Here is a 72,089-nt window from a genome sequence, read left to right as displayed (position 1 = left end):
TAGGGCTGTGGGTCTGGTGTCACCTTGGATTCTATAGTTAATCCCAAATGTGAGCTATTGGCTGCGGTGTTCCTTTTTCCCCTCCAATGAACCGAGAGAGTGGTCAGGCCAGTTACAGCTCCTCTGCATTCAATTAGGGAGCTGTCCTGTGAAGCTTCTTCTTGAGTCTGGATCATTTGGGCCCCTGAGGAAAACCTTCTAGGCCCAGTGTTGCTCCAGGTCTGTCCGTCTGAGATAAACAGAAACTCATATATCCGGGGAATCTGGAATGTGGCCCAAGGGGTGAATTAACCCAAGAGAGGATGGTTCCCCTTGCCAGCCAGGGAAGACTATTCTGGGGGACCCAGCAGAGATTTTGCTGAAAGCGAACTTGTTTAGGGGCTAATCCACTCTGGGATTCTCCTGAAGATAATTCGTAAGCCTTTCTTTGCTTTTTGAACTTTAATATTAGCATTTATTTTGGAATAGGTAGTAATGATATTCAAATGGCTCAAAGTTCAGAAGTGCAAAAGGGAAGGCAGTACAATGTTTCCCTTTTCCCCGGGGCAGCCAGCTCCATCCCGTAAAAGCAGCCAGCGGTAATGGGTAATTTGCATCCTCCAGGGGAGAACCTGCCTGATGAACACTAGTTGTTGTTGGTGTCAGGAATTTTCTGTAAGACAGTATGAGCTGGGGTTCATTCCTACTGAATCCTCGCTGCTCTGGGCACCTCCCAGAGCTGCCAAGGAGCAGTGGGACGAAGATCAGCTCTGAGGGCAGGTGTGGAATGCCTAATCTGTCTCTTGCTCCGTGTGGGATCTCATCCAAGTCCTGGTCTTGCACTGATTGACCCCATCTAAAAGATCTGGGAGCGGGCTTCCCTGGTGGCGCAGTGGTTGAGGATCTGCCTGCTAATGCAGGGGACACGGGTTCGAGCCCTGGTCTGGGAGGATCCCACATGCCGCAGAGCAACTGGGCCCCTGAGCCACAACTACTGAGCCTGCACATCTGGAGCCTGTGCTCCACAGCAAGAGAGGCCGCGACAGTGAGAGGCCCGCACACCGCGATGAAGGGTGGCCCCCGCTTGCCGCAACTGGAGAAAGCCCTCGCACGGAAACGAAGACCCAACACAGCAAAAATAAATAAATTAACTAATAAACTCCTACTCCCAACATCTTCTTTAAAAATAAATAAATAAATAAATAAAAGATCTGGGAGCAATGAAAGAACTTCCTTTACAAGTGGGTTGGGAGGTTGAGAGGTTGACATGACGTCACATGCGTCTACGGGACATTCTCAGGCACGTGTGTTACACAAATAATTCTCTTTTTTTCCCCTTAAACTTGAGTTTAAACTTTATTCTTTTTTTTTTTTTTTAAGTTAACCATTTTATTTATTTATTTATTTATTTTTGGCTGCGTTGAGTCTTTGTTGCTGTGTGCGGGCTTTCTCTAGTCACAGTGAGTGGGGGCTACTCTTCGTTGCAGTGTGCGGTCTTACTGCAGTGGCTTCTCTTGTTGCTGAGCACGGGCTCTAGGCACATGGGCTTCAGCAATTGTGGCACGCAGGCTCAGTAGTTGTGGCTCGCAGGCTCTAGATCACAGGTTCAGTAGTCGTGGCACACAGGCTTAGTTGCTCTGCAGAGTGTGGGATCTTCCCGGACCAGGGATCGAACCCAGTCTCCCGCATTCGCAGGCGAATTCTTAACCACTGCACCACCAGGGAAGCCCCCACAAATAATTCTTGATATTACCTGTTCATGGTCTGACTTGCCCACTAGAACCCGGGCCCCTGCAGGGCAAGGCTGTGTCTGTCACCAGCACCACTGGATGCACTGTCCCCGGCACAGAAGTTGGCCTGTGGCAGACACTCAATAAATCACCATCACTGCTAATATCTTGAAGCACTTGCTATGTGCCAGGCACTGTAACGAGCTCACCACAGATGAGCTCACAATTGCCACTCTCTGAGGTAGTTACTACTCCATTCCTGCTGTGTAGATGAGGACGCGGAGACTCAGAGAGCTTGTCCCTAGCTACAGAACAGCCACACCAGGTTTGGATTTCTGACAGTCCAGGGCTGACCAGCTCTTCCCGATTTTCCCAGGACCATCCTGGTTTTAAAATGGAAAGATCCACCTCCCAAAAAAAGCAGAAGGTCCAGGCCAGGGTGAAATGAGTGAGATACTCACCGTGGGCACAAAATTTAAGGCGGAGGCCGTACACTCAGTAATCAAGAGAAATAATATTTTAATGCAGCATTTTAAAAATAATCAAAATTATGGGGCTTCCCTGGTGGCGCAGTGGTTGAGAATCCACCTGCCGATGCAGGGGACACGGGTTCGTGCCCCTGTCTGGGAAGATCCCACATGCCGCGGAGCGGCTGGGCCCGTGAGCCATGGCCGCTGAGCCTGCGCGTCCGGAGCCTGTGCTCCGCAACCGGAGAGGCCACAACAGTGAGAGGCCCGCGTACAGCAAAAAAAAATAAAAAATAAAAATAAATAAAAATAATAATAATCAAAATTAATGTAAAAAATTCAAGATGAACAAAATAACACAATTTAAATAAAGAAAGGATCAGTGTCAGTGTGGGTCACTACTCTTCTGTTGAGGGAAAAGCATGAACTGCTCCAGGCAGGTCAATGGAGACGGGGAGGCCAGCCCCTTCTGCCCCTCCCACCAGTTGGGACCAGGGACCTGTCCTTCTGGTCTTACTTTGCTTTGGGCAAGTGGGCGGGAAATCTCTAGGAGAAGTAGGAGTAGCTGCTTCAAAGCAGAAGGAATGGCTGGGCTTAGAGGAATTCCAAGAAGTGGCATTCCCTCCAAGAGAAGTGCATGGCTAGCAAGGGGAAGGCTGTAACAGGAGACAAGAGAGTGTTTTCTCTTAGCATCAGCAGGAGAGAGGACCCTCTCTGTTGAGAAATGCTTCAAGAAGCCCACTTACTGTACAGGCTGCAGCCCCAGAGCATCACTGAGAGGTGGAGTCAGAGAAAAGGGAAAGCTGTTGTCTAACAGAGGAATGAGCCCTGAATTGGAGCTGGGCTGGAGGATCCTGGAGGGAAGAGGGGAGACAGAGAAGGATGCTACTGTGGTAGCTTGATGTGACCCCTCCCTATGAACTCCCATCTTCATCTTGAATTATATTGGCAACCATCACAAATTGTTGGAGGTGAGGTCTGTCACAAGACTGCAGAAGCCAGGGTATGTGCAGCCCCCAGTCCACTTCTGGATTTCGTGGCATCTGCAGGAAATGGATGCATTCTCTCTTTCTCTGAAGGTTGGCTCACCTGTGACTGTTAGCCAGCAATTAAGCAATTCCAGAGTGATTTTGCTATTGACTGGATGCCTATTTTTGTATCCACTTTAGTTCTCTGTAGATATGGGATATCAGTAGTTCTCTCCCAAGTTATTATAGTGGTTTTGCCACTTGGTAGAGATTTATGGAGCTCATTTGGGGGGCGTTCAGAAAGTCAAACTCTTGATTTTATCCCTGAAAAGTTTCTCTCTCATCCACCCTATCCCAGTAAATGGCACCACCACCTACCCAGCTGTTCAAGCTAATTCCTGGCAGTCTCTGTAGATTTCTTTCTTTTCCTTCCATCCCATCCATCAGCGAGTCAGGTGGTCTTGCCTCCAAGCATGGTGGCCTAGGATGACCAACCACTCAGGCCAGGGATTTTTCCATTTTAGCACTAAAGGTCCCATGTTCCGGGAAACCCCTTAGTCCCAGGCCAACTGGAGCAATCGGTCACCCTAATCTGCTATGGCCACTCTAGTCCAGTTTGCGCTACTGCATACTCTCCTAGCTGGCCTCCCTGCTTTGTTCTGGACCCACAGCCATGCTCCATACAGCGGCAGAGTAAGCTTTTAGACAACTGGCCCGGGATAGCACCTTCTGCTTGACACCCTCCAATGCACTTGAACCCACAGGCAGCCCTCAGCACATCCTCTCAAGGCCTTGTATGATGGACTGTGGCCTCACTCTCGCCACTCTGGTACAGCACTTCCTCAGTCATCAAACTGGGACCACCACCTCATTATGACAAGTCCCCTCACCCCACGCACATCAGCCCTCACTGTCCCCTCTTCCCAGGATGCTGTCCCCAGATCGCCACATGAGGCCTGCTTCTTATCATTCAGGTCTTGGTGCAAATGTCACCATCTCAGAAAGGACTCTCCCACCACCCAGATCTATAGTGGCCTCCACCCAAAATTGTCATGCTTTATCCCATAACGCTGTTATATTCTCCTTATGTATGTGTCACTACTAAAGCAATTGTATGTGTTTTTGTTTATTTATTGCCTTTCACCTCCTCTCTGCTCCCCTCAAGATGTAAACTCCTTGATAGCAGGAACTTTCTTTCTCTCATTCTCCCCAACATGTAGAACAGTGCCTGGCACACAGTCGGTGCTTAATAAATGAGTGGAAGCAGGGCCTCCCTTCACGGGTTTCAAATCTACGGAGGGAATGGTTTCCATCCTCCAGGAGCTTTGAGTATTTAAGGGTTGGAGGACACAGTAGCAGAAAGAGGACATGTGATTAAGTACTATCTGAGTCTTTCAAGGGAAAAGAGGGTCCCCGGGTAGGCTGAGTCCTGAAGGAAAATGGGATTTCCAGAGGCCAAGTTAAGGACACTCCAAGGGCATTCCCCACATGAGGAAGATGGAGGTGGGAACAGCTGCACACAGGAGTCTGCCCTTGGCTTGACTTTCAGAGTTTGCATAAAGTCACCAAATGCCTGGGTGATTAAATCTCTATTGGAGTAGCAGGGAGCCACAGAAAGCTCTAGAGCAACATACTGAGAGCTATTTTGGGGAAAGTCACTCGGGATGGCAGGGAGAAGCATCGGTCTGATGCAATACTGATGCTCCTGTGAGGACTGGGAGAAAGGAAAACGCAGGGAACACTCAGAGGGAAGAATTGCTAGGGTTTTGGGGCAGTTTGGATCTTTGTGGCAAAGGGGAAATAAATAGCCAACGAATTACATAATTCTATTGATTCTCAATAGAATCAATTGGAATTGATCAATAGATCAGGCAGCTGCAGAAATCAATAGGCTAGGGAAAGCTAATAGAGAGATCAATAGAATTAGGTAAATGGTTGGATTTTTTGGTAAAGAAGAGGGCCCATGAAAGGTGACAGCATCTGGGTTGCAGGGTAGAGAGGGATCTCTGTGGGAGGGACTGGTTTGGGAGGCTCTCTGATAAAATGGTTTTGCAGACTGTTGCATATGGGGTGCTGGTGGGGTGTCCAGGTGGTGCTCCAGGGCAGCCTTAGGACCCATGGGGCTGGGAAAAGAGATGTACAAGTCACTCCTTCCACAGGGAGAGATTCTTAAACTTTTGGGGTCAAAGACCCTGTGGATATGAGAAAAGATCGGACCGAGTCCCTAGAAAAATGCACAGATCCACATACTCTGGAAAAACTTGCATTCAAGTTCAACTCAGTTGTCAAATGAGTGTTTTTTGTTTGTTTATCTTTTGTGTGCCCTGGAGATTGGCTTTTGTGTATGGAAAGGATTATTCTGAAAAGATTTCAGTCTTTATTTTTATTTTATTTATTTATTTTTAATGAATTAATTTATTTATTTTTGGCTGCATTGAGTCTTCGTTGTTGCACGCGGGCTTTCTCTAGTCACGGTGAGCAGGGGCTACTCTTCATTGTGGTGCATGGGCTTCTCACTGTGGTGGCTTCTCTTGTTGTGGAGCACAGGCTCTAGGGCATGTGGGCTTCAGTAGTTGTGGCACATGGGCTCAGTAGTTGTGGTTAGCAGGCTCTAGAGTGCAGGCTCAGTAGCTGTGGTGCACAGGCTTAGTTGTTCCGCAGCATGTGGTATCTTCCCAGACCGGGGCTCGAACCCATGTTCCCTGCATTGGCAGGTGGATTCTCAACCACTGTGTTACCAGGGAAGCCCGATTTTAGTTTTTAAAATCTCATTTTAAATTTGTTCAAGTTTCAAATTTTGAAAACTCTTCTTTTTGCTCATCTTAAATTCAGTTTATAAATATCTTTTTACTATTTATAAATCTACCAAAGTTTAAACAACTAATTTTAAAATCACTTTATTTACATTTTAAGCTTCATTTATACTTTCAATATGTTTGGTTTCTTTAAGTTATTGCAATTGTCAAATATAACAAACCTTCCAAGATATTTACCTCATTTTTATAAATCTAACAAATTAAACCTTAAAATGATAGATTTTAACTACTCTTAAGTGTTCCAATATGATTTACAAACTGAATAAAATTTCAATTTTAGAGACTTCCCTGGTGGCACAGTGGATAAATTCTGCACTTCCAATGCAAGGGGCCCGGGTTTGATCCCTGGTCAGGGAACTAGATCCCACATGTCTGCCACAGCTAAGAGTTCGAATGCCACAACTAAGGAGCCCACGTACTGCAACTAAGGAGCCCACCTGCTGCAACTGAGACCGGGTGCAACCAAAATAAATAAATAAATATTTTTTAAAATTATTTTTTAAAAAATTCAATTTAAATTCACAAGTCTAAATCAATTATGCAATTACCTATTTTAAATTAAAATCTCTGGGTTAAACTGTTGTAAATACTAATATGCTAAATTGTATGTAACACTTCAAGCTTTTAAAAGAACAGATAGGTACAGATTCTTTCTAAATTTACCACAAAAATGTTGCTATTCTAGGTTTGATTTACTTTGCAGCTCTTCTTAATTCTAAGCCTCCCTCAGGGTTAATTTTGTTTACCCATCAAGGGAAAAAAAATCCATGTCACTCCAGTCCTGAGCTTTTTTTAATAGTCGTTATCTTACCGGCTCCAACAATCTAGAAGGAGTAATCCCAAGAATCTGTGTCTCCACCCACGTTGCTACTTTTTAAGATTACATTTAAAAAAAAAATCAGATTTGGTTTCCTGAACTTCAGGTTTTTTGTTCTCAGGATACTTAAATATCTTTTCTGTTAAACCATGAAGAAGACCTTGAACTTGATGGAATTCTTTCTCCTTTTATGTGGTCCACTCTGGTGGCACCCCCACAGCTCACAGGTAGTACCAGAATGTCCCATGGGATCCCTCAAGGCTCTGCTGAGTCCACAGCAGTCTTGGGCCACACCCGTGACAGCAGCAAGGCTGTAAGAGGCCCACGGACCCCAATTTATGACCCCCAGGTAGGGTTAACATTGAATTTAGAGAAAGAAGAGAAGAGAACTTGTTCAAAGGGGGTGAACGAGTCGTGGGGGCCAGGGGTCAACCATCAGAGGCAACACAGATTGAGCCAGAACAGTGCAATGTCATAGAAGCCACAGTCTCAGGAAATGAGCATTTATCAGAAATGTCAGTACGACTAGAAAGGTTGAGATGGATGAGGACTTAAGAACAGAAATCGGGGCTTCCCTGGTAGCACAGTGGTTGAGAGTCCGCCTGCCGATGCAGGGGACGCGAGTTCGTGCCCCAGTCCGGGAAGATCCCACATGCCGCGGAGCGGCTGGGCCCGTGAGCCATGGCCGCTGAGCCTGCGCGTCCGGAGCCAGCGCTCCGCAACGGGAGAGGCCACAACAGTGAGAGGCCCGCGTACCACAAAAAAAAAAAAAAAAAAAAAAAAAAAAAAAAAAAAAGAACAGAAATCGCTTGGACTCTCAGAGCTTGGTTTCCAAAACTGACCATTAGCTGAAGCTTCTCTGGTCCTAGGCACAAAGGTCAGCAGCCTTGCAGGAGGACGTTTGGATATATTAGAATGCCTAGGTCCCCCATACTATATTATAGTCTAAGAGGCAGCCTGTATGTTTCCACACAGGCTCCATATTGTCATATCAGGCATTTCCAATTTCTGTCAAACTTCCATAATCTGTCATCCTGGGTTCTGGAAGAAGAAATTGATCGTTTGACCTTCTTTCAGGTCACTTTCCTATGTCTCTCTTTAAAAAAAAAAATCATTTACTTACGTATTTATTTACTTATTTTTGGCTGCATTGGGTCTTTGTTGCTGCACGTGGGCTTTCTCTAGTTGCGGCGAGTGGGGGCTACTCTTCATTGCGGTGTGCAGGCTTCTCATTGCGGTGGCTTCTCTTGTTGCCGAGCACGGGGTCTAGTAGGCTTCAGTAGTTCTGCGGGCTTCAGTAGTTTCAGCATGCAGGCTCAGTAGCTGTGGCTCGCGGGCTCTAGAGTGCAGGCTCAGTAGTTGTGGCGCACAGGATTTGTTGCTCCGTGGCACGTGGGATCTTCCTGGACCAGGGATCGAACCTGTGTCCCCTGCATTGGCAGGCAGATTCTTAACCACTGCACCACCAGGGAAGTCCCTCCTATGTCTCTTGAAGTGAGCAATTAATTAACCTTTACACTCTGAGCCTCCTAAACAGGAGTAGAGACCAGTGCCACATAGTAGATGGAACAGAGAATTTGGGCCTAAATTGCAGAGTGGCAGTCTCCATTCATTTTGAAGAAAACAGAAACACTCTAGCTTGGGATTTCTCAACCTTGGCACTAATCACATCTGTGGCTGGATCATTGTTTGTGGGGGGCTGTGCAGTGTAGGCTGTTTAGCAGCAAACCTAGACTCTCCCCACTCTGTGCCAGTAGCATCCCCTCTTCCAGCTGTGTTTAGGGAGGGAGCTGGCATGAGTGGGGCTGTTGAAAGCTGAGGTGGGAGCTGGATAGAGTAGATTTAGAGAGGCTGAAGGCTAGGCTACATCTTGGCTTACCCTGTGTAATGCCTAATATCTTCCTCTTTCTCAGGCGGCAGCAGTTTCCAGCTCTTTGCAATTGCATCCTTCCCTTTATGAAGAAAGCTGTGGGGTCCCAGGGACCTAGAACCACAGTGTGCTTAGTTTCCTTAAGCCCTGGGTGAACAGAGCTGGTCTCTGGGTTGGTGGAGGAGGGTGGGGTGTCAGGGGACCCCATGCTTGGCAGATAGTGATGAAGGAAGTCAGAGTGATCCATCAAGGAGGAAGTAGAGCAAAGGGGAGAGTCCCTGTGCCTAGAATAACACTGGTGTTCTCGTCTGTCACTGAGCTCCTCACTGGGGGACACCTCTTCAAGAGCTTGTGTCCCGTTGGAGCCGTAGTTAATCTGGGTCTGAAATCTGATTGGACCAGAAACGAACTTTGTAACTTTGGGCAAAATATGGAAGGCTCTCTGAGCCCAAGCTCTTCATCTGTAAGATGGAGATTCAATGACTGGACTGCTTAGGTTATGAAAATTAAATGATGAGTCTTGTGGTTTGTCACAAAGTTTAGAGACGAAAAGCAATAGGTTTTGGTATCCTGGGTTCCTGTGCTTGGCCGTTACTAGCTGTGTGATTTTAGGAACTCTGCAACATGTGGATGGGATCAAGTTTATAAGTGGATTATGAAGATTAAATGAGATAACTCCAAACCCTGGGCCATCCTATGTGACTCTTGGCAAATATGGTGATTTTTAGAGCCTCGGGGATATTCTGTTTGCTCAGCAGATGTTCCAGCTCCACCTCCCCCAGGCAACATGTGGGAAGGGCTTTGTGTGAGTTGGAGGCTTTGGGACGCCTCTGGCATTGTCTGCAGAATTACTTGACCTCCTTCCCTCCTTCCCCCACCCCACGTGCTTTTGGAGATTTAGGATAGGAGGGGAGGGTAGTCCTCCTTAGGGGTTCAGGGCCACCTCATCCTTAGGAAGCACTCACAAGACCCTATTAACGCAGGAGAGAACCACCTAGTTCCCCATACACAACTCCCTTTTTGCAAGATGCAGGACAGCCTGGAGAGGGAGGAGGAGCTCTCAGCAAGATTGGGAAGAGGCATTTGCAAGTTGTGGCCTCCACAACTTCAAAGAAAATCTAATGACAAAGAAAAAGGCTCACAACGTAGTAAAGGGGAAAATAAGAAAATCAAAGCTTCTGTAGAGCGTGATAACTCTTCTACGAACATCTCTGTAGGCCATCTCATTTCCATTCCAATGGTGTCCAAGTAACCACATTTACATTTGTTTAATGAGGAAGGTCTCAAAAATCTTAAAGATCCCAACTCTAACCTCTGAGTTTTAAAATTTAGCCCCTGCCCCTCCCTTGGTAGCCTGTTGCAGGATTCTGGTTTTGTCATCACAGTGGCATTTTTTGTTAGATTAGTTTTGTTCCCATGTAAGCTTTTCTTTGCATGAATATTTTAGGGCAGGGCAAGCTCTAGCCATTGCGCCTGTAGCCCTACTACTCCTTATCATCCTCCAGTGGCCACTCCTACATTGACCTGCTTGGAATGGAGCCATTTGTATATCATTTGTTTCAATCAAATTCATCAGATTCCTATTGGGTATCAGGAATTTACTAGACCCAGTGAACAAGATAAGACCATAAGTTCCTCCCTCATGGAACTTATGGTCTATAGACAATGGAAAAAGTAAAAACTATATAACAATGGTGTGTGGTGATGAGCATGAAGAAAAGGAAAACAAGACAAAATGATGGTTTAAATAGTTCCCAAGTGGTCAGGGAAGCTTTTTCAGAGGAGATTTTAATTGAGCAGAGATCTGAGTGAAGCAAGGAAGCAAGTGGTACAATACCTGTGCAATGCTGGAAGAGGCCCTGGGGTAGGAACATATCCAAGTTTACAGAACAGCAGGATGGCTGCTGTGGCTGGAGTGAAGGAAATGAGGTTAGACCAGCCACATGTGGAGGGCCTGGGAAGACTTTATGTTTTGTAAATTTATTTATTAGCATCTTTATTGGAGTATAATTGCTTTACAATGGTGTGTTAGTTTCTGCTTTATAACAAAGTGAATCAGTTGTACATATACATACATCCCCATATCCCCTCCCTCTTGCGTCTCCCTCCCTCCCACCCTCCCTATCCCACCCCTCTAGGTGGTCACAAAGCACCAAGCTGATCTCCCTGTGCTATGTGGCTGCTTCCCACTAGCTATCTACTTTATATTTGGTAGTGTATATATGTCCATGCCACTCTCTCACTTTGTCACAGCTTACCTTTCCCCCTCCCCATATACTCAAGTCCATGCTCTAGTAGGTCTGTGTCTTTACTCCCATCTTACCCCTTGGTACTTCATGACCGTTTTTTTTTTTTTTCCCTAGATTCCATACATATGTGTTAGCATATGGTATACATTTTTCTCTTTCTGACTTACTTCACTCTGTATGACAGACTCTAGGTCCATCCACCTCACTACAGATAACTCAGTTTCGTTTCTTTTTATGGCTGAGTAATTTTCCATTGTATATATGTGCCACATCTTCTTTATCCATTCATTTGTTGATGGACACTTAGGTTGCTTCTATGTCCTGGCTATTGTAAATAGAGCTGCAATGAACATTTTGGTACATGACTCTTTTTGAATTATGGTTTTCTCAGGGTATATGTGCAGTAGTGGGATTGCTGGGTCGTATGGTGGTTCTATTTGTAGTTTTTTAAGGAACCTCCATACTGTTCTCCATAGTGGCTGTATCAACTTACATTCCCACCAACAGTGCAAAAGGGTTCCGTTTTCTCCACACCCCCTCCAACATTTATTGTTTGTAGATTTTTTGATGATGGCCAATCTGAACAGTGTGAGATGATATCTCATTGTAGTTTTGATTTGCATTTCTCTAATGATTAATGAGGTTGAGCATTCTTTCATGTGTTTGTTGGCAATCTGTATATCTTCTTTGGAGAAATGTCTATTTAGGTCTTCTGCCCATTTTTGGATTGGGTTGTGTGTTTTTTTTATATTAAGCTGCATGAGTTGCTTGCCTGTTTTGGAGATTAATCCTTTGTCAGTTGCTTCATTGGCAAATATTTTCTTCCACTCTGAGGGTTGTTTTTTCATCATGTTTATGGTTTCCTTTGCTATGCAAAAGCTTTTAAGTTTCATTAGGTCCCACTTGTTTATTTTTGTTTTTATTTCCATTTCTCTAGGAGGTGAGTCAAAAAGGATCTTGCTGTGATGTATGTCCTGGAGTGTTCTGCCTATATTTTCCTCTAAGAGTTTGATAGTGTCTGGCCTTACATTTAGGTCTTTAATCTATTTTGAGTTTATTTTTGTGTATGGTGTTAGGGAGTGTTCTAATTTCAATCGTTTAAATGTAGCTGTCCAGTTTTCCCAAGACCACTTATTGAAGAGGCTGTCTTTTCTCCATTTTATATTCTTGCCTTCTTTATCAAAGATAAGGTGACCATCTGTGTGGGGGTTTATCTCTGGGCTTTCTATTCTGTTCCATTGATCTATATTTCTGTTTTTGTGCCTGATTCCTCCAGCTCCATTTTTCTTTCTCAAGATTGCTTTGGCTTTTGGGGGTCTTTTGTGTTTCCATTCAAATTGTGAAACGTTTTGTTCTAGTTCTGTGAAAAATGCCATTGGTAGTTGGATAGGGATTGCATTGAATCTGTAGATTGCTTTGGGTAGTAGAGTTATTTTCACAATGTTGATTCTTCCACTCCAAAACATGGTATATCTCTCCATCTATTTGTATCATCTTTAATTTCTTTCATCAGTATCTTATAATTTTCTGCATACAGGTCTTTTGTCTCCTTAGGTAGGTTTATTCCTAGATATTTTATTTTGTGTGTTGCAATGGTAAATGGGAGTGTTTCCTTAATTTCACTTTCAGATTTTTCATCATTAGTGTATAGAAATGCCAGAGATTTCTGTGCATTAATTTTGTATCCTGCTACTTTACCCAATTCCTTGATTAGCTCTAGTAGTTTTCTGGTAGCATCTTTCAGATTCTCTCTGTATAGTATCATGTCATCTGCAAACAGTGACAGATTTACTTCTTTTCCAATTTGGATTCTTTTTATTTCTTTTTCTTCTATGATTGCTGTGGCTAAAACTTCCAAAACTATGTTGAATAAGAGTGGTGAGAGTGGGCAACCTTGTCTTGTCCCTGATCTTAGTGGAAATGGTTTCAATTTTTCACCATTGAGGATGATGTTGGCTGTGGGTTTGTCATATATGGCCTTTATTATGTTGAGGAAAGTTCCCTCTATGCCTACTTTCTGGAGGGTTTTTATCAGAAATGGGTGTTGAATTTTGTCAAAAGCTTTCTCTGCATCTATTGAGATGATCATGTGGTTTTTCTCCTTCAGTTTGTTAATATGGTATATCACGTTGATTGATTTGCATATATTGAAGAATCCTTGCATTCCTGGGATAAACCCCACTTGATCATAGTGTATGATCCTTTTAATGTGCTGTTGGATTCTGTTTGATAGTATTTTGTTGAGGATTTTTGCATCTATGTTCATCAGTGATATTGGCCTGTAGTTTTCTTTCTTTCTGGGACGACTTTAGATGGTGTTGTAAGTGGGATGAGGAGACACGGGAAAGCTCAAGTAGGAAAGGACATGATCTAGTTCATGTCAAAGATTTCTTTGGCTGCTGTATTAGACAATAGATTGTAGAGGGATTGGAGCAGACCCAGAAAGCCCATTAAGACACTAGGAATAATCCAGTGAGAGAAGAAGATGGGCAGGCTAGCATGGTAACAGAAATGGTGAGAAGTGATGTCTTGGAGGTTTTGTTTTGTTTTTTTTTTTTAAATATATTGAGCTGTATGAGTTCTTTATATATTTTGGTTATTATCCCCCTTATTGGACATGTCATTTGCAAATATCTTCTCCCATTCAGTGGATTGCTTTTTCATTTTATTGATGGTTTCCTTGCTGTGCAAAAAGCTTTTTAGTTTGATGTAGCCCAATTTGTTTATTATTGCTTTTGTTGCCCTTGCCTGAGGAGACAGATCCAAAAAGATACAGCTAAGACCAGTGTCAAAGAGCTTACTGCCTATGTTGTCTTCTAAAGTTCTTATGGTTTCAGGTCTTAACATTTAAGTCTTTAATCCATTTTGAGGTTCTTTTTGTATATGGTGTAAGAAGGTGGTCTAATTTCATTCTTTACATGTGGCTGTCTAGTTTTCCCAGCATCATTTATCGAAGAGACTGGTTTTTTTCCCCATTGTATATTCTTGGTTCCTTTGTCATAGATTAATTGACCATATAAGTGTAGGTTTACTTCTGGGCTCTCTATTCTGTTCCATTGATCTATGTGTCTATTTTTTGTGCCAGTACTATGCTGTTTTGATTACTGTACATTTGTAGTATAGTTTGGAATCAGGGAGTGTAATGGTTCCAGCTTTGTTATTCTTTTTCAAGATTGCTTTTGCTATTTGGGGTCTTTTGTGGTTACATACAAATTTTAGAATTATTTGATCTAGTTCTCTGGAAAATGCCATGGGTATTTTTACAGAGATTACTTTGAATCTGTAGATTATTTTGGGTAGTATAAACATTTTAACATGACTATGGAATATCCTTCCATTTATTTGTGTTGTCTTCAATTTCTTTCATCAATGTCTTACAGTTTTAAGAGTACAGGTCTTTTACTCCTTGGTTAAATTTATTCCTAGGTATTTATTCTTTTTGATGCAAATGTAAATGCTATTGTTTTCTTAATTTCTCTTTCTGATATTTTATTATCTGTGTATAGAAATGCAACATATTTCTGTATATTAATTTTATTTTGAAGTATAGTTGATTAACAATGTTGTGTTAGTTTCAGATGTACAGCAAGGTGTGTATATTAATTTTGTATCCTGCAACTTTACTGAATTCACTTATTAGGTCTAATAGTTTTTTGGTGGAGTCTTTAGGGTTTTCTATATATAGTATCATATCATCTGCCAATAATGATAGTTTTGCTTCTTCCCTTCCAATTTGAATGTCTTTTATTTATTTTTCTTGTTTGATTGCTGTAGCTAGGACTTCCAATACTATGTTGCATAAAAGTGGTGAGCTGGCATCCTTGTATTGCTCCTGATCTCAGTGGAAAAGCTTCCAACTTTTCACCCTTGAGTATGATGTTACCTGTGGGTTTGTCATAAATGGCCTTTATTATGTTGAGGTGTAGTCCCTCTATACTTACTTTATTGAAAGTTTTTATCATCAGTGGATGTTGAACTTTTACAAATGCTTTTTCTGCATATATTGAGATGATAATATGATTTTTATCCTTTGTTTTGTTAATGTGATGTATCATGTTGACTTGTGAATATTGAATCATCCTTACACCCCTGGAATAAATCCCATTTGATCATGGTGTATAATCCTTTTAATGTGTTGTTGAATTCAGTTTGCTAATATTTTGTTGAGGATTTTTGCATCTATTTTTATCAGGGATATTGGCATGCAATTTTCTTTCTTTTTTTTTTCTTTTTTGTGGTGTCTTTGTCTAATTTTGGTTTCAGGGTAATGCTGGCCTCATAGAATGAGTTTGGAAACATTCCTACCTCTTCAGTTTTTAAAAATAATTTGGGAAGGATAGGTATTATGTCTTTTTAAATTTTATGCTGTAAAGATTTTGATCTGAGCAATTAATTGAGTGACCCATTACTGAGATGAGGAAGGCTGGGGGAGTCAGGAGTTCAGTTTAGGTCAGGTCAAGTTTGAAAGCCTGGTGAGATATGCCTATAATGGGAACTGTTGAGAGGCAGTTGGAAATTCATGTCTGAAGGTCAGGTAGGTTCAGGGGGGAGATAATGTATTGGGGAGTTGTCAGCATAGAGATGGCATTTAAAGGCATTTAATGACAAGGGCATGACCCGTGACCTAACAGTGGTCCTGACCAGCATTTTAAAAAAAAAGAAAATAGATAATAAAAAATTTCACAGTTTGTTGTACATAGTAAGGTTGGTCACTGTTTTGTGAAATATTTTATTTCAGTTGTGTTTGCATACATGCACAAACTGGGTCAGGATATAAAATGTATTTCTTACTGTGAGTCATGGTCAAAAGTGTGAAGGTCATTGATCTAAGGGCTGAGTGGAAGAGAACTGAGGACTGATCCCTGGGACACTTTGACATGTAAAGGTCAGGAAAGGACCCCAACAAGTGACTCATGAGAAGGAATGACTGGTCATGATGTAGGAGGAACATTAAGAAAGAAGCTAAGCAATCAAACATTCAAGTCAGAGACAGGGTTCATGTGCCTCAAAAATGCTATCACAAGGTTAAGATGACCAAGCACTGAACATGGGATTAGCAACATGGAAGGTGATGGTGATCTTAATAAATCTCTTTTAGCAGCATACTGGGGGCCAAAGCCTCATTAGAATGGGTTCAAGAGAGAATGGGATGGAGGAAAGAAGTAAAGACAGAATGTGGATGACTCAAGGAATTTTGCTAAAAGAGGAGCAAAGGAAATGGGATGGTAGCTAAGAGGGGGATGTGAGGTCAAGGGGGAGGATGGTTTCGAAAGATGGCAGAAAACCCAGCAAGTTGTATGCCAATGGGCAAGATAACCACGTGTGTGCCAATGGGAAAAATCCCCACTGAGGAAAGAACTAAATGAGGCAGGTGGGGCTCGGGGCACTTTCAGGAAAGTTGTCCTGGAGCAGGTGACAGGGGAGAGGATCGAGTAAAGGGTTGTCTGGGATAGAAGCCAGGAGATCTCAGCCATGGACAAAGAGGGAATGCAGAGTATATGGGTACCAATTCAGGGAGATGAGTTAATTTGGTGGAGGCATGGGAAGGTCTGTTCTGAGGGCCTCCATTTCCTCATCAAGATTAAAAACAGTATCATCAGCTGAGGGTGAGGTAGGGGATTAGGGATCTCTGCTCACTCTCTCAGCAGAAAATGAGAAAGCCCTCCGCTGGTCTGCAGCCTGTCACTGGAACGCTGCCCACCTTCCTCCTCAACCTGTGGCTGAATGCTTGGATGTCCATGTGGTGGCTTTAGCTCTGGTCTCACTTGGAGCTTAGTATCTGCTTTCCTATTAAAATCTCTCCCTAGGGCCCTGAATCTGCTGCTTATGCTCATCTGTGATAAATAGTGAGGTCACCAAAAAGGGTGATTGTGGTTACAAATAGAATGAAGCCAAATCTGTGGAATGAGCCTGGCATGCCGGAGGTTTGTGGACCTCCAACACAGGCCCCAGTCCTGCCTCACTTTTTCATATGAATTGGGAAAAGTTGCCCTCAATCTGGTGGCACACAGCCCCAGGCAAAAAACAAAAACAAACAAACAAAAAAAAACCCCTCTGTGTGTAGGAAAATTAAAAAACTGGAAGGAAGTGTACCCAAACTGTCATAGTGACTACTCATTGATAGTAACTTCCCTCCTTTTTTTGAAATTTCACAATTTTCTCGCAACCATAGTTTCCTTTTGTAATAGAGATCTTCAATAAATGTGTGGTTTTTTTCTTCTTTTTTTCTGAATATCAGGACTGATTCAGGTTTTCAAACTGCACCTTGGAAATCCCAGGGGTTTCACAGAGCTCCCTCCCAAATGCACCCCAGTCCCCCCCTCTACCCCTCAGGTTATTAGAGCTGGAAGGGAGATTGGGAGGAGGAAAGAGCATGGGAGGCTGGGGGATCAGATCATGCAATTCTGCTTTTATCTCTTTTACCTGTTTGCACAGAAAAAAAAAAAAAATCAGTGGAATGGATGATTTCTAAGGTTTGTTCCAACTTAAACATTCTGTGCTTCTGTGTTAGCTGTAAATGGTTGAGATGATTGCAGTACTGCAATTTTATCTGAACAAAGGTTTCCGTGGAGTTATACACAGGATGGTGCCTTAAATTCCAGGGAGAGAGGAAAGTGCTTTGACAGGTTCCCTGTGAGAGGACTCAGTAGGTACCACAGTGCATGGATCAGAAAGGGTTACTTTGCAAGTTTCTGGAAAGAATTGAAATTTGGTCGGATTACCATTAAGGGCAGGGACTACATGACTTGTGTGGTGACCCCAAATTAGAAGAGGCTCACTTCCTGAAACAAGATGAGACTAGATTTTATTTGCTCCACTGTGGCTGCCCTCAAATTTTTTCTGAGTTACATTCAAGTGTCCCACCTCCAGCAGATCAGAAAGGATGAAATAACAGCCAAAGGTAGCAGTTAAAAATGGCAAACCTCCTTGCCCTTTCTCAGGGGTTATAAAGCCTCTAGCAAGGGAGGGAAAAGATCTCAATTTTACTGAGTTCCTATAAGGACAAAGAGGCTTTATGATTCCTGGTGACTAGCAGCTGTTCCCAGGATAAAATCCTCTGGGATTGCCCAGTGCAAACATGGACACATCACGGGGACAAGGAGCCCCTCCTCACCTTCTGTATTCTGTGATGGGAGAGAGCCAGGGGAAACCACATCTTCATTAGTAGTGGGAAGGCGCTGGTGTTTTGGAGAGTTGGGGCAGGAATGTGATGTCTGCGATCAGGTGGGATCTTAGGGGCCTTCCTTCCTGAGATGAGCCAGGTTCTGATAAAAGGGGAACTGGCACAGAGACAGGCCATGACATTGATGGCATAGGGCTGTCCTCTCTGTCATTCATTCATTCCAATAAATAAAAATAATAAATAGTAAAACATAATAAAATAGTGATTTTATTACTATTCAACAAATATTCACTGAGAACCAGATCCTATTCTAGGCACCAGGGACACAAAGATTAGTAAGGCACAGTGTTTGCCCGTCCCTGGGAGAGCTTTCAGGAGGAGGTGACAAGGGGAGAAAAGAGATGAGGCTGTCGGTGTAGGCAGAGCCATGGAGGTTCTGCTACAGCAGACTTAGGGCTCTACCTTACAAGCTAGCCGTTCTCCAAATTATGTGCATACCAGAATCACCTGTATGACTGTTGAGCCACATCTGACTTTCCCATCAGAAAATCTGGGGTGGGGCTGAGAAGCTGCATTGCTGAAAAGGTCCCAGTGCTTTGGATGCTGCTAGTCTGGGAACCACACTTTAGGAACTACTGTTTAAATGATGAGGAGCTATTGTGAGTTCTCTGGTCTTTCCTGCCAGCTGGCCTGACTCTTGCTTTAATACCTTGGAAAGTAAGAAACATCCTTGGCTGTTGGAACTGTGTCTGGTCCTGCTGTTAGACTGCTGCCCTGTGATTTAAATTCAAGTTAGCCCAGTGCATGGAGCAGCCTTTCTCTTTAGAAACCACTGGCTCAGAGATTTGTGCTGCCAGAAAACCAGGTACAGATAGGACTCCTTGCTATGGTTTTGGAGCAGGACAGAGGCCAACTCTGAGCTGGGTTGGGGCAAAGAAAAAAAAAAGAAAAGAAGAGAAAAGGAAGAGGAGAAAGGAGAAGGAGAAGAAGAAGAAGGAGGAGGAGGAGGAGAAGGGGAAGAAGGGAAAGAGAAAGAAAGGAAGGAAGGAAGGGAGGAAGGAAGGGAGGGAGGGAGGAAGGAAAGAAGGAAGGAAGAAGGAAAGTAAGTCTAGGGGTAGAGAAAGAACATGCTAATTTCACAGAAAACCTCCCAGGTAGAATCTTACCAGGTGGAAGACGATGCAGGTATCAGTAAACTTTTGGGGTCCTGGAGAGAATGGAAATGTCTGCACTTGAACATGAGCGTGAGTCCCTCCTTGAGTTTTGTACTTTAAGTGCTTCATGCTTCCCCCTCTGCCAGGCCCTGGACAGAATAATAAGCTTTGGAGCTAGGCAAACTGGATTTTTCTTCTCTAGTGCATAAACAATTAATAATTGAGTCACTGTGAGTATGAAATGAGATAATGCATGAGGACTAGATTTGGGGCTTGTAACAAAGAGGCTCCCCACCCAGAACTAAAGATAAGAAGCACAATGGAGTCCTACTGTGTGCCAAACTTTACATTTGGCACTGTACATACATCAGTTAAATTAGTCTTCATGACAATCCACTGCTGTAAGCTCTATGAGCGAAGGGACTAGGCCTTCATATAGAGCCTAACACATAGTAGTTACTCCATAAAGTCTTCTTGACTGACTGCTGTGGGAGGGTCCCAGTCTCTCTGTTGGCCAGAGAGAAGTGTCAGAGGAGACCTCAAATTCCAGAGGAAAATAAAATGCAGAATAATTTTTCCCCCTAGGAGAGGTGGGAGGAGAAATTGGTTATGATAAATTAAATAGCAGTGAAACAAAAGAGGGTAGCAGGGAATTTTAAGGGAACATTTACAACTTAAAAAATGGATTCAAGGTAAAAAAAAAAAAAAAAAAGCTCAAGGTACTGAGGCCTGACTTAATAAATTGATAATTATATATTGTACCTACTATGTGTTCAGAATGTGTGTATAGTGTGGTAAGAAGGGTTTGAGAGCAAGAGAGGCCAGGGTTTCAGATTGGACTTTGCTTCCAGTTGTAACAGACCTTTAACAAGAAATAAATAGAATAATAGCTTTTCCTTGAGTCCCTACTATGTATTAGGCACTATGATAATACTTGATATTCATTAATTTACTAAACAACTTATAAAATATGGAAAGTTCTGCAAACTTAGGACCTGTTAGTTATTACTCAAGCAAAGCATCCACATCTCTTAGAAGTATTAATACTAACAATCATTACTGTGGTTGATATCCTGTGTGTCAGACATGCAAGGCATTTTACATTGAACAGTTTCATAAGGTGTGAGTCTGTTACATCTGTGACTATAACTCTCTAGGGCTTATTTGTTACTAGGCACCAGCATGGTATCTGACTATTGCAAGCACTTAATAAGTGGTGCCATTACCAATTCTTCAAGGCTTCTTGATTCATTTCACATCTTATTTGAATCTTATTGAACATCATGTTATTTGAATACTCAAAACCACCTTTGGAGTAGGTTGAGTAGACATTATCTTTTTGTTGAGAGATGGAGTGACATTGCCCCAAATCTGAGAACTCAGGGATGGAGGCCTCAGGTCCAGTACCAATTTCTTTTTTTTTTTTTTTTTTTTTTTCAGTACGCGGGCCTCTCACTGTTGTGGCCTCTCCCGTTGCGGAGCACAGGCTCCGGACGCGCAGGCTCAGCAGCCACGGCTCACGGGCCCAGCCGCTCCGCGGCATGTGGGATCCTCCCAGACGGGGTCATGAACCCATGTCCCCTGCATCGGCAGGCGGACTCTCAACCACTGCGTCACCAGGGAAGCCCCAGTACCAATTTCTTTAAAAAGCATTTACTTTAAAAATATCTGGTTACAAAAGGAAAATAAGGTCTTGGAAACTATAGAAGGAAAGTTTTATGCATTTAGTTTGCTTTTACCTGAGGAATGCCATAGGTTTTTTGTTTGTTTGTTTGTTTATTTATTTATTTTTGGCTGCATTGGGTCCTTGTTGCTGTGTGCGGGCTTTCTCTAGTTGTGGCGAGGAGGGGTTACTCTTCATTGCAGTGTGCCGGCTTCTCATTGTGGTGGCTTCTCTTGTTGTGGAGCATGGACTCTAGGCACACGGGCTTCAGTAGTTGTGGCATGCAGGCTCAGTACTTGTGGCACGTGGGCTCAGTACTTGTGGCTCATGGGCTCTAGAGCGCAGGCTCAGTAGTTGTGGTGCACAGGCTTAGTTGCTCCGTGGCATGTGGGATCTTCCCAGACCAGAGCTCAAACCCGTGTCCCCTGCATTGGCAGTCGGATTCTTACCCACTGCGCCACCAGGGAAGTCCTGCCATAGGTTTTTAACTGGTGTTCTTTTCCCCTTCTACTTAGTGACTAGGAAACTAAGAGCCAAAGTTGTCTTTGCTCCAGCGAGTGTAGATCTGCATTTTGTGTTAAGTTGAACCCCAAGAGATTGGCGAAGATTTTTGATACAAAAATGGCAATTTCATATGGTTCCACTTAATACATAGCACTTGCCTTTTTTCCTGCCCCCATCTTACTTCCCCACATTTCTCTTTGCCCCTTCTTTCCCCCTTATTTCTGAATCAATTTTCCTTTGTCTATTTGTAGGTTTCCTTAAAACCTTTTTGGAGCAGCATACAAATAGATAGAAAATAAACTCACTCATTCCCACTATCCGAGATAGCCACTCTGAACTTTTTGTGCATTGCTTTCCAAAATTTTTCTCTGCATATTTATATACATATTTAAGCAAAGTTGAGAACAGCCTATAGCTATGTCAGTCTGTCTTCTGTTCCTTTAACCATTCCCCATTTAAACCTGATTCTTTGAAGTCTAGTGCTTTCTCACAACTGTGTAGCACATTCTTTGACATTTCCTGAATTCTGGCCGCATCCGAGGGGATAGATACCCTGTTAGTGGGCCTGGCTGAACAATTCTAAAATTATCAACACTCTCACAGGCCCTGAAGAAGCTCCTAATGGATACAAAAGTTCTAAGTGGTTTTGTTCAGGTGTTATTTTTGGAGCCACTTTTTCAGGCTTTTATGGTACAATCCACTTTAGACCTTTTTCTTGCATCGGCTGCGGCCAGGACAGCGCCAGGCTGCTTGTGTACTGCCCTCTGGGGTTGGTGCCCGAGCAGACAGGCTCAGAATGCAGCTGCTGTCTCTCCAGGCCCAGTTTGGACAGCTGCGGGTCAAACAGGCATATTTGCCATCCCCTTCTTTTCTTGTTTCAGTCACGGGCAGCTTCCTAATGCTGAGGAATTTGGGATGAACAGGGCAAGGCCAGGGGTTGGTTCTCCTATCAGTCTGAGTGCCTTGGTTTTCCCAGGCCTGGTGACTCAGAGGGCAGGGCACTGAGCCGAAGAAGAGAAATGAGAGTCTGGCTCCTGGGTGCTCATCTCTCATGGCACAGCTGTCTCCCGGGCAGGGCAAGAGTGTCACTGTCTCCTCTCCGGAGCCTCTTTCTGCCACTTTCAAGAACACCAGCCCCCCTGAGTGGATTAGGAAACCAGCAGGAAGAAGCACCTGGGGGCCCAGAAGACATGACTGGTGGAAAGGGCACTTGGGCCAAGGTCTGAACATCTGAGAACATATTCTGGCATCAGGATGAAGAGTGAATTGGCAGTCCTGCTTTGTTTGGCCTTCCCAATTTTATTATTATTATCTTTTTTATTTTTAGTGGTAAATTTCACATGAAAAACTGGCCTCTCCAGGAAGGTCCAAAGATCTGGCAGTACCAGTGCCTGTCTCTCATGCAGCATCTGGAGCCAAGCCCCAGCCCGGGCGTTCCCTGTCCACACTAGCACAGAACACACCTGTCTTAACCCTGCCTGGGGCCTGCCCCTGAGGGAGTGACTCCTGTCCCACTCTGTGCTCAGGCACTTTATCTGTGTCCTTAACAGCTAAGCGGGACTGATGATGACCTCTAAAAACAGCAGCACTGTTTAAAGATAAGATGTCTTACCCCTGGTGTGTCTTCCTCCTCCAAATGCAAGGACATTGGGGTGGGAGGGGTTTGCTGGAAAGCAGGGACATTTGGGGAGGCTCCTGGGTTTCTAGGAAATAAATCTTTCAAGAAGGAAACAGTGGGAGAGGACACTACTTATGGGCAAAAAAGTCTGAAAGCCTTTCTCTGTTAGCTGGTAAAGTGTGAGGTAGGTAACAGGGTGGGTGAAAGCAGGATGCATTTCAGAAGGAAGACAGGACGGCATCATTTCGGCACAGGCCAGGCTTCCCCTTAACATAACCTTGGGTTGGGTTGTTATATGCATGAGAATAGGTGCCCAAAGGGCTAGAGTTTGTGTTATTATAATTTATTATACATTTCAGCAGCTTTTCAGGTAAAGCCAAGGGCATGTAACTGATAAAAATGTTCCAAATGCACTTCCAATCCTTGTCAATGCACAAGTACACGTTTGGCAGAGGTTATTGGGGATGTAGAGGGACTCCCCTGTTTTAAACCTATTGAACATAACAATATTTGTGTATGTGTATATGATGTTGAAACGGTCCAACTATCATACATTTGTGTAACTCTTTACAGTTACAAAGCCCCTTCCTTATGTTATCTTACTAAATGTTCATCATCTATGTGTTAGGTAAGGCAGGTCTAAATGTTGCCCCCATTTAACAGGTAAGAAAACAGAGATTCAGATTAGGTGACTTGTCAATGTCAATGAGTGACAGAATAAATGGATGGATGACGGATAAAAATTAAACTTTTATTTCTAATTTCAAAATTAGTATATATGGATATATATATATATCCATAAGAATAAATTATTAAATCCTCAGATTATCTCTGCTAAAGCTGGTTTATGTCTTCCAATCTTTTTCTCTCCATAGCTATTCTCTGCTTTTTCAGTAGTACCCCAATGGCTCCCAGTTGGCTGGATATAAGGATTTCATTATGTATGTAAATACAGCGTCTAGACTATATTACAGCATTATAATAGATGTCGATGTGGAAAAAGGTTGTGAAGTTTGAAGTCATTATACTTTCATTTAAATGGTTTCCAATTATTTGTCACCATAAGCATTGCCTTTAGGAACACCTAAATACATAATGCTTTGGGGAAAGGTCATGAGGCCTAGGAGCTAAAGGAGAGTAGGAGACCATTCTTTAAAAATTAATTAATTTATTTATTTATTTATTTTTGGCTGTGCCACACAGCTTGCAGGTCCAGGGATCGAACCCATGCTCCCTGCAGTGGAAGCATGGAGTCCTAACCACTGGACCACCAAGGGATACCTAGAAGACCATTTTTAAAATTTTATTTATTTATTTATTTTTGGCTGTGTTGGGTCTTTGTTGCTGTGCACAGGCTTTCTCTAGTTGCGGCAAGCGGGGACTACTCTTTGTTACGGTGCGTGGGCTTCTCATTGCAGTGGCTTCTCTTGTGCGGAGCACAGGGTCTAGATGCACGGGCTTCAGTAGTTGTGGCACATGGGCTCAGTAGTTGTGGCTCGCGGGCTATAGAGCACAGGCTCAGTAGTTGTGGCGCATGGGCTTAGTTGCTCTGCAGCATGTGGGAGCTTCCCAGAGCAGGGCTCGAACCCATGTCCCCTGCATTGGCAGGCGGATTCTTAACCACTGAGCCATCAGGGAAGTCCTGAAGACCGTTTTTTTTTGTTTGTTTGTTTGTTTGTTTGTTTGCGGTACGCGGGCCTCTCGCTGTTGTGGCCTCTCCAGTTGAGGAGCACAGGCTCCGGACGCGCAGGCTCAGCGGCCACGGTTCACGGGCCCAGCCGCTCCGCGGCATGTGGGATCCTCCCGGACCGGGGCACGAACCCGTGTCCCCTGTATCGGCAGGCGGACTCTCAACCACTGCGCCACCAGGGAAGCCCCTGAAGACCGTTTTTAAGCACTACTGTCACACTGTCAGCATTGTCTCCTAAGATAATACATATGCCCCCTTATTTTTTTCCATAGCTTCACCCACATTGGGTTCTATAGCTTTCATTTTCTGAAGGGTGTAGTTACACATGATGAGAATATGAGATGCCCTAAAGGCCTGTTAGGAGATCTTTCTGTGTGGGTGGAGTGCTTGGGAATCACTCACATCTCTTCCTTTGGCATCTCCATCCAGGCCTCTTGGTCCCAGAATCAAGGGAGAATAGAAGGGAGATGAAAGCCTCCTGGATGGCATTCAGGCTAAAGCTCAAATGTGATCAAAAATTATATATTCTAAACTCTTTTTTTTGGCCGTGCCACGTGGCTTGCGGGATCTTAGTTCCCTGACCAGGGATTGAACCTGGGCACTGGCATTGAAAGCACAGAGTCAACTACTGGACCAGGGAATTCCCTATTCTAAACTTTAAATCCTCTTGGTTAAAAAATGTTTAAGTCAAAAGTGAAATATTTAGGGAGCAATTTGGACCCCAATTCCAATCTCTCAGCCCAGGAAGAAGGTATCTCTTTGGAGGTCTACTGTTGAAAAAAGAAGCCATACAATAATCTGTGAAGGAAATAAAAATAGGGTGACAATGGTTGTGGACCAAGGAAATGCTCATAGAAACAGAGAAGGTCTCTGAGACCTGAATGATAAGATGGAGTGTCCTTGGGAAAATCTGGGAGAATGTCCCAGCAGAGGGGATGGCAAGAGCAAAGGCCCTGGGGTAGGAATGAGTGATGGAAGCAGAAAGAAGGCCAGAATGTCAGGAAAGCCACCTCTTTCTCCACACTGGTCTCCTGGCCACCACCCAGGCTGTGAGGCTAAGAGTGTGTGCGTGTGTGTGTGTGTGTGTGTGTGTGTGTGTGTGTATATATATATATATATATATATATATATATACAGACACATGCATACTTGTCCAGATTGGCACCAACATGTTAGACTTATTCCTGATATAGTATGTCCTTTTCAAATGGGAGTTTAGTCACCAAAGTTAGCAGAAGAAAAGAAATCATAAAGATCAGATCAGAAATAAATGAAAAAGAAATGAAGGAAATGATAGCAAAGATCAATAAAACTAAAAGCTGGTTCTTTGAGAAGATAAACAAAATTGATAAACCATTAGCAAGACTCATCAGGGAAAAAAAGGGAGAAGACTCAAATCAATAGAATTAGAAATGAAAATGGGGAAGTAACAACTGACACTGCAGAAATACAAAGGATCATGAGAGATTACTACAAGCAACTCTATGCCAATAAAATGGACAACCTGGAAGAAATGTACAAATTCTTAGAAATGCACAACCTTCTGAGACTGAACCAGGAAGAAAGAGAAAATATGAAGAGACCAATCACAAGCACTAAAACTGAAACTGTGATTAAAAATCTTCCAACAAACAAAAGCCCAGGACCAGATGGCTTCACAGGTGAATTCTACCAAACATTTAGAGAAGAGTTAACACCTATCCTTCTGAAACTCTCATAAAATATAGCAGAGGAAGGAACACTCCAAAACTCATTCTACGAGGCCACTATCACCCTGATACCAAAACCAGACAAAGATACTACACAAAAAGAAAATTACAGGCCAATATTACTCATGAATATAGATGTAAAAATCCTCAGCAAAATACTAACAAACAAAATCCAACAGCACACTAAAAGGATCATACACCATGATCAAGTGGGGTTTATCCCAGGAATGCAAGGATTCTTCAATGTATGCAAATCAATCAATGTGATACACCATATTAACAAACTGAAGGATAAAAACCATATGATCATCTCCATAGATGCAGAGAAAGCTTTCGACAAAATTCAACACCCATTTATGATAGAAACCCTACAGAAAGTAGGCATAGAGGGAACTTTCCTCAACATAATAAAAGCCATATATGACAAACCCACAACCAACATCATTTTCAATGGTGAAAAACTGAAACCATTTCCACTAAGATCAGGAACAAGACAAAGTTACCCACTCTCACCACTATTATTCAACACAGTTTTGGGAGTTTTAGCCACAGCAATCAGAGAAGAAAAAGAAATAAAAGGAATCCAAATCAGAAAAGAAGAAGTAAAGCTGTCACTGTTTGCAGATGACATGATACTATACAGACAGAATCCTAAAGATGCTACTAGAAAACTACTAGAGCTAATCAATGAATTTGGTAAAGTAGCAGGATACAGAATTAAAGCACAGAAATCTCTTGCATTCATATACACTAATGATGAAAAATCTGAAAGTGAAATTAAGGAAACACTCCCATTTACCACTGCAGCAAAAAGAATAAAATACCTAGGAATGAACCTAGCTAAGGAGACAAAAGACCTGTATGCAGAAAATTATAAGACACTGATGAAAGAAATTAAAGATGATACAAATAGATGGAGAGATATACCATGTTCTTGGATTGGAAGAATCAACATTGTGAAAATGACTCTACTACCCAAAGCAATCTAAAGATTCAATGCAATCCCTATCAAACTACCTCTGGCATTTTTCAAAGAACTAGAACAAAAAATTTCACAATTTGAATGGAAACACAAAAGACCCCGAATAGCCAAAGCAATCTTGAGAAAGAAAAAAGGAGCTTGAGGAATCTGGCTCCCTGACTTCAGACTATACTACAAAGCTACAGTAATCAAGACAGTATGGTACTGGCACAAAAACAGGAATATAGATCAGTGGAACAGAATAGAAAGCCCAGAGATAAACCCACACACATATGGTCACCTTATCTTTGATAAAGGATGCAAGAATATACAATGGAGAAAAGACAGCCTCTTCAATAAGTGGTACTGGGAAAACTGGACAGCTACATTTAAAAGAATGAAATTAGAACACTCCCTAACACCATACACAAAAATAAACTCAAAATGGATTAAAAACCTAAATGTAACACCAGATACTATAAAACTCTTAGAGGAAAACATAGGCAGAACACTCTATGACATAAATCACAGAAAGATCCTTTTTGACCCACCTCCTAGAGAAATAGAAATAAAAACAAAAATAAACAAATGAGACCTAATGAAACTTAAAAGCTTTTGCACAGCAAAGGAAACCATAAAACAGACGAAAAGACAACCCTCAGAATGGGAGAAAATATTTGCAAGTGAAGCAACTGACAAAGGATTAATCTCCAAAATTTATAAGCAGCTCATCCAGCTGAATATTGAAAAAACAAACAACCCAATCCAAAAATGGGCAAAAGACCTAAATAGACATTTCTCCAAAGAAGATATACAGATTGCCAACAAATGCATGAGAGAATGCTCAACATCATTAATCATTAGAGAAATGCAAATCAAAACTTCAATGAGGTATCACCTCACATCAGTCAGAATGGCCATCATCAAAAAATGTACGAACAGGGGCTTCCCTGGTGGCGCAGTTGTTGAGAGTCTGCCTGCCGATGCAGGGGACACGGGTTCGTGCCCCGGTCTGGGAAGATCCCACATGCCGTGGAGCGGCTGGCCCTGTGAGCCATGGCCACTGAGCCTGCGCGTCCAGAGCATGTGCTCTGCAACGGGAGAGGCCACAACAGTGAGAGGCCCGCATACCGCAAAAAAAAAAAAAAAAATGTACAAACAATAATTGTTGGAGAGGGTGTGGAGAAAAGAGAACCCTCTTGCACTGTTGGTGGGAATGTAAATTGATACAGCCACTATGGAGAACAGTATGGGGGTTCCTTAAAAAACTAAAAGTAGGGCTTCCCTGGTGGCGCAGTGGTTGAGAATCCGCCTGCCGATGCAGGGGACACGGGTTCGTGCCCCGGTCTGGGAAGATCCCACATGCCGCGGAGCGGCTGGGCCCGTGAGCCATGGCCGCTGAGCCTGTGCGTCCGGAGCCTGCGCTCCGCAATGGGAGAGGCCACAACAGTGAGAGGCCCGCATACCACAAAAAAAAAAAAAAAAAAAACCTAAAAGTAGAACAACCATATGACCCAACAATCCCACTACTGCACATATACCCTGAGAAAACCATAATCCAAAAGGAGTCATGTACCACAATGTTCATTGCAGCTCTATTTACAATAGCAAGGACACGGAAGCAACCTAAGTGTCCATCGACAGATGAATGGATAAAGAAGATGTGGTACATATATACAATGGAATATTACTCAGCCATAAAAAGGAACGAACCTGAGTTATTTGTAATGAGGTGGATGGACCTAGAGTCTGTCATACAGAGTGAAGTAAGTCAGAAAGAGAGAAACAAATATTGTATACCAACACATGTATATGGAATCTAAAAATAAATAAATAAAAGATCATGAAGAACCTAGGGGCAAGACAGGAATCAAGATGCAAACCTACTAGAGAATGGCCTTGAGGACACGGGGAGGGGGAAGGGTAAACTGGGACAAAGTGAGAGAGTGGCATGGACATATATACACTACCAAATATAAAATAGATAGCTAGTGGGAAGCAGCCACATAGCACAGGGAGATTAGCTCGGTGCTTTGTGACCACCTAGATGGGTGGGTGGGAGAGAGATGCAAGAGGGATCTATGTATATGTATATGCGGATCTATGTATATGTATAACTGATTCACTTTGTTATAAAGCATAAACTAACACACAATTGTAAAGCAATTACACTCCAATAAAGATGTTAAAAGATAAATAAATAAAATAAATTAAAATGAGAGTTTAGTGCCAATGGCCTCAACTATTTATTTATTTATTTATTTATTGGCCTCTACTATTTAGAACCCAGCCCAGTAAGTATCAATATGTAAGGGAAAGTTTTCTGATTATCCTAAGTAAATGTTATTAAGTCTAGGTAGCAAAAGATGAATATGAATAGAATTCAGGCTTATTCACTCTTGAGTGACACACGGTTTCATTGACTGTTAGTGGAACAGATAAATAGATGAGGTGAGCTATTTTCTTATTCCACAACAGGTTAGAAATAGCAATGTAATAATGATGGATGAGGATGATGATAAAGTAGGGAGGTTACTGCTACATGTGGTTATAGTGATAACTCAGAAAGTGCCTGTGAATGGCCTAATTGCCAACACCATGTTGCAAAGGAAGAAGCAGAAAAATTACCAAAAATGTATATATAGGGACTTCCTTGGTGGTACAGTGGTTAAGAATCCGCCTGCCAATGCAGGGGACATGGGTTTGAGCCCCGGTCCAGGAAGATCCCACATGCCGCAGAGCAAGTAAGCCCTTGCGCCACATGTACTGAGCCTGTGCTCTAGAGCCCCTGAGCCACAACTACTGAGCACATGTGCCACAACTAAGGAAGCCTGTGTGCCTAGAGCCTGTGCTCCTCAACAAGAGGAGCTGCCACAACTAGAGAAAACCCATGCACAGCAAGGAAGACCCTACGCAGCCAAAAATAAAAAGTTAAGTAAATAAATAAATTTATAATAAATTTTTTAAAAAGTATATATATATGTGTGTGTGTATATATATATATATATATATATACACACACACATATACATACAGGTATATACACACACAGATACACATATGCGCACAGGAAAAATTTTAAAGCGCAGTAGCAGTCTGGACCTATTTAGGATATAAAAACAGCCCTGAAGTGCTTAAGGACTTAAGGGATTGTCATTGGATTCGTAAAATGATCATAAGTCAATAAGCCATGACGAGGTTCTTATATTGTTTGCTCCCGGCAGGAAATTCTGGGTGTTCTTTTTTAAAAGTTTATCACATAATTGGTGTTAGAGGAGGTAATAGAGAGGACATGACCGCCATTTGACCCATGAGCTGGACCCAGGCAATTGGAGGCTCCTCACCCCTTCCCCTGACTTTGGAATGTACATTCTGCCAACTGTTCCCACGGTGGGAACTGTGCCACAAGGACACAGCCTTGGGAGAGTCAAGTGTTGTTGAGACCATCTGGGTGGTATATGGGACTGAGCTCATTTAAGGCTTCCATATAAACTTTTAAGATTCTGGCGGGTGGCTGCAGAAATCTACTTGTCCTGCAGCTGCCCAAGACAAGCCTCATATGTGAGTTCCCTAGCTTATTAAACCTGCCGCCTATCAATCTGAAGTGGCTGCCTCTTTGGTCTCTCCCTGCCCTCTGTGTATGGGGCAATTGACGAACCAACAATTGATTAAGCATCCTGGACAGAGCAAGCCACATAAAAGTACTAGTTCTGCTGATGATTAAACATTTATGTGACATAGCCAGTAAGTGGCTCAAACTCACTGGCTTTAAAAGGATTCAACTCAGTGACATAACTCAGAACGTCCCCTCTTCCCTGCTTTCCTCCCTAACACCAATGAAATTTTTAATTGTGACATATTCATAGAAAAAAATACACAGGATTAGTATAACTCAAGGATTTATCACAAAACCACAGCTACAGCCAAGAAGGAGATTGTCAACACCTCAGAAATCCCCTAATGTTCCTTCACTCTTACTCCCTCCTTCCCACCAAAGTGACCTTTACCTGACTTCTTTTTTTGGCAGTGCTGCGCAGCTTGTGAGATCTTAGTTCCCTGACCAGGGATCAAACCCATGCTCCCTGCAGTGGAAGAACCAAGTCCTAACCACTGGACCGCCAGGGAATTCCCAGTCTTTGCTTCTTTTCTTCAGAGTTTTGCCACTTAACACATGCATTATTGAACACTAAGATTTAGTTTGGGCTGGTTTGGGACTTTTCTATAAGTAGAATGAAACAGTATGAACCTTTAGTTTTTTTTTTTTTTTTTTTTAATAAATAAATGTATTTATTTATTTATAGCTGCGTTGGGTCTTCGTTGTTGTGTGCGGGCATTCTCTAGTTGCGGCAAGCCGGGGGTTCCCCTTCATTGTGGTGCGCGGGTTTCTCATTGCAGTGGCTTCTCTTGTGGGGCACGGGTTCTAGGCATGCAAGCTTCAGTAGTTGTGGCACGTGGCTCAGTAGTTGTGGCTCACGGGCTCTAAAGCACAGGCTCAGTACTTGTGGCAGACGAGCTTAGTTGGTCCGCGGCATGTGTGATCTTCCCAGACCAGGGCTCGAACCCGTGTCCCCTGCATTGGAAGGCAGATTCTTAACCACTGTGCCACCAGGGAAGTCCCTAACCTTTAGTTCTTTAGCTTAACATTGTGTTTGTGAGATGAGACTTATCCATTTAGTTCCATGGAACAATAAATAAATTGTTCATTTTCATTGAGGCATATTATTTGACAACTTTTGACTACAAAAAATGGCAATTTCCTATAGTATTTCATTGTAGGAGTGTTTCACAGTTAATATTCCATTCTATGAATGGAAATGGACATACAAGCCATTTTGTGGGCTATTTTGTGTATGCCTTTTGCTGAACATAGGTGTACCTTTCTCTTGGGCAGAGGCCTGGGAGTGGACATATATACACTGGGTTTAAATCTCGCCGTGGTTCAATTTGCATTCCCCTCAATTGTGATAAATAAACCTTTAATGTGTTCATTAACTATCTTCATTTGTGAAGTCCCTGTTCTAGTCTTGACCATTTTTCTTTAATTTTTGGCTGCCCCACACGGCTTACAGGATCTTAGTTCCCTGACCAGGGATCGCATCTGCGCCCCCTGCAGTGGATGCATGGAGTCCTAACCACTGGGATGACAGGGAATTCCTGATCATTTTTTAATTGGATTCTTTTTTCTTGATATACAGGCATTCTTTACATATTTTGGAAGAAGCTTTTAGTCAGTTATATGTGTTCCAAACCTTCCCCTTGACTCTGGTTGGTCTTTTCACTCTCTCAAAATATCTTTTTCTTTACGGTTAATGCATCCTGTATGTTATTGAAGAAGTCTTTTCCTACCTTGAGTTCATGACTATTTGCCTATTTTGTCTTCTAGAAGTCCTATTGTGTTGCCTTTTACCCCTAGATAAATCCTTGTGTGGCGGAGGCAGGGTGTGGGTGTATAGGTGGAGAGTATTTCATTTGTTCCCATTTGGATATCCATTTATTGCAGATTTTCTTTACTCTACTGCTCTGCAGTGATATTGTTGTAAAGCGAGTATCGATATGTGTTTCTGGGTTCTCTGTCTTTTATTTCATCCCTTTCATCACACAAGTCCTCTGGGCAACCAAATATCCGTATAGTATAAGGAAAATGAAGTAAGAAAGTAGCAAAAAACTTTGCTGATTCTGTAGTTGAAATTGGTTAACTGGGTTAAGATCTTAATTCTGCCACCTACTAGTCCTATAACATTAGGGTAAGTTGTTTGACTTCTCTGGGGCTCCGTTTCCCGGCCTTTATATCTAGCTCATAATATTATAAGGATTAATGACTTTGTATATGTAAAATGTTTACAACAGTAATTGCACACAGTAAGCACTGAATAAAGGACCTGAAAAGTCCTCATCATGGGTTTCCCTGGTGGTGCAGTGGATGAGAGTCTGCCTGCCGATGCAGGGGACGCGGGTTCGTGCCCCGGTCCGGGAAGATCCCACGTGCCGCGGAGCGGCTGGGCCCGTGAGCCATGGCCGCTGAGCCTGCGCGTCCGGAGCCTGATGTCCTCATCGCAAGAAAAAAATCTTGTAACTATGTATGGGGATGGTTGTTAGCCAGACTTATTGTAGTGATCATTTCACTTTATATGCAAATAGTGAATCATTGTGTTGTACACCTGAAACTAATATAATGTTATATGTCAATTATACCTCAATTTAAAAAATAAAAAAGCTACTAATGCACATCACATTAGGCTGAATGAATCAAGTCTTTCACAAGAGAGCACATATTCTACAGCTCCCTTTTTTTGGAGTTTGAGAACAGGAAAAACTAATCTCTGGTGGAAAACAGTTGTAAGCGTCATGCCTTTTGGGGAGGGAAAGTTTAGATTTATTGACTGGGAAGAGGTATGAGGGCATTTCTTAGGATGGTAGAAATACTCTATATCTTGATAGGAGTTTGAGTTTCACAAGCATACGTATTTGTCAAAATGTACAATTCACATTCATTTACGTAAATTTTACCTAGAAAATAAACCAGAAAGAAATATTGAACTCTGCTTAATAATATGCATGCTGAAGAATTTATAGCTGAAGTAAACTGATGAAAAATTAAGCAAAAATAGTGGACTAATAGAATTGATATATGGACGGATATGTAATGAAAGCAAGTAGTATAGTAAAATATTTATTACTAAATCTAGGTAGTATGTATATAGGTGTTCAGTTAGAAATATTTCCACTTTTCTGCATGTTTAAAAATGCTTATGGGGAATTCCCTCTTGGTCCAGTGGTTAGGACTCCACGTTTCCCCTGCAGGGTCAGGGCTTTGATCCCTGGCCAGGGAACTGAGATCCTACAAACCGTGCGGTGCAACCAAAAGAATAAAAAATTTTTAAAAATTAAAATGTTTATAATAAAAGTATAGATAAATGGAACACATGTATAGATAATGTAAATTACCCTACATATGTAAAATATTATAAATAAATGTAAAATACTTGGCTGTGGCCAAAAAAAAAAAAACAGTCATGATCTCTAATCTGCAGTTAAAAAACCCATTTAATGCCCTAGCCTGATGAATAAAATCAAATTTATTCCACTTACTACCAATATTTATACATTTTTACAGTAAAAATATCAGCAAGTTTGATTACAGGATGCTGCCCAGGTCCCATTAGAGTATCTGCATCTTTCTAAAAATGTAAATTCCTAAACTGGCCCCAGAGACTCAGTAAGGGATGTGGACATATATCAGCTCAGAGTGTTGTAGCTTTGCGCAAGACACTATGTGGTCTCTAGGTGGGCCTCAGATCCACCTTAATAATATCATCTAATTCAGTCAATTCTACTTTATAGGACAACAGCAGGCAAACAATGTATGCTGAAGGAAAGTAGTTTAGAAGTTTACGGGTAAACATAGGCTGTACTTTAAAATGGTAAATGGTGATAGTATCAGATTTGGAATGAAGATAGGAAAATATGTTCCGGCTAAAGGGACAGATTCTAGAGTTATATGCACACACACCACACACCCTTTCTCTTCACTGTACAAAGTAATACAAAAACCCTGCAATCCCAAACTAGAATCAAACAGATATCATCCCTGATCTATAAATGAAATCCCTTCCCATTAAAAAAAAAAAAAAAAAAAAAAAAGCCTCCTGATTGAAACAGCATTTTGCCTTTTCAACTGGAACATAAAAGGGAGACCTGAGACCTTCTCCAAGTTTTTTAAATTCCCGTCTGTCAGCTCCTTGTTGGGAGTGATATGACGGCAATGTGAACACAGTTAGATCCATACCCCATATAAAGCCCACAGTTACTGGGGGAGGCTCAGCGGGATGAATGTCCAATTAAGACCTGCCCTAATTGGGAAGGGAATTGAGGGAAACACCCCCCCCCCACCCCCCCACCCCCAATGAATCTGCAGCCTGCCTAGGGCTGGAGACGGAGCTGAGCCCAGTGAGTACCTGCCAGCGCCTAGCACTGGTGGACTCTGCTTTAGAAGTCACTCCCTGGAAAGGTGCTGCTTGTTCTGTCTCCAAGGGCCGGCATTTAAGACCAGCGCCCACTGGCAAAATCATTATCCCTCTAATAAGAACAGGCTGCCCTGATTTGATTTCTAGTGCCCACTCTCCAAGCAATATGTCTCAGCCCTTGGACTGATGTGACCAGCATTTGAGTCTGTGGGGAATGACCTCAGAGTCCCAAGGTTCCAGATGAGTCTAATCAAAGCTTCCTGCTCACCTCCCAACACGAGAGGCTCCCAGTGAAACTTTTAACAGTTAACATGTACTGAGGACTCTTCACATGCCAGGTACCGTCCTATGTGCTATAAATATTGTAGCTCATTTTCACGGAGAGGGTTCATTATTTCCATTTTATAGACAAGCAAATGAAGGCAGGGAAAAAGCAAGGGGCAGAACAGGAAACTGGTCTCAGGCAGTTTGACCCCAGAGTTAGTGTGTGTAACCACTGACTTCTCAGCCCCAGGGAGAGCCTCGCTCTGTGGATTCCTGGAAGCAGCACTCCTGACTTCTTCCCCCTTATGGTGGGGAGAACTCTTGGTTTTGGAATGAAACCAACCTAGTTCCAATGGGGCACTTCCACTGTTAGCTGTGGGCTACTGGGCAACTTGTAAACTTGCTAAGCCTCCCTTTCCTCAGATGTAAAACCAGGACCAGTTGGCAGCGGGAGAGTGCCTGGGTATTGGAATAAAACCCAAGTTTGTTCCCGGCTCAGCAAATCCTGAGTAATAATCCTATGTCATGCTTGCTAACCCCTCTAACCTCAGCTGGAAAGGGAGCCACTCTTACCCCAAGGAAGGCATTGTGTGGGCCCTGGAGGAAGTGTTTGCTCCGCACCTAAATGAGCTGCTGCTTTCATAAGGGTCACGATGGGCTCTCCCTGGGACAGGTCTTCTCAAAGCCAGGATGCAGAAACATGTGTGGTCACGCCAAAATCGGGACAGGCAGGCAGGACGTTCTGGCGGTGAGCTCAGCCCTCCTCGCCTTTCTCAGCTTGGCTAAGCCAGCACCAACCTGTTGCAGACCCAGGGCTCCAGCTGGCCAAGTGTCTGACTACTGACTCCAAGCTACTAGGGCAGAAAGCATCCTGGAGCCTGATAAGGCGAACAATCCTGGCTTTGTTTTGGAAAGATTTGTCCCTGAGCTTCCAGTTGGCTTCTATCTATGTCTCAATGTCTCTGACCTCTTCAGCCTTAGAGGAGCTAAACTAGAAGGTTCAGGTTCTTGGGGAGGAGGAAGCCAGGGACAGGGAGACCCCCCTAAACCGCCTTGGCTGGGATCTCGGGCGGCCTGCGACGGGACGGGGCGGGAGTGCAGCAGCCGGGGACTCTGGGCGCGGGGACATCGGCCGCCTTTCGGGTGCGGGGGGCCGTCTGAGGTTTCTCCCCGCAGCCCGGCCGCCTCTTTCCTCGGCGCAGTGGCGAGGTCACGATGGGCTCATTAAGCCGGCTGGTAAGTAGTGCCCCGGCGGCGGCCTCAGGCGGTCCTGGAATGTGCGAGGGGCGTGATGACTTCAGCTGCCGCCGGCCTTTTTGCGCAACACCTTCCTGATATATATCAGCGCGCCGCCCTCCACCCGGGTGCCTGCTCCTGTCCATTTCCTGCGCAGAGAGTGCCGGTGAGTACCGCCGCTGGGGTCAGGGCGCTTCCTCCTCCCTTCTGGCTCTTGAAAGAACCTGAATTCACTTTTAATTTACTTAATTCTTTTAGATTTCCCTCTATCCTGACCTCAAGGAACTTGGCTGGCTTTGGGCTTGGAAGAGAAAAACGTAACCTCCCCCAAATTTTCAGATTTTTCTTTTTCTTCTTACTGTTTCTACTTACTGTTGCTGCTGTTGTTATTTCAACTCGTATGACTACACTCTTAGTAGTGGCATACTTGGGGATTCTAAAATAATAGATGTTTGGGCATTCCTACCCCGGAGGAATCAGGACTCTCTTTTTAGTCATTAACTAGCTGTGTGATCTGAGGGAGGTCCCTGGGTGCCCCTGGACCTCAGTTTCTCCCTCTTTACAAGAAGGGGAACAGAATGGTCTGTCTTTTCTGCTGTCTTTCCTTCGCTGAAAATTCCAGGTCTGGGTGGCTGTCCAGTGATGCCGTGCCTCCCCCCGTGTGACTTCCACGTACTACTGTTCTAGTTTGCAGGGTTATTTATCTAAAGTGACTTGCAAGATACAGTCCTGGTTTGCTGGTCCCATCAGGGCAGGCAGCATCAGACAACCTTCCGCTTGTCTTTGGAAAACAGAGTCCACAGTTTTTCAGTGTTTTCAGAGTCAAGGTACTAGGCCGGCGGGTTGGGGAGATGTGTGCAAGGTGTGGTTGTGTTGGGGAGCTCGAGCATCTCCAGGTCAGAAAGGGAGGCATGTGGAGTGGAGTAAATTCAGTCTTCAGATTATCTGGCTAGCTGGTACTGAGGTGAAGAGAGTCTCTCCTTTTCCCTTAATGAGGAGGCAACTTTCTCAAACTTGTTGGTTTCGCGGAGGTGGCTTGAGGATTTCATCACTTAGAATCCCCTCTTCCTGCCTGTTTAGGTTCACCAAGAGATTTGTGTTAGCTCTGCTTGCTCCAGCCCTGTTTGACTTTTTCCTTTCCTGGCTCCTGTGCTGGAATTCTTTAACCTGTTGTCAGTTGAGTGTTCTTGAAAAAGTTGTGCCTCATGGCAGTAACCATTGTTTCAGATTGTTAAGTGTGTTTGAATCTCTGCCCCTGCCAGGCCAACTAGCTGATAATGATCTCTTCTCTATTTTTGTAACTTTGGGAACTGCATGCTTTGTAAAGGTTTGGGTGTTAAACTGCCCCCTCCAAAATCCACCCTAAGTCACTCAACTGTTTCACTGAAACAAGTCCCCAGTGGCGGGAGGATGGACGTCTGGGTTATTGCTGTTAGACAGAGTCAGACATAAATGTAGCCTGAATTCACTTTAATGAAGAAAACATCTTCTCGGGATCAGTGATTTAGAATAAAATTTTAATTTTTAGCTACCTTCCACCCTGCCTTCCTCCTGCCTTCCTCCCAACTCCACCCTGGGGACAGAAAGGCAGGGTCAGCTGGGAGTAGTCAGGGCATCCCAGAGAATTAATTCATCCCAGTGAATTTAAAAATGTAAAACAGTACAGAAAGAAGGCTGCAAAAAGATTGCAAGATGTTTATAGATGCTTATCTTTTATAAATTAGCCCTTTTAAACTTCTGTCCCCCCAAATTATAAAATAATTGATATGGTTATAAGTTAATTGCAGGATTTATTTTAAAATATCAGAAATACAGATTGGAATGCACTATGAGGAAGGGTGTGGTTGGGTAAGAGGGCCTTAGTTTAAAGCAGTAGGGTAAACATCTTTTAAAAATCCTATTAATGCATATCTTCCAAAGTCTAAAGCCATTCATCAAGGTAAAACTGAGCCAATTGATTCTCTGTCTCACAGGCCTCTCTCCTCCACCACCGTGTTCTCTGGGGATTATTTTGCTTTGTGATGGCTAGAGGAAGTTGAAGGAAAGTGACCACTGCCCTCTTGGGAATTTTTGAAGTCTTGGTCATTCTTTCAAAGTATAAGATAATACTTCTTGAGCATATTGAGAAGACTGGAGTCAGAATCCCCAAGCTTGAGTTGTCTCTGAAGGCTTAGTGCGATTTGAAGCAGTTCATTTCTGTGCCTCGGGTTCCTTTTCTGTGGAATGGGGATAACATTGGTACTAAGGTATAAATACTTCACGCAAATTGACAGGAATACATCAAGTGCTTGTGAGCTTAAACAGGTTAATTTGTGAACAGGGCTTACCGCGGTGCCTGGCACAAATCACTCAGTAAGTATTTGGCTGGCAGACACTGTCTACACTGTCCTGGGTGCTGGGAGCTCAAGGTCATTCTCCGTGCGGTTGTGGAGGCCACAGCCTGGTGGGAAAATGCCTGCGTATTGAGGTCTCTCAGCAGGAGGATGCCCCGTGCCTCCTTCCTCCTCTCCCCACTTCTTCAGATGGCCTTGAGCTGCTGCTGTTCTGATCACAGGTGGCCCCAGAACAGGTCCTGGTTGGAGAGGCTCAAACAATGCAGAGCATAGGGGTTGGGTGCCCTATGTAGGTGCCCTACATTTCCCTGCTGCCCAGGTCTGAGAAGGCTGAGCAGTTTATTTTCCTTGGCCTACAAGAGTTCCTCTTGGCATTATGTACACATGTGGATGCAGGAAATTGAGCCAAAAGAGTTATCAATACAGCCAGCTCAATTATAGGGAGGAGCTTGGGGTGGGGGCAAGGGAGCAGATGTGCAGTCATAGTCACTAATCTTGTGCCGGGCAATAAAAAACACTCTTCTCTGGGCTTTCCCGGTGACGCAGTTGTTGAGAGTCCGCCTGCCGATGCAGGGCACGCGGGTTCGTGCTCCGGTCCGGGAAGATCCCACGTGCCGCGGAGCGGCTGGGCCCGTGAGCCATGGCCGCTGAGCCTGCGCGTCCGGAGCCTGTGCTCCGCAACGGGAGGGGCCACACAACAGTGAGAGGCCCAGGTACCACAAAAACAAACAAACAAACAAAAAAAGAAAACCACTCTTCTGGGTATTAGTACCAAACTGCCAAAAGGGATGACTTTACCCTTCTCTGCTTTTGGCATGTAGCACAGAGTGCTAGAGTACAACCTTGGGGGAAGGCAGGGAGAAGGAACAGCTGAATCAGAGGAATAGGGATGGGAGAAAGCCTTTGGAGGGGAACACAGGCTCCAAGGACCCCTCTGGCCCCCAAACCCCTCCCCAAGGGAATCGGGTTCCAGACAGGCTAGTGTCTGCCACACCCCTGGGAGTAGTGGCCTCAGATTCAGGCTACATTTTCTGTCTGGCCAGTGCCTACTAAAAGTCTTGGCATATGCCGAATCCAGGCCTCTGGTATGCCTGAGCCTTTGTAGGGAATCAGCAGCCTGCCTTTAGGGCATCTTAGCTGGCATTTCCAGCTGTCTGAATGACTAGGCAAGAGTGACCCCTGTAGAGGTGTGAGCCCAGCAAGCTATCTTCAGAGCCTTCAGAGCCCCCATTGAGCCTGGACCTGAGGTGCCTTGCTGCTTTGATGTGGCCCAGAGCATAACTAACTGCTCCTTCCTGTCTTGGCATCTGGCTGAGAGTTCTATCGAAAGCCTCTCCGGCTTTGGAACCAGCAGTCCTGGGTTGAAATCCTGACTATCCCTAGGTAGCTGTGGACTTTTTTTTTTTCGGCCGTGCCATGGGGCATGTGAGTCCTTAATTCCCTCAGCAGGGATCGAACCCGCACCCCCTTCATTGGTAGCATGGAGTCTTAACCACTGGACCACCAGGGAAGTCTCACTGTGGGACTTTTACGAGGGCCTCTCACCGTTGTGGCCTCTCCCGTTGCGGAGCACAGGCTCCGGACGCGCAGGCTCAGCAGCCATGGCTCATGGGCCCAGCCGCTCTGTGGCATGTGGGATCCTCCTTGACTGGGGCACGAGCCCGTGTCCACTGCGAGCCCGTGTCCCCTGCATCGGTAGGCGGACCCTCAACCACTGCGCCACCGGGGAAGCCCTCACTGTGGGACTTTTAAAATTTCTCTGTGCCTCAGTTTCTTTGTAAACTGGAAAGAAGACTTCCTTATTATAAGATTTAATGAGGTCACAGATCACATAGGACACTCCCCATGGCCAAACAAACATTAGATCCTTTTTTCTTAGGTGCTTTGGATTCATTTGTCAGTACAAATATTTACCGAGGTCCACTTAGCTGTGCACTGAGATGAAGAGCTTATGCTCCGGGGCAAAGTGGAGTTGAGGCTGTTCATTGTTTGTGATGCAATTCATTTCACAAAGTTCTGAGTGTTCCTCTTCCAGGCACTCTGCTTGGGGCCTCACCTACACTCATTAATCAGTTAGTCTCACAGCAGCTCAGTGAGTATTCTCCCCATTTTTGAGATGATGAAACCGAGGCTCAGGGTCACACACAGTGAGTGGCAGGGCTCTGCGAGGCCCTCACCTACTGCATGGTTCTCTCTCTCCCGGTGCTATGTGACAAGCGCTAGGGTATCAGCGAACTGAACAGCTGCCTAGTCTCGGGACTAATCACGGGCCGTTTGCTCCAAGTCCTCCTTAACTCCAAATCTGCGGGGTGAGCCTGCCTGGAGCACTGGGGCTTTGCTGGCTGGGGAGTCCAGGGGAATGGAGCTCCACAGCCACGCTGCCTAATGCAATGGTTGGGTGCCAGGTGGCCTGCATTTCCCCACTTTCCAGGTCCTGAGAAGAGCAACTTGAGCCGGGGGTGTGGGGCAGGGGGCAGTGGGGGAGGCTGGGAGCCGGCCAAATTTGGGGCAGCTGCCTCAGAATGTCCTGGGCTGGGTTAGATGACTCCTGGCTGCCTGCCCCTCTGGGGGACAGTGCTTCGGTGTGTGGACCTGCACCTCCTCTCCTTACCTGCAGGCGACTAGCACAGTGAACGCCCAGTGAGTGATGGTGGAGTAGATGAATGTACCAGGAAATGAAGAACAGTGGTCCCTTGGTGTCTGCGGGAATTGATTCCAGGACTTTGCCAGAGTCCCGTGTATAATATGGTGTAATATTCGCACATAACCAATCCGATCCTCCCGTATACTTTAACTCATCTCTAGACAGATTGTTTATAATACCTAATACAGTGGAAATGCTATGTAAATAGTTGTAAATACAGCGTAAACACTATGGAAATAGTTGCCTGTGCGCTGGAAATTCAGCTCTTGCTTTTTGGAACTTTCTGGACTATGTTTTTTTCCCTGAATGTTTTCCATCTGTGGTTGGTTGAATCCGTAGGTGCAGAAGCCAAGGATAAGGAGGGCCTACTGAACTGGATGAGGAGAAATGATTGCTTCATCAGGGAAAAGTTGTAAAGGGGATTTGGGCTTCTGACAAATGGCTGAACTTGGAGTAGGGGAAGCAAGATTTGCAGGAAGGAAGAGTAGAGAATTTCATTAGAAAGTTGCCTTTGCTTCTTGGTGATGCTGATTAATAGTAAATGAGGACCCAGGACTTGGAAGGGAAGGAAGCCAGCACAGGCCTCACACAGAGGACGTATTCAAGGCACCCTAGCTTGTGGGATCCCTTACAGCCATATTCTACTCCTTCCTGTCCAGTTCAGTGGAAATGGGTGTCTGCCCATTCTGTTGCTTGTGTTATTGTGAATTACTTGGATGTCAGACCATAGACGTGTCTGTTTCTGAGTTTGCTAGACGCTTTGTCCACTTCTTGAAAGAAAATGATTCTGATCAGTCAGAAATCCAGTCACCGGAAACTGTTTAAGTACTAACACCTTACTGCTGATGAGAATTTCCCAGGTGGCACTGCTGTGACATCGTGGTTGCAGCTGCTTGATACAGTTGCTCCATCCAGCAGATCTTGGCCAAGCCAACTTGCATATGGTGATGAGGAACAGCACTCATCAAGAAGATTCAGGCTTGATTTGTTTCCTGGTCATGATCAATGTGGGTCTAGGACACAGCAAACCTTCTAGGGTTTCCCTCAGCAAACCCTATATGTTGACTCCTCCATTCACAAATGTACAGTACCTACTATGTGTAGTCTACCGAACGCTGGGAGGAAAATCCTAACAGGGTTTCTGCCCTCTAAAACTTAAATTCTAGTTGAGAAGGCAGTATAAGTGTGCATAAATGATAGGAGAAGAACTCTAGGGTGAATTAAGATTATAAGAGAGAGAAAGATGGTAGAAGGTGACAATTTCCAAATTTTTCCTTCAGAATGCCCCCAAGAGCAGAGAGGCAGATATTTAAATCCTTGGCGGTCTGTGAGTAAGCCCAGAACAGCCAGTTGCAAGCTCAAAGCAGTTTTTTGTGTTCTGTTTTCTTTCCTTTACTTTTTAATTATACATCTTGCATTTTGCACTACAATGTGTCCATGCTCATTTTAGTATGATCCTTGATAATCACACAAGGTTTACAATACGTCAGTCACTGGTTCTGAGAGCTTTTAAAACATGACACACTTGATCATCACAATAACCCTTCATAGGATTAGTCAAATGTAAATCATCCACTGGTCACATTATTTAACATTCCCTTGCCCCAATTGTGTGGGTTAAAGCAGTGCTCCAGGAAAATATGTCTGTCACAGCCAAGGATACTGGGGATATGGGCCATAGCCTCACTGACAGGTGGAGCTGTGTTGAAAAACTGCCTCTGTCACTCACCTACTGGGTGACTTTGAACAAGTTGCTTAAATGTCTTGGAGCTCCAGTTTTTTCCCATTTGTAAATGGCGATGCTCACGACCCCTTTCTTGCCTAAAGACTAAACGACATAATATGTGTCAAGCACCAGCACAGCCCCCGGCACCTGTTTGGTACTCATCAAAGTGATAGCTGTTGTTATCAGAAATCAATTAAAAGGTATTGCAGTAATGTGTGATGGAGTGCCAGATGAGTCACAGCGGTAGGAGACATGCTTGAGTGGCTGCAGGAGACTCTGGATTCAAACTGACCTGTGTCCAAGGCTCTACCATGTGGGGACCTTGGGCAAGTTATAAGTCTCCTTGTGCTTGAGTTTCTTCATCTGTATAATGGGAGAATAAAAACACCTCCCCGGGGCTTCCCTGGTGGCGCAGTGGTTGAGAATCCGCCTGCCGTTGCAGGGGACACGGGTTCGTGCCCCGGTCCGGGAGGATCCCACGTGCCGCAGAGCGGCTGGGCCCGTGAGCCATGGCCGCTGAGCCTGCGCGTCCGGAGCCTGTGCTCCGCAAGGGGAGAGACCACAACAGTGAGAAGCCCGCCTACCACAAAAAACAAAAAAAAACAAAAAAACACCTCCCCGAATGGGTGGCAGTGAGGTGGGGCACAGCCTGTCTCAATAAGTATTGGCTTCTGCTGGCGGGGCAGGTCCCAGCATCCTGCTCAGAAAGCGCACGAGGCCTGTTGTGCGTCAGGCCCTGTGCTGGGTGCTTCTTAAGCTGAAAGGAAAGACCTGCTCTATGCCTTCCTGGAAGCCAATGACTGCAGGATGTTCCCTGTGATCGCAGAAGTATGTGCCGTGCTCTGCAGTTGCGTGGGGAAAGTCGAAAAGTTCCCTGGGCCAAACAAATTCACGAAATCCTGTCATGATGGGGGCTCACAGAATCAGCTTTTAACTTCTAGCTTTGTCAGTATGAGTGACAGTAACAATACAGGGGTCCTGAACCATTTTACCTTTGTGGGTTTGGGGGTTGGGCTGCATCTCTTAAAAGAATATGGAAATTTCAGATAGAAGAAAATAATCACACGCAATCCTATCACCCACTCTGAACCCCATGGAACATTGCTGGTTCCTTATTGAGATCATACTCTGAATGGGACATATAAATGTGCCTTTTATTCACAATTCATCTAAAGCATTTTCCTGGGTTTTTTTTTTGGTTTGTTTTGCTGGTTCTTTATGACATTTTTAATGGCATGCTATTACGCTGCATGGATGTACCATAGTTAATACGATAGTTTCCGGTTTTTATTTTTCACTCTGTAAATTATAGTGCCTTTTGGCCTGCATCACATTCATTCATCAACCAATATTTATTGGGCACTGTCAATGTCCCAGGCAGAACTGTAGATGCTGAGGATGCAGTTATGAGTAAGACAAAGCCCCCTTTCTTGGTAGGGCGTGCATTCTGGTAGGCAGGAAATAGATCGATTGAAGAAAAATAGGAAAGGAAACGAATAGACAAAGGTTCTGGGAAACACTCTCCAAAGAGGTGATCAGAGCAAGGCAGGTAGTTTTCATTTTCTGAGGAAAAAAAAAAGTTCCTAGATTCTTTTTTTTTTTTTAATTTTTATTTATTTATTTATTTTTATTCATTTTTTAAAATGTATTTATTTATTTTTGGCTGTGCTGGGTCTTCGTTTCTGTGCGAGGGCTTTCTCTAGTTGTGGCCAGCGGGGGCCACTCTTCATCACGATGCGCGGGCCTCTCACCGTCACAGCCTCTCTTGTTGCGGAGCACAGGCTCCAGATGCGCAGGCTCAGTAGTTGTGGCTCATGGGCCCAGTTGCTCCGCGGCATGTGGGATCCTCCCAGACCAGGGCTCGAACCAATGTCCCCTGCCTTGGCAGGCGGATTCTCAACCACGGCGCCACCAGGGAAGCCCCAGCTGTGCTTATTTCACTGCATCTTCTCCATAGTGACATATTATACTTAAATTTTTATTTATTTTTTTCTAATTTGATAGTTGAAAGTTATCTCACCGTTTTGGTTTGCATATCTTGGGTCGCTGTTGAGGCTGAACTCCTACTTTGTAATAAGTATTTTAGCCACTTGTACTTCCTTTTCTGTGAATTGTTCATTCCAGTGCTTTGGGCGGCATTGTCTGATGTGTGTCAGAACAAAGACTGAGAGTAGTGGACGTCCTGGCTTGTCTGGAGCCAGGCTTCCTCTCCAGTGAACCGAGAAAGGCTTTGTTGAGAAAATGGGTTATGAGGAAGTCTCTGCCAAAGGCTGGGAAGAATGTAGTTCTGAAAAAGGGTCGTTAATCCAGGCAGCATGGCATAGTAATCATTGCTACTATTTACCGGGCACATTCTAGGCATCACTATTAATCTCATAACCCTGCAAAGCATGAAGAATTGTCCCCATTTTATAGATGGCTCAGGGGCATAAAGGGACTTGCCTAAACACACACCCACTGAGAAGTGGTTCCTGTGAGATCTGAACCAGATCTGATGTGTCATGCTTCTCATAGAAGACCCAGTAGCAGGTAAAGCAGGTAGAATGTGTATGAGTGTATATATAGATGTTAAGTCCACTGGATGAGGTTTGGTGCAGATCTGCAGGTGAACTTGTCCCTTAATGAGCAGCAGGTGGGGAGCCCATTGGAGGGTTGTGACGACTTGGTGGTACCACAAGTTGATGAAGATGAATGGGTTCGTGTTCCCTTTCACGCTAAGGGAGAGAGTCAAGACAGAGGCCAAGACAGACGTTAGAGCAGTCAAAGGAAGATCCACTGATGTATAGATTTGTGGCTTTGGAAAAATTGGAAACAGTGGTTTGACTTAGTGACAGGGTGAGTGATTGAGGGAGGCCTACAGAGGTGTGAAATATGATGCTTAAGGGTCCATACTTAGAAGGTATAAGGACGAAATCCCTTAACTCCCCCAAATGTTTGCAACCACTGGCCCTTCTTGTCACAGAAACGGAGTGTGCCTCCTTTCAGTGGCTATTTCTGTAAGCTGTTTTCCCATCCACAGACCATGGCTCCTTGGCCTGAGTTGGAAAATGCCCAGCCTAACTCGGATAAATACATCGAAGGGGCCTCCGGTCAGCAGTCCACCACACCCGCAAAAGGCAAGGAGACCGGCAAAAGTAAGTGCCACCCCCCCAGGCTTGGGCTGGCCCCCTGGGAGGACACCAGGAGACCCAGGCTTGGTTCCTCATTCCTCATGGTCTTCACTGCTTGTTTGGGCAGATGACACCGACATCCCTGTCACCAAGATTGAACTTCTGCCCTCTTATTCCACCGTGGCACTGATAGAGGAGCCCACAGCGGTGGAAGACCCCTGGAACCTGCCCGAGCTTCAGGACACGGGGATCAAGTGGTCGGGTAAATGAGGCCAGCCGGGGCAGGCGGGAGGGACTGCCCGTCGACAAGGGATTGAGGTTACTAGCTTCACAGCGTCACCTCCTTCGTGTCAGCCTCTCCCTTCCATTGTTTGAGCAAAGGTCCTGGCTAGGGGATGACACCCAGCTTGAGAGTCAAGCATCCTGTGATGACTGGGGGATGTTTTTGTTCTTTCATTCATTCATTCAACAAATGTGGGCCGGCACCGGGGTTATAAGCAGGCCAGACCCTGCGCTACTCCTTCTCCATTTTGTGCTGAACCAGGTCCCAGGTACCGTCCAGTGCTGCAGATGCAGTAGTAAATAGATGAGGCTGTGTCTCTGAGAGCCCCGGGGGTTGGGGGAGAGGAGTCCCCTCACCTAAATGTGGGCATCAGGGAAGGCTTGCAGAAGACAGACTATACAGACAGAACAGCTGGGGTGCAAGCAAATGCTGTACTTCTTTTCCAGGCAGGGTGTGAGGTCTGTGCAGATCAGACAGCTGGGAGGGTAAAGGAGCTGGGAGGAAGTGAGAACCACTTTAAAAGTGAGTGTCGAAAACAGCCACCAAGGAGGTATGCTTCCAGGATGTACGAGGGCCCAAGCCCTCCCAGATGGAGGCTGTGATGGCTGCCTTGCGGCCACTTTGAAGAAAGTATTCTGTGCGGTTCTGAAGGTGCTTAGGACAGCCATTATCTCTGACCCCACGCTTAGCAAGGGGCAAGTGCTCTTAATGGCTCATCAGTGACCCTGGTTCAGCCGAGCACAAGCATGTGCCCTGCTTGGCCTGTGTGTGCCCCAGGGCCCACTGACACCTCCTCCCAGAGCCAAATGCTTTAGAGACATTTCACCACAGGTTTCAATTAAATGGAGTACAGTGGTAATTGCTTTGAAAACTGCAGCTGTGGACACATCCCATCTCTAGGTCTTGTGATCCATAAGATTACAGCTGCCTGGCTGGGAGGGGAGGTGGGGGAGTTCCGAGCTCATTGTCAAACTTCTCAGTGTTTCAGACACTAAAAGCCTCCATGCCTTTTCCCCTCCCCCAGAGAGAGACACCAAAGGGAAGATTCTCTGTGTCTTCCAAGGGATTGGGAAATTTATTTTACTTCTGGTCTTTCTCTACTTCTTCGTGTGCTCCTTGGATGTCCTCAGCAGTGCCTTCCAGCTGGTTGGAGGTATGGATGGAAGAGGTCAAAGGTCTGGGTTGGGGGTGGTGTTCTCATTGAATTTGGTTTGGAAAGTCACAACTCAGCAGGCCCTCTCCAGCTGCAGCCTCCTGGAGTATTTTAGGACTGGATGCCACCTCAGATCATCTTGTGAAGTCATGCCCCCATTTTACAGAAAGGGAAACTGAGGCCCATGAAGGAGCTATGACTGGCTGGCTGAAGTGGCTTAGGCCAGAGCCAGGGCTAGAGCCAATGCCAAGCGATCAGCTCCATGTGTTTGTCTATGAACCCTGGACAGGAAGCTGTTTGACCTAAAGGTTTATCTGAGGGATCCCTGCTGTCTTTGGGCTTCCCAACCTGAGGGGATTATTGAATAAGAGTGTTCTTAGGCTAAAGCCACTGCTAAAAATCAAAGCTGACTCTTTGCTGGAGAAGGATGGGGGTCCTGTGCTAGGGGATCTGCATTCAGAGCAGTTGCCTAAACACCTCCCACCACTGAGTGTGGCTATGGAGGGTGAGGGGACCTGGAAGTGTAATCACCATACACTTGGTCACCTGTGCGGGTGACAACCGTAAGAGCCAACACTTTGAATTCCTACTGAGGTAGGCACTTCCAGGGGCATTGTCTTAAACATTCCATCCCGAAAGTCCTTCCCACTTACAGAGGAATAGGCCAAGGCTCAAGAAAGTCACCGCCCCGCCCTGAGTTTCACAGCCATAATTGACATAGTGGGATTTAAACTCAGATCCGGTGACATGGAAGACCATAGGTTTCTGCACCCCTTGGTGCCTTTCTTGAGAACTCATCTTTGTGACCTGGGAGAACTGGGAAAGTGTGAGGAGCAGACCGAGTTGCTGGATGCCACTCTGGTCCCCCCGGTCCAAGGCAGCATCAGTAAGGTGCCTTGCACTCTATCTCAGACAAGTCATTCCACTCTCCATTCTCTGGGCCTCAGTCTTTAAAAAAAAAAAATGTATTGGAGGGTGGATTGATGGTCTCAGAGGCACATTCTCAAAAATGACACTCCCAGAATTCAATTATAGGCTGGGGCTAGGGGCTGGGGTCTAAGGGGGTAGACAGAAAAGAATGAGAAGATCCACGTGGATAAATCTTCTGTATTGGGAATACATGCCAGAGACAAGAATGAGGCATCAGGAGATGCACTGGCACTCATCGGACCAAGTACGGAGTTGAGGCCAGGTTCATGAAAAGAGAAGACTAGAGGGGGACTTGCTGATGAAAGTGGTTGAAGGATGGGAGGGTATAGGGTGAAGGGAGGAGAAGAACAGGGGTGGATGGGGAACTAGGTCACAGAGGCAGAGTCAGGGCATCAGAGAAGCATTGGGGAGAAGCCCGAGGAAGCAAGATGCCCAAGATAAAAGTCTGGAGGCTGGTACCTATGGCCAGCTGGTCTTGACCGGAGACTTCCTTTACTCAGCACCCACCTAACCCCCATCACGTGGCCATGGGTTTGTTTTTCAGGAAAGGTGGCCGGGCAGTTCTTCAACAACAACTCCATCATGTCCAACCCTGTGGCGGGGCTGGTGATTGGGGTGCTAGTGACTGTCCTGGTGCAGAGTTCCAGTACCTCCTCGTCCATCGTCGTCAGCATGGTGGCCTCCTCATGTGAGTCCGAGAACCCATGAGCCCGGATAACATTTCAGGCATTTCCCTGTTCAGCTGGGGAGGCTGGGATTTACTCTGAATGTGTCCGGCCTTATCACAATTACCTTCTTATCTTGTCTAACTATGATGTGTTCTGCTTAGATCATAGGCAGTCTCCTGTTTCCCTTCCCATGGCTGAGTCTGAAAATTGGCCCCAAAGCTTGAAGACTCAGTTCTGCATTCTCTAGAACTGTGTTATCCTGTCCAGCAGCCAGTAGCTACATGTGGCTATTTCATTTTATTTAACCTTAAATTCAGCTGCTCAGCTGCAAGAGCTATATTTGAAGGGATCGGTAGTCATATGTGGCTAACGGCTGCAATATTGGACCACATAGATTTAGAACATTTCCATCACCACTGTCAGGGCTAAGAATAAAGGCGTGTAATCACATCACACACTGGCTTTGGGGTAACTGAGCTTGGGGAGCTGACGTTCCAAACTTGAACCTGTTCAACATTTGCCCTGGCTAAGTTGAGACTGATGTTCTGGGGTGGACCCGTTTGGACTGGTTAATTTTCAGCCCAAACGAGCATTTTAGCTAAAATTAACTAGAACTTTTGGGGGCCAAATTAGAAAAAGTTATTCATAATTTCTCCAAAATACTTTCATATGTTAGAACATGTGGCAATATATTAATTTTGTTAGAAAAAGAAATTATACTGCCATAAATTTGCCATAATAAATACACAAGTCCTTACACATTGTTTGTTGGTCTCTTTTAAGCTACCCTTGCATCTGTAATAGGGAGGACAGAGGAATTTAGAAAGAAGCGTTTAAACTGGGGTCCACAAAAGGGATTTATGGAGACTCTGAGTTCCCTGTAATTAAGTGCTGAACATTTTTTTTATTTCACAGTTTGATTTTATTTTTAATACATAGGAATTAGAAATTGAAACTGAACAATATTTCCCAGAAAGTAAAATTTTTTACTTATTTTTTTATTTTTTATTTTTATTTTTTTGGTACCTGTGCATATTTCTATAGTGAGCTATCCAAGCTTTTGTCAGATTCACAGCGAGGTGCAGACCCTATAGAGGTTAAGAACTGATGCTTTAGGGGATTGCCACCCTGAATGTGATCAGCTTGCCTTGGGCCACACCAGGAATATGGCCAAGCTGCTTTCCTCAACTTACTAACTTGATAACTTACTCTTTTCCACCCTCCAGTGCTGAATGTGCAGGCTGCCATCCCCATTATCATGGGGGCCAACATTGGGACCTCCATCACCAACACCATTGTGGCGCTCATACAGGCAGGAGACCGGAGTGAGTTCAGAAGGTAGGAGGCTCAGCATCAGCCTTTGCCCCCACCCATTGGGACTGAGCAGGTTGTCCTAACTACCGTGAATCTTAGAGCATGTTTGTTATCCCTAGACCTCTTTAGAAATAGACACAGTGGAGGATGGCTGGGATTGGGGTCACATACTTATCATTTGATTAAACTCAGCTCCCTGATATGCAGGGCTGGGATAATAGTATCTATTACTGCCGTGTTGTCTGAAGTAGTTAACACAGTCATGCAGATAAATGCTTATCAAGGTGCCTGGCACACAGTTAGGGCTGCCTGAATACAAGTCCTAGCTAGAAGCTTGACCTGCGGTGTAAGACAAGGCCAGTTAGAATAGGATTTACTGTCTCACTTAGAAATAATTATTACCTCCTAAAGCTTCCATTTTTGGCCAGCTCAACCCATGCCACTTTTTCTTCTTCACTCACATGCCAATAAAAGGCAACATAGAGCCTTTGTGAATGTGTAAGATCTAAAAATGGGGCAGGATAAATACAGGCAAAGGAAACCCTTTTCTTCCAAAAGTTTCATGTGAAAATTAAGCACATTTCCCAGCCTCTCTTCTAACTGGCGATGGGCTTTTTCCACAGCTTGTTAAAATAGAGAAGCAGTCCCCATCCAAAAAAACCAAACACTCTAAATTGAAAAAATACATGCCCCGCAATGATCATAGCTTCATTATTTACCAAGATACGGAAGCAGCCTAAGTGTCCATTGAGAGAGGAATGGAAGAGTGATGCACACACGCACACGCGCGCGCACGCGCACACACACACACACACACACACACGACCGAATACTACCCAGCCACGAAAAAGAAAGAGATTTTGTCATTTGCAGCAACATGGATGGACTTGGAGGGCATTTTGCTAAGTGAAATAAGTCAGACAAAGAAAGACAAATACTATATGATATCACTTATATGTGAAATCTGAAAAATACAACAAACTAGTGAATATAACAAAAAAGAAGCAGATTCACAGATATGAGAACAAACTAGTGGTTACCAGTGGGGAAAGGGAAAGGGAGGGGCAAGATAGGAGTAGGGGAGTAAGAGGTACAAACTATTAGATGTAAAATAAGCTGCAAGGATATATTGTGGGGAATATAGCCAATATTTTATAAGAGCTATAAGTGGAGTATAACCTTTAAAAATTGTGAATCACTGTATTGAACACCTGTAGCTAATATAATATTGTACACCAATTATACTTCAACTGTGGCATCAGACATCTGTGGCATCAGACAGATGACTGGCTGGCTGGGGGTCAGCTAACACCATCCCTCATCCATGGGTGGCAGTGGATGTCCTCAGAGACATTCATTTTCCCTCAACCATGGCTAAAGTCTGGACCCTGATGAAATGTTCTGAGGTCTAAAGAATAATACACATTACCCAGGGCGTTTGCTAATTTGATCTTCTCAAGAAGCTAAGCAGACTTTTCTATGCCCCATTTTATTAATATAGGAACACAAAGAGGTTAAGTAACTTCACTGAGGGGCATAGCTGGGACTCGACCCATGTTTTCTTATTGGAAATTTTGGGTTCTTTTCACTCTTACACTAATTTTTACCTCTAGATGTATAAATATACGATCTTTGAAAGTACCTGAACATAGGAATATAATTGGCCTAGCTCAATATCCCTAAATATCCCTAGCTTTGGGATATTTAAATAGATTGCTTTCAGTAACATCTTTGGAGATGTGTATCATTCTTTCCTGGTAATTTTTTCCTGGATAGATTACTATATCAAACACACCTATAAGGCTCTTTAAACATTTTGCCAAACTACAAAGAAATAATTTGTATCACTTTGCATCAGCAGTGTATGAAAATGTCTTAAATCACCCTCTCCGGGAAGAATAAGTTAACTTTGTAAAATATTGTAAAATATTAGTTAAAATGGTATGTGAAAATTTGTACTTGCAAATAAATAAATTGCAAATTTCTTTTATTACTGGTGAAGTTAAGCATTTCCCCCTACGTGTTTAATAGCTTTTGTCCCTTCATGTCCCATCTTCTATTTGTTTTGGGTATTTCTTGACATGCAGATTTTTTTTAAAGGAACATTTTTTCATTGAGGGAAAAAAACTGTAGAGTTTTTTAAAATCTGGAGATAGGCAAGACAGAATTCAGGGGGAATCAGTGCACCTTCTCCGGTAGATGCAAATTGTGGTATCTATTGGCTTTGTTTTCTGTAGAGACTGTTCAAATGTTTGATCAAAGTCTCAAGATCTTACAGTTAAGAATTCAATTGTGTAGAAGGGTCTGATGGTCACCTTCATACTGGCTCCTACCTCTCCAAAAGGAAGGTCGTCTTCCATATGCATGATTTGAAAGTGGTCTTGATGAAGTTTTCTCAAACAGTGCTCCGTGAACTAATAACAGCAGCCAAAACACATCTAGTTCCCTTTTCCCCAAGCAGAGCAAACTGTGTACTGTCTGATCTGGTGGGAAAGGTTCTGCTGGACAGTGGGAGACAAGGGTCCTGGACCCAGTGCTTCTGCAGTGGTCTTCCGTTCCTCTGTGCTCGCTGGCTTTAGTTTCCTCATCTGTTGAAAGGGGATCTTCATACCACTCACTCTGGGGATTGCTGTGAGAACAAAAGTGAGACTGTACACCTCTATGCACTCAGATAGGCGCACCTGGCCGGTGATACAAGTGAGGACCTGCCTAGATGGTGCCCAGTCGCTTGTTGACTAATCTGGCTCGGGATGGGGTTCCCCTCCTGCAGGGCCTTTGCAGGAGCCACCGTCCATGACTTCTTCAACTGGCTCTCTGTGTTGGTGCTCCTGCCCCTGGAGGCTGCCACCCGTTACCTGGAGCGCCTGACCAACCTGGTAGTGGAGACCTTCAACTTCAAGAATGGAGAGGATGCCCCGGAGCTTCTGAAAGTTATCACAGATCCCCTCACAAAGCTCATTATCCAGGTAACTCGCCTTCCTGCAGAGAGGGAAAGGCCCCAACACCCTCCCCTGCACCCCCCTCACTGGGCTGGGACGGAAGAGATGGATGAGGGCCTCTAAAAACTGCCCTTTGGCCGCCTCTGAAGAAAGCCAAGGGAGGGGGCTTCCCTGGTGGCTCAGTTGTTGAGAGTCCGCCTGCCGATGCTGGGCACGCGGGTTCGTGCTCCGGTCCGGGAAGATCCCACGTGCCGCGGAGCGGCTGGGCCCGTGAGCCTTGGCCGCTGAGTCTGCACGTCCGGAGCCTGTGCTCCGCAACAGGAGAGGCCACAACAGTGAGAGGCCCGTGTACCACAAAAAAAAAAAAAAAAAAAAAAAAAAAAATTTCAACAAATGTATCATCTTTATTAGGATGGGGGCAGGTGACTGGTGTGAGCGCTTCTCTAGACTCAAGAACTCTCTACTGGACACCTGGGAGCTTTGTTCCCACTACTGGCCTCAGCACCCGTGGGCTCACTGAGTAAAGTAGCACCCTGCTCCCAGCCAAAGAGGAAGAGTTTACTGCCTGTCCTTCCATCTCACCCCTCTGCTCACTCGGGTCTGTCCATATTACTGAAATAAGTGAAAGAGGCTTTGTGGATGTTGCCTTGGGGGCAAGGGACCAGTTTGGACCTTGCCCTTTCACTCTTACCTTCTGTTTTTTTTCTGTCATTCAGTCATCTGATGAATATGTACTGCATGCTTCTTAGATACGGGTTCATTGTTCATACAATCTTTCATGTATTGAGCACCCACTGACATCTGGGTGCTGTGCTCTGCTCTGAGAGTGCAGGTGGAGTGAGTCCCAGCTCACCCCTCCAGTGCAGTTCATATCCTCAGCCCCTTTTAACAGCTTAACATCTGTCCCACATCGGTTCCGAGAACGTGCTGACTCTCTTCTGTCCATTGCCTTCCTCAGCTGGATAAAAAAGTTATCAACCAAATTGCAATGAATGACGAAACAGCCAAAAACAAGAGTATGATCAAGGTTTGGTGTGAAACTTTTACCAGCATGGTAAGTTTCTGAGAATATTGCTGGGTGGGTGAACTCTTGTGTCTGTACTTGATAAAGCAAGATCTTGCATTTAGATTGGGCATATAAAAGGTAAGGGGAAAGAAAAATCAGGGATTCCTGAAAAATCAAAACTAGCCAGTGAGAATCCTTAAGTCCTTGAATGCTAGATGGACAGACATTTTACAGTAGGACAGACAGAACCAGCCCACATCATGGACCCATTTTTCCTGGCTTGTTATTTTCATGTCTCCTGGCTTACCTCTGGCTGCCTCCTTGCTTCCATTTATGGAGGGACCCATGGAAGCAGTGTATCATGCTGACGGTGTGCGAATTGATATGGGTCTCCCCTGACGCCTCGCATTTCCTGCCATTCCCCACCAGAAATTAGTGTTATGGACTATACATAGCATTTCTCATGTTTGCCACCCAGACTGAGAGGAATGTCACCGTCCCCTCGCCTGACAACTGCACCTCTCCTTCCCTCTGTTGGACGGATGGTTCGCACACCTGGACCATCAAGAACGTGACCCACCAGGAGAACATTGCCAAGTGTGAGTGAAACTCACAGAGCATCAGCCGCCAGGACAGGCTGTCTGGGGTGATGATAGGTGTTTCCTATCTGTGTGGAGCCCCAGTAAGTGAAGGAAAGAAAGGCAGTGAGATTCACTGAACACCAGTCCTACACTGGCCAATGAGCTCTGAGCTTTCACAGCAGAGGAAACTAAGGCTTAGGGACAAGGGACAGGCCCAAGGACCCCCTGTAAGGGGCAGAACTAGGACATGATATTCAATTCCTCTGATGGTTCCAGATGATTCAGAACTCATCAACAGATACCAGAGTGCTCCTGCTATGTGCTTCAGTATCTCTTTGGCAGTAACTCTAGGGAGATGACAGCCTGATTTGAAGGAGATGTGGAGCACACACAGAACACATTCACCCTCAAGTCATGAGTCCCTACGGTACAGCAGGCCCCATAGAGCAGGGCTATAGCACTGAACAAAGCAGTGAGCCTGCATGATGCTCCAGTTCTTTAAGAAGCTATACTGTTGCCTCTGGACTCTTTTATGGCCCTGACTTTAGTTTTTCTAATTATTTATTCCTTATATACCCATTTGCATATCTCTGCTTCTCCTCCTCTCCGTGTACCTCACATTAATTCTGAGCCATATACCTTAATACTCCAGCTGTGCTTTACCTCACAGAATCAAGTGAACATATCACCTCCCGTGTTCTCGGTGCTATACATCCATTGATATATCCATGTTTCTCTGGAATCATGGGGACACACGGGGATTTTTTTTAAACACAAGGAGTTTTATAATTAACAATAGCTCCCACTCTGATTTGCCCATCCTACCCCACCTTGCTCCTCAAGTACTTTGTTGTAGGTATCCTCATTATCATGAGTAAAACACAACCTGGGATTTAGAGGCAGAAGAATGGGGCTGGAAACCTGGGTCTGCCCCTGGATTTCACTACATCTTCACCCTCATGAGATCCCATTGGCCAGAACATAGCCTCAGGGCTACACCTAGCTGCAAGGGAGGCTGGAAACTGTGGTCTTTATTCTGGGCTGCCTTGCTGTGTGTCAAGCTGACAACCAAGAGTCTGTTACTCTGAGACATAAGGATGCTGGGGAATAAGTAACAGTCTGTGGCTGTCAAGGGTTCCGTGCCCTCCTAACGAGGGCTTTCTATGGTCTCTCCAGGCCAGCACATCTTCGTGAATTTCAACCTCCCTGACGTTGTTGTGGGCACCATTCTGCTGGTAGTTTCCCTGCTGGTCCTCTGTAGCTGCCTGATCCTAATTGTCAAGCTCTTGGGCTCTGTGCTCAGGGGGCAGGTAGCTGTTGTCATCAAGAAGACCATCAACACTGGTAAGCACACTGCCCCCCATCTGGACCTTCTAGGGGATAGTATCACTGTGGTCCCTCCAGGGGCACTCCTTTTGATTCTCCTCTAGCAGTGGCCTCTGCATGGAGTTTCTCTCTGGGCTCTGATAAGTTGCGGAAGTTAAGATGCCATTCACCCTTGCAATCTTCCTTAGTGTCTTGGGTGGAGCCTGGGGAGAAGGCGCGAGCTTCCATCAGATGTTTGCAAGGTCCTGAGAAAGAGCCAGCTCAAATCCAGAGAGCTGTGAGATAGGCCTTCCTTCCTGGCAGGTTCCCTGTTTGCCCAGGACTTGACTGGGTCTGTCAGGATACCTTAGGAAAAGGTTAACAGAAGTCCACCATTGTCCCTACTTCCCTTCGACTCTTGGGAAGAAAATGTGGTTCTGGATAAATACGTCAGCATTTTGAGGCAGCCAGTCAGACTCCATTGCTGAGAATGGCATCCTGGCCAATGAAGATATACCCCGTACACTTTCCCTGTGAAATGAGGCCGAGGATATCTACCTCTCAGGGCTGTCATGAGGGTGATCTGAGTACCTGTGCCCTGGATGCTTGCTGGCTGTGCAGGGCCTGATCCTGTGCTAGTGGTGCCGAGGGCGGGGTCTATAGGGCTTCCAAGCTGCTTCATATCCTCACTGCTCTTTTAGGTGGAAACAAAGGTGGAGGGTATGCAGCGTTGGGAGACCAGGACAGAAGGAAAGATAGAGGTCTGAATGCTCCAAGTGCTTTGTGGTTATTCAGCTGCTGTGGCAAATTCTTGTAGGCTGGGTGGCTTAAACAACAGAAATTTGTTTCTCACAGTCCTGGAGACTGGGAGGTCCACGGTCAGGGTGCCAGCACAGTTGGGTTCTGGTGAGGACCCACTTCCTGGTTTACAGATGGCCGCCTTCTCACTGTGTCCTCACATGGAAGAGAGAGTGGAGAGCAAGGAAGATCTGCCTTCTCTAAGGATACTAATCCACTCATGAGGACTCCAACCTCATGACCTTATCACCTCCCAAAGGCCTCACTTCCTAATACAATAGCATTAGGGGGTCAGGGTTTCAACATATGAATTGGGGGAGGGGGGAACGACACAAACATTCTGTCCATAACAGATGGGTTCGGCATTTAGAACTCCAGTGAAATGTATTTTTGTCCTCATAACACGTACCCACATCCTTGGTTCTACCATCTGAATATGCAAGGTGAAAGGATGTTGCAAATCCAATTTGCCATATCAGACTTGGTTTGGGGTGGGGAGGAGTTTACACAACCTCAACCTCTGGCCCAGCCGTGCCCCCTGGGTCCTGTGGAGATGCCAGCCGGGCCTCCAACCCATGCCTTCCTCAGAAGGATTGTGACGCATCTCTTATCTTGTGCGTTCCAGATTTCCCTTTTCCCTTTGCCTGGGTGACTGGCTACCTGGCCATCCTTGTGGGGGCGGGGATGACCTTCATCGTTCAGAGCAGCTCTGTGTTCACGTCTGCTATGACCCCTCTGATCGGTGAGTTTCACCCTGGGTCTCCCTCTGGCCGACATTACCATCTTCTGTCATCCTCTGGGGCTGATGCTATGGGCTTTGTATTTTCAACCCCCAGGTATAGGTGTGATATCCATTGAGAGGGCGTATCCACTCACGCTGGGCGCCAACATCGGTACCACCACCACCGCCATCTTTGCCGCCTTAGCTAGCCCAGGCAGTACTTTGAAGAGCTCGCTCCAGGTCAGAAAATGCTGCATGGGGCAGGGGCTCTGTGGGTGGGATCCAACCCTATCCATGGTCTTGTAAGCAGATGGATTTTAACCAAGAAACCAAGCCAGGCTTTTCTCTGTTATGTCCAAAACTGTGATGTGGAGAAGCCACGGAGAGACACATTTGAGAACAAAGCCATCTACTCTTTAGAGTGGTAATCAGACTCCCATCACCGGTGGTTGTTTAAACAAAGGTGGGGTGGCCATTTTACTAGAGGTGGAAAGGGTATTCAGGAAGCACAGATACCACTTCTGGTCTCCTTGCCCTCCTCTTGGTGAACTCTGACTGGGCATTGGGAGGTCACCTGTGTCTTGAGCCAGGCATTGAGAAGAATCAGGGGGACCTGCCTTGCCTGGATCAACTAGGTGACCTTGGGCAAGATGACCTTTGGTGTTTGAATCACTGTGCCCCCATTTGCACATGAAGTGCCCTTAGGTGACCTAACCTTTGAGCATCAATTCCCTCCTCTGAAAAATTGGAACCATAATCCCTATCTCATTAGGATTATTATAAGGATCTGATGAGGCGCTGTCTAAAGCCATGCTGTTGATAGAAATATAGAGTGAGTATAGAATATATGAACCACCATGAAATTTGAAATTTTTTAGTAGCCACAATTTCGAAAGGTAAAAAAGGAACAGGGAGATTAATTTTAATAATATGTTTGATTGAACCCATTGTCATTTCAACATGTAATTGATCTAAAAATATGGTGATATTTTACATTCCTTTTTGGACTAAGCCTCTGCAATCCAGTGTGTATTTTATGCTTAATCCACATCTCAATGGATAGTGGCTAATGTATCGGACAGGGCTGGTCCAAAGCCCTTAGCATCATGCTTGGTACCTGGTGGGCACACCTAGCAAAGTGCAAAGTGCATGGCCTCTGGAGACTGGCTACCTGGGTTTGAATCTCATCTCCCACCTGTGTGACACTAGGAAGACAGCTTGACCTCGTGGTGCCTCACTTTCCTCCTACATGAAGTGGAGATAATGTTGCCAACTCAGGATATTTTTTGAGGATTGAAGTAATCCATAAAAGTGCTTGGAATTGTTGCCTCCCCCGTAGGAAGCTCTCTATAAACATCAGCTGCTGCTGCTATTATCTTTATTAACTGTAGCCATCTTTCCTTGTCTCTCCCCTCCCTGAAAGAGGGCCACTGAGCCAAGAAAGCCAGCTATCTTGCACACCTTTCCTTCGGCCCCACCAGCTCTTAACTGCTCAGCTGGAAGCAGCAGAGTCAAGGCACTGGGTGGCAGCGGGCACATTCATGAAGTTCATTGTTAGATTTGGCCTAAAGGGCTTCAGGCCCTGAAAACTGAGCTGAGATTCAGCCGGTCACCTCCCTCGCCCTCCCTCCGTTACACCCCCCCAGACACACAGTAGGACCTCAGGTAATACGGGTCCCACTCTGGGCTGAGCTATGAAGACGAGGAAGACTCAGGCCTCCGCTCTTCGACGACGCCCCCTTCTCCCCGACCCCACCGTGCAGCAGACCCGTTCACCTGTCCACCCTCTTGCATTTCAGATTGCCCTGTGCCACTTTTTCTTCAACATCTCAGGCATCTTGCTGTGGTACCCAATCCCGTTCACCCGCCTGCCCATCCGCCTGGCCAAGGGGCTGGGCAGCATCTCAGCTAAGTACCGCTGGTTTGCCGTCTTCTACCTGGTCATCTTCTTCTTCCTGATCCCTCTGGCAGTGTTTGGCCTCTCGCTGGTCGGCTGGCCAGTGCTGGTGGGTGTGGGAGTGCCCATCATCTCTGTGGTCTTCCTGGTGGTGGCCCTCAGGCTCCTGCAGTCCTACTGCCCGCGTGTCCTGCCCCACAAGCTCCAGAACTGGAACTTCCTGCCGCTGTGGATGCACTCGCTGAAGCCCTGGGACAAGCTCATCACCACGCTCACCAGCTGCTGCCAGGGGCTCTGCTGCCGTACCTGCTGTCTGCTGTGTGGCTGCCCCAAGTGCTGTCGCTGCAGCAAGTGCTGTCGCTGCAGCAAGTGCTGTGAAGACCTACAGGAGGTGCAGGACGTCCCCGTTATGTCCCCCGAGGCTTTTGCTAACATGGCCGTGGACCAAGAGGCCCAGGACGGGGTCCCCAAGTCCGAGGTGGATGCCTCGGGCACCGAAACCACTGCCAGCATCACAGCCTTGTAGGTAGGAGCTGCCTGGAGGCGGGAGGAGGGCCCTACCGCCCACAGGGCTCCCGCTCCCTCCTGGTTCTCCCTGCACCTCAGGAGGATTTGTTCCCCGTTGAGAAATGACATCCGTCCCGACTCTCGACTCTCATTCCCTGGCCCAGCGTATCAGCCCGCACAGTAGTTTCACCTCAGCCCCATGTTCCCTGGGTCTTCCAGGCCCAGGAAGGCGCAGAAGAACCCTGAAAGAGAATTAGATAGTGAAACCTAGCCAGAGAGGTGACCACACCTGCTGCCACACACAGCTGCGTTGGTCAGTAGGACATTTTTTCAGACCATCCCCTTGCAAAGGAAAAGCCCCAAGGGAGGAATTTATGGCAGGTTCTTTGTCAAAGGTGCATATACACGTACACTTGTCTTTATTATGATCCAGCTCAGACTTCTCTCTTTTACCAAAGACCAACTTCAACCAAGAGCAGCTGCCCCCATGTGTCCCAGAGCAGCCCGATTCAGGGGAAATGGTGTAATTGTTGGGGACTTGGGTGAAGACCATAGATGTGGGCCTTTCGCACATCTATGTGGGGCTCCCCACGCCCCCTGTCAGGGTTTTCTCACCCTGGCAGGGAGGGTTAGTCCCAGTAGTTTACCTGCTGTGCCCTCAAGTTTCCAGGATGGGAGCCACATCTGAGCTAGAGAGGGTCTCAGAGAGCTTTGGCTCACCCGGCGCTCCAGTCTTCATCAGGAGAGTGTGGTCCTATCCCTGAGCTGGCAGATGGAGGATGAGAGCTGGGAAATGGGGAACATTTGGGGGAGATGTTTCATCTGCCACAAGGGCCTCGGGTGCTTCTTAACCTGGCTGATTTAGAAGCCAAATTGGCAGACATTCTGGCTAAAGCTTAGTGCTGATAAAAATCATCCCTGCTGAGTCTTTTGGAACAAGATATACAGGTTCTGAGTGCCCGCCACTGTGCCCCCTTGAATCATAGGAAGCACCTGAGCATGGGACAGCTCTGGGCCTCTCTCTGTCCTGTGCAATATGTCTATCTAGGTCAGCTTTCAGTGGTCAACCTCTGTCCATACATCCACCCATCCGTCCATGCATCTAAGCCAGAACCTCTTTCCCAGCATTCTCCCATACTGCCATAGATAGAAAAACTTTGATTTTCTGCCCTCTCTCCATGCCCACAAAGCTCAAAACTGAGGGCAGAAACCAGGGCATGTCATCAAGTGGCAGTGGGGTCCTTGTGTGTCTGTGACACCAAGAAGTATGCTCCTTCTTGTCCCAGATGCCTTCTCTGTGCCTTCAGGAGCCCCCTGTGGTATGTACCCCTCCTCTTTCCCTTGCTTCTCATCCTCATCAACCCCAGGTCTCCGCAGAGAGTGAGTGAACTTCAACCGAGTCTGGGAAAAGGGGTCAGTGTAGACGTGCTCCCAGACCCTGCCCTCCCCCATCCTAGCTTCTCCATCACTTTCATAGGTTGTAGTACCAAACTGAGCCTTCCCCTGACCTTCCCTGTGTAGATACGGATTCCCAAACAGAGCCACTGAGACTCTATATTTATACTCATGCAATGTACAGCATTTTTCATAAGTTATATAGTAAATAGTTCTGTGATTTGTGTCATGAAGTGCTCTCATCTGGAAACAAGGCTGGCTTCTACTGAGAAAGACCACCTTTGTATATTTTGTAATCCTGCCTTTTAAACAGCTTCTGCAGCCACACCTGTGTCACACACCCTGTAAATATGTATGTTAAACCTGGGCCGGGCTGTGGCCTTCTTTGTACTCTGATTTTTAAAAATTGGATCCTTGTACCTGCGTTGATTTTTTTTTTTTTAACTGGTTGAGGGAAATGAAAAATAAAAAATGATAATCAAACCCAAAAGGAGCAGGTTGCTTTCAATTACAGGGAAATGAGGGCCTCCTGGATCTATTTCCTACAAATTTGAGGCCTTATTTAATATCACTACTGACCAACAGCACCAGCTATGTAATTTGTGGAGCCCCTCGTTCAAAAAGTGGGAAAAGTGCCGTCATAAGTACTAAAAATATCAAGCTTTCCTTTCTTCCACAGTTTCTCTCTTGACTTGTCTTTTTAAAAAATTGCTATTTAATGCTATTCTAAGTTGAAATTTAGAAATTATTAGCATGAATTTTTTTTCCTTAAGATCTTTATTGGAGTATAATTGCTTTACAATGTTGTGTTAGTTTCTGCTGTATAACAAAGAGAATCAGCTATACATATACATATATCCCCATATCCCTTCCCTCTTGAATCTCCCTCCTTCCCTACTCCAGCCCTCTAGGTGGTCACAAAGCACCGAGCTGACCTCCCTGTGCTATGCAGCTGCTTCTCACTAGCTATCTATTTTACACTTGGTAGTGTAGATATGTCCATGCCACTCTCTCATGTCATCCCAGCTTTCCCTTCCCCCTCCCTGTGTCCTCAAATCCATTCTCTACATCTGCGTCTTTTTTCCTGTCCTGCCCCTAGGTTGATCAGAACCATTTTTTCTTTTTCTTTTTTTAGATTCCATATATATGTGTTAGCATACAATATTTGTTTTTCTCTTTCTGACTTACTTCACTCTGTATGACAGACTCTAGGTCCATATCCCTCACTACAAAGTATAACTCAATTTCGTTCCTTTTCATAGCTGAGTAATATTCCATTGTATATATGTGCCATATCTTCTTTATCCATTCACCTGTCGATGGACACTTAGGTTGTTTCCATGTCCTGGCTATGGTAAGTAGAGCTGCAATGAACATTGTGATACATGACTCTTTCTGAATTACGGTTTTCTCAGGGTATATGCCCAGTAGTGGGATTGCTGGGTTGTATGGTAGTTCTATTTTTAGTTTTTTAAGGAACCTAAATACTGTTCTCCATAGTGGGTGTATCAATTTACATTCCCACTAACAGCGCAAGAGGGTTCCCTTTTCTCCACACCCTCTCCAGCATTTATTGTTTGTAGATTTTTTTTTTTTTTCTTTTTGCGGTATGCAGGCCTCTCACTGTTGTGGCCTCTCCCGTTGTGGAGTGCAGGCTCTGGACACTCAGGCTCAGCGGCCATGGCTCACGGGCCCAGCCGCTCCACGGCATGTGGGATCTTCCCAGACCAGGGCACGAACCCATGTCCCCTGCATCAGCAGGCGGACTCTCAACCACTGTGCCACCAGGGAAGCCCTCCATTGTGTATTCTTGCCTCCTTTATTAAAGATAAGGTGACCATATGTATGTGGGTTTATCACTGGGCTTTCTATCCTCTTCCATTGATCTATATTTTTATTTCTGTTTTTGTGCCAGTACCATACTGTCTTGATTACTGTAGCTTGGTAGTATGGTATGAAGTCAGGGAACCTGTTTCCTCCAGCTCTGTTTTTCTTTCTCAAGATTGCTTTGGCTATTCAGGGTCTTTTGTGTTTCCATACCACTTGTGAAATTTTTTGTTCTAGTTCTGTGAAAAATGCCATTGGTAGTTTGATAAGGATTGCATTGAATCCGAAGATTGCTTTGGGTAGTAGAGTCATTTTCACAATGTTGATTCTTCCAATCCAAGAACATGGTATATCTCTCCATCTGTTTGTATCATCTTTCATTTCTTTCATCAGTGTCTTATAGTTTTCTGCATACAGGTCTTTTGTCTCCTTAGGTAGGTTCATTCCTAGGTATTTTATTCTTTTTGTTGCAATGGTAAATGGGAGTGTTTCCTTAATTTCTCTTTCAGATTTTTCATCATTAGTGTTTAGGAATGCCAGAGATTTCTGTGCATTAATTTTGTATCCTGCTACTGTACCAGATTCATTGATTAGCTCTAGTAGTTTTCTGGTAGCATCTTTAGGATTCTCTCTCTATAGTATCATGTCATCCGCAGAGTGACAGCGTTAGCGTTACTTCTTCTTTTCCGATTTGGATTCCTCTTATTTCTTTTTCTTCTCTGATTGCTGTAGCTAAAACTTCCGATACTGTGTTGAATAATAGTGGTGAGAGTGGAGATCCTTGTTTGTTCCTGATTTTAGAGGAAATGATTTCCGTTTTTCACCCTTGAGAACGATGTTGGCTGTGGGTTTGTCATATATGGCCTTTATTATGTAGAGGTAAGTTCCCTCTATGCCTACTTTCCGGAGGGTTTTTTTCACAAATGAGTGTTGAATTTTGTCAAAAGCATTTTCTGCATCTATTGAGATTATCATATGGTTTTTATCCTTCAGTTTGTTAATATGGTGTGTCACATTGATTGATTTGCCTATATTGAAGAATCCTTGCATTCCTTGGATAAACCCCAGTTGATCATGATGTATGATCCTTTTAATGTGCTATTGTATTCTGTTTACTAGTATTTTGTTGAGGATTTTTGTGTCTATGTTCATCAGTGATACTGGTCTGTACCTTTTTGTGTGTGTGACAACTTTGTCTGATTTTGGTACCAGGGTGATGGTGGCCTCATAGAATGAATTTGGGAGTGTTCCTCCCTCTGCTATATTTTGGAAGAGTGTGTGAAGAATAGGTGTTAGCTCTTCTCTAAATGTTTGATAGAATTTACCTGTGAAGCCATCTGGTCCTGGGCTCTTGTTTGTTGGAAGATTTTTAGTTACAGTTTCAATTTCAGTGCTTGTTATTGGTCTGTTTATATTTTCTATTTCTTCCTGGTTCAGTCTCGGAAGGTTGTACTTTTCTAAGAATTTGTCCATTTCTTCCAGATTGTTCATTTTATTGGCATATAGTTGCTTGTCATAATCCCTCATGATTCTTTGTATTTCTGCAGTGTCAGTTGTTACTTCTCCTTTTTCATTTCTAATTCTGTTGATTTGAGTCTTCTCCCTTTTTTCCTTGATGAGTCTGGCTAATGGTTTATCAATTTTGTTTATCTTCTCAAAGAACCAGCTTTTAGTTTTATTGATCTCTGCAATTGTTTCCTTCATTTTTTTTCATTTATTTCTGATCGTAGCATGAATTTTATGGTTCCTCTTTATATTGTGTGGTGCCAGATTTAAATACAAGCAAGAAGTTTTTACCTCAAATGCAGTATTGCTGAAAGTACACAACTCATATGTTGTGGCTCATTCACATATTTTGCTCCCACCAGCAGGGACACTGCACAAAACTCACTCAATTTTTAAAATTTCTTTTCTTGTTTGTGCATATTCTACTGCTATTCCTTACCTTACTGATGAGTAAGGAAGCAATGGAAGGGAGAAGAACTCCTGGCTATCCTTTCCTTCTGCTCAGCATTTTCAGCCTTGAGTGGATTGCTAATGCAGGAAAGTAACACGAGTGAGGAAGGATGTGATAGGGCTTCATAGTTATTTCTTTTGTTGTATTTGGAAAAATTCTGGTTTGAATGGAATGCGTGATCTCTTGGGGGCCCCTGCTTTATCAGTTGTAGATGTAACACACCTGTAGTTTGAGTCTTGCTGTACTCCCGCTTGTTGTGGGTCTACTGGAGCTCTGTACTCGTGAGGTATTGCAAATGCTCTATGCAAATGAGTGGGGTGGCAAAGAACTGTGGGCACACACCATGCCCATCTGCCTCTGCACACACGTGTGCTCCATTGCCCTATTGGGCTTGAAAAACTAAGTTAAAAGACAAAATTGTCAAGAATTTCAGGACCCCGACAGCAGAGCATTTCAGCCAGGAATTAGGCCCTTCTGTGTGACTGCATGCTCAAGAAGCTGGCCCTGCCCACCACCCCATGCCAATCAAAGTGTTAAGGAAAAGTTGACTTAAATTCAGGAATGTGAGCAAGAAGACTATAAGTTGGTAGCAACTCTCTAGGGCAGCTGAAGCATGTGCCGAGGGCTGGGTCAGCACCACAGAGTGATGCTAAACTGGAGGCTGGTCATTTATTTATTTATTTATTTATTTATTTTTATTTATTTTTTTTTTTTGTGGTATGCGGGCCTCTCACTGCTGTGGCCTCTCCCGTTGCGGGGCACAGGCTCCGGACGCGCAGGCCCAGCGGCCATGGCTCACGGGCCCAGCCGCTCCGCGGCATGTGGGATCCTCCCGGACCAGGGCACGAACCCGTGACCCCTGCATCGGCAGGCGGACTCTCAACCACTGTGCCACCAGGGAAGCCCCGCAGGAGGCTGGTCATTTGAAGAGTTGTGTTCCATCTCTGGTTGTGTCATTTACTAGCAAACCTACTAGACTTTCTCAATGTCAATTTCTTCTTCTGGAATATGGGACAGAAACCCTTTGCTTCCTATGGTTATTAAAATGAGGCAATGTATATAAACGTTTAGCCCTGGGGTTGGTTTACTCCAAATGCTTGGCATATAGTTATGCCTCAAAAGTGTACTGGACTAACACACATGGCAGTTGTACAAGATGCACTTCCCATGCTTGTTTGCATTTTTCTTGAGTATTTCCAAAGTGTCATACCAAGTTAAGAAAGTTACTATCAAACTCAAGCCACAGAGGCCAGAACTGGCCTTGGATTCATTATTAGGATGAGCTAGACTAGTGTCATGTGATAAGTTTCCAAATGGACCTGGGTCAGTTGAGGGACAGGGTGGGGGGAGGGGGGAGACAGGATGCAAAGAACCCTTAGCCTTTAGGAAACTGCTGTATTGTCCTCTGAGTGACTCACTTTCTAGTCCCAATCAAGGACATGGTAGTGCACATTGTTTTACAAGGATTTTTACATTATTTTTGTTAAAAATCCAATAGTTGGAGAGAGTTTATAACTGTTGGCATTGTCATTTGCCCCATCCCTCCACATATTCCTGTTTGGTTCCCCAGAGGCAACCCTTTCCAATTCTTATAGTGCTTTCTTCTGAAATGTTGCTCCATAACCATCATATGATTATAATGGCTTTTTCTTAATGCATCTATTCCTGTTTTTTGGTATATGAGATTTAGCTTTCACACCATGCCTCTACTGCTGCTCATTTTCCAAACCAATAATCAATATTTATATTATTGTGATTATATGATTATGATCAATTACAGAACAAAATAGTGAACCAACATTATTTTCTTTCTTGAATTGAAAATAATTCAATAATACATCAGTGCTGTCATATCTGTAAATATTTTTTCTTTATTGTTCCAAAGTTTCTGATTACATTTTGGTTTCTTTCTTTTTCTTTTTTAAAAACTCTTATCGTCTTGAGTCAGTCTGGAATAGTGATTCTGTCTGCCTTTCAAACAACTGTCGTCTTGGGCTTTGCCACTCTCCTAGGATGGCTACCCTGTTTTGTCAAGTTAATATTTGATTTTTTTACTCTCTAGTTTGCTTGGATTACCCAAGACAGGGTACAAAAGAAAGAAAAAATTTGAGTCCATACTTACATGAGAATGTATTTGTCTTCGCAGCCTAAAAAGCCCATCCCAAATTGCTGACCTATAATGTGGGCAAATAAAATCATGATTTTTTTTCTCTTTTAAGATTTCCCTCTTTTTTTTTTTTTTTTTTTTTTTTTTACATTAAGTTCGGACCTCTCACTGTTGTGGCCTCTCCCGTTGCGGAGCACAGGCTCTGGACGCGCAGGCCCAGCGGCCATGGCTCACGGGCCCAGCCGCTCCGTGGCATGTGGGATCCTCCCAGATCGGGGCACAAACCCGTGTCCCCTGCATCAGCAGGTAGGCTCTCAACCACTGTGCCACCAGGGAAGCCTTTTTTTTTAAAGTATTTATTTTATTATTTATTTAGGCTGCAATGGGCCTTAGTTGCAGCATGCAGACTTCTTAGTTGCAGCATGCGGGATCTAGTTCCCCAACCAGGGATCTAACCTGGGCCCCCGGCACTGGGACCATGGAGTCTTACCCACTGGAGCACAAGGCTCTCCTCATTCTGTCTGATAACAATAAAGGAATCTTATTCCTTCTTTGTTCTTCTCACTCTCATTTTTGCTCCTCAAGATAACTTCCTTGAGGAAGGAAGGTATTAAGAATCTAGGTGTGGTAGAGGGAAAATATTATCAGGAGACTTTTCTTAGATAGAGCAGGAAGTGACAGTAGAAGCAGGTCTAGTAGCTGGTGGCCCAGGTGGAAGCCGACGAGTGTTGGCTGTGACCATTAACTCCTGCTCCCCAGCCGCTCCCATGCTTCTGTCTGAACACTGGTCCAGACTGGCTTGCTTCCTCTCTCACTCAGGTCTGGTGAGGTGGCTTCGATGGAACCCCTCAGAGAGCGAGCGAGGAGTGTCCCGCAATTGGGGACGCGTCTTATGTCAGAAAAAGTAGCTGGTGGCAGCAGAGAAAAAGGCTGTGTCTGAGAAATAACTGCAGTCCCCTCTGACAGACAGTTGAATGATGTCCAAGATGGCTCACTCACATAGCTGCTGGCTGCCAGTCTAGCTGGGACTGTCAACCAGAGTGCCATAGTTCTCTTTCATGTGACATCTCCACGTGGCTTGGGCTTTACAAAAACATGATGACTGGTTCAAAAGGGGAATGTACCAAGGCTGGGGAAGAAGAAGCTCTGGATCTCTTACATAGGCCTTGCTTCAGAAGTCATATAGCATCACTTCTGCCACATTTTATTGCTCAAAGCAATGCTAGACCCAATTCAAGGGGAGAGGAATAGACTCCACCATTCCATAGGAAGAATTGCAAAGAATTTGCAGCCATCTTTAATCCACCATGCTAGTTTTGTGACTTAAGTGATCCGAAGACTTTTTAATTTGTTTATTTATTCTAATTTTATTTTGTATTTTATTTCTAGTTATTGCAAACATTTTCACTGTAGCGTTTTTCCAAATCTGGCAGCCTTTATTCATTTGTTCATTCTTTGAATGTCTACAGCACTGAAAGTGGGCACTGCGCAGAAAGATTATTTTTTGTCTCATTGCATTCTCTAATTTTTTATGCGTATAGACTTTTCATCTCCATGATAAACCCCTAGAGACCAAGGACAATATTCGAGGGGCTGCTTTGGGTTCCTCCTGGGACTGAGGGGAATGCTAACTAGTGGATCGGTTACATGATGAAATTGCACTAATAGGGGATCTTTTGATTGGACGTTTCTAATCTCAATATTCAGAACACTTCAAGCAAATTTTTAGGTATAGTTTAGGCAGCAGTGAAGTTCACTTTGAAAGTCCCTCCTTCTTAATACAGGTTAATCATTTCAACAACATCACAGGGAAGAACGTTCAGTACCTGAGGACAAAGCAAGTGAGCTCAAGAACTTCACAAGTTCTCATTTGTTTCACGGTTGACAGGTCACCACGGCTCACTTAAAAGGGGAGGAAAAGACCCGTAGTTTTTTCTAACAAAAATTTTTGGAACACTTTGAGGCCTTCCTCTTTTGAGTACTTTTGATAAGAAATAACTTACTGAATTTTCCATTTATCTACAAAAGTAATATAGAGTCAGTGCCCCCAAGCAAACAACACAGAGACATTAAAGGAAAAACCAAAGAAAAAAACCTCATTCCTGCCCCTTCCTAGATAACTGGTGCCAACATTTTGAAGTATACTTTTTTTTATGCTCAAACATATCAAAACATGTTTCATCACATATAGTTTTGTTTTCTGTTTTGTTTTTGTTTTCTTTTTTATCATTTAATGGTTAATTTATTTTTTTCCTGTTTTTTTAATTAATTTTTTTATATTACTATATATAATACAGTCCTTGTTGGTTATCTATTTTAAATATAGCAGTGTGTACATGTCAATTCCAAACTCCCAATCTATCCCTCCCCCCGCCCTTCCCCCCCAGGTAACCATAAGTTCATTCTCTAAGCTAAGACTTTTTTAAAAAAAATTGAAGTCCTGTTGATTTACAATGTTGTGTTAGTGTCTGCTGTACAGCAAAGTGATTTCAGTTATATATATTCTTTTTCATATTCTTTTCCATTATGGTTTATCACAAGATATTGAATATAGTTCCCTGTGCTATACTGTAGGACCTTGTTGCTTATCCATTCTATATATAACAGTTTGCATCCACTAGTCCCAAACTTTCAGTCCATCCCTCCGTGGACCTCCCTCCCACTTGGCAACCATAAGTCTATTCTCTATGCCTGTGAGTCTGTTTCTGTTTCATAGATAAAGTAGATAGGTTCACTTGGGCCATATTTTAGATTCCACATATAAGTGATATCCTATGGTATTTGTCTTTTTCTTTCTGACTTACTTCACTTAGTATGGTAATCTCTAGGTCCATCCATGTAGCTGCAAATGACATTATTTCATTCTTTTATACGGCTGCGTAACATTCCATTGTATATATATACCAATCTTTCTCCATTCATCTCTCAATGGACATTTAGGTTGTTTTCATGTTAAGACTTTTTTATTAACCTAACAAGGACTAGAAAAATTGTGGGGTTTTAGGAGCAAGCAAAGAAAGAACTTTCCATTGAACAAGATTTAAAGATCAGTGGGAGAAAAAATGTAAAGTTACATTCTGATTGTATATTACTCATTATATTTCATTTTAAATTTCTCAATTATGATCATAAAAATAAACAGAAAATAATATAGCACTGAAATACATAAAGCAAAGTACAGGAAACTTTTGATAGAAAAAATTCATAAAGGGAAAATATTTAATCCAAAATGTTTTTTAAAATTTCTTTTATAATGAAAATTTTCAATCACTTAAAAAAATAAACAGAAAATTATAATGAATTCCAACATGCCTTTCACTATGCTTAAACAATTATCAGCTCAGAGCCAGTATATTTTCACCTATACCCCAACCCACTTCTTCCCTTCCCACATTGTTTTGAAAACAAGCTCAAAGATCATATAATTTCATTCATAAACATTTCAGCATGGATTTCTAAAAGATATGAATGCTTAAAAAATATACACGATGATGGATGTTAACTAGACATTGTGGTGATCATTTTGTAATGTATACATATAATGAATCATTATGTTGTACATTAAACTAATAGAATGTTATATATCAATTGTATGTCAATAAAATTTTTTTAAAAATACAATACCATTAGCACATCTAAAAAAATTAACAAAAATTTCTTAAAAGTAGTTGAACATTTTAATACACCTCTGTTTAATAGATTTAGCAGTCAAAAATAAATAAAATAAAGGATATAGTCCTGCACTGGCCAGTACAGCAAGTAGCAGCCACATGTATTGGGCACTTGTGCTTACTGTAACTGGGAAACTAATTTTTAAAATTTTATTTAATTTTAATTAATTTATATATAATTTTTTAAATGACACTTGATTTGGTATTGATTTTTAAAGAATGTTTAGATCAACTTGAATGTGTGAATCTACTTTTTCAACTGTAAATTTTATGAAATCTAAACATAGAGCAATTACTGATGACAGTTGAACATCTGAATTGAGACATGCTGTAAATGTAAAACACACCTTGGATTTTAAAGACCTAGTATGAAAAAAAATGTAAAATATCTCAATATATTTTATATTGACAACATGTTAAAATATTTTAGATGTA

General features: G+C 44.3%; 1 protein-coding gene across 1 annotated transcript; it reads left to right on the top strand.

The window, feature by feature from the left end:
• The first annotated feature begins 36,748 nt into the window (after positions 1 to 36,748).
• Positions 36,749 to 62,579, top strand: LOC131758369 (sodium-dependent phosphate transport protein 2B). The gene is made up of 13 exons (XM_059066359.2): positions 36,749 to 36,948; positions 46,505 to 46,619; positions 46,723 to 46,857; positions 47,903 to 48,031; positions 49,506 to 49,649; positions 50,856 to 50,967; positions 53,714 to 53,909; positions 54,841 to 54,936; positions 55,367 to 55,487; positions 56,646 to 56,813; positions 58,198 to 58,314; positions 58,409 to 58,533; positions 60,093 to 62,579. The coding sequence occupies exons 1-13, from the start codon at positions 36,838 to 36,840 to the stop codon at positions 60,714 to 60,716; spliced, it is 2,193 nt and encodes a 730-aa protein (XP_058922342.2). The 5' UTR covers positions 36,749 to 36,837; the 3' UTR covers positions 60,717 to 62,579.
• Positions 62,580 to 72,089: the final 9,510 nt, after the last annotated feature.

The sequence above is a fragment of the Kogia breviceps genome, chromosome 6 (genome assembly GCF_026419965.1).
Source record: "Kogia breviceps isolate mKogBre1 chromosome 6, mKogBre1 haplotype 1, whole genome shotgun sequence".
Lineage (NCBI taxonomy): Eukaryota > Metazoa > Chordata > Mammalia > Artiodactyla > Physeteridae > Kogia > Kogia breviceps.
This window is presented reverse-complemented; position numbering and strand designations above follow the sequence as displayed.

Bases quoted from the DNA above. Each gene is read 5' to 3' on its own strand.
- LOC131758369 (XM_059066359.2), top strand. From the start codon at position 36,838: ATGACTTCAGCTGCCGCCGGCCTTTTTGCGCAACACCTTCCTGATATA. The intron at 46,620-46,722 runs GTAAGTGCCACC...TTGTTTGGGCAG, and splicing joins AGGCAAGGAGACCGGCAAAA to ATGACACCGACATCCCTGTC. The intron at 48,032-49,505 runs GTATGGATGGAA...TTTGTTTTTCAG, and splicing joins TGCCTTCCAGCTGGTTGGAG to GAAAGGTGGCCGGGCAGTTC.